Raw genomic sequence first — 69,493 nt, 5'->3', positions numbered from 1 at the left:
ATTGTGTAAAAACTGCATTCAAGAAACTGATTTCGATGTAACATATTTGTATTGTAAACCATTATGTAATGGTCGTGTGTAAACATGATATTTTAGATTATCATTATTTGATAATCTACGTAAAGCTTTTTAAACCTTTATTTATGAAATAAAGGTTATGGTTTGTTTTAAAAATGAATGCAGTCTTTGAAAAACGTCTCATATAGAGGTCAAAACCTCGCAACGAAATCAATTAATATGGAACGTTTTTAATCAATAAGAACGGGACATTTCAGTTGGTATCCGAGCGTTGGTCTTAGAGAACCAGAAAATTTGCATTATTGTGTCTTATCGAGTTTCTTAGGATGCATTAGTGAGTCTGGACTTCGACCGTGTTTTCTTTAAAAATGATTGCTTAACATTTTTGTTGGAAACTATATATTATTAACATGTATATATTATGTGATATATTAATCTCTTAACATGTTTGATATTGTGTGATAGATGTCTACCTCTAGCACAAATCCCATTGACTCACCTAATAATAACGAAGAGTCGAATATATATTGGACTGATTCAGAAGTTCCCGAAGAGGAACCGGAAGAAGAATCAGAACCGGAAGAAGAGGAACCGGAGGAGGAAATAGAACCGGTGGGGGAAATAATAAAACGGTTAAGTAAAAGAAAATCCTCAACCAACCGACCAAGGTTAATTATGGTCAATGGTGTTTTCGCCAAGGAAGCAAAATATTGGGAGGATTACCAATTCTCCGATGAATCGGATTCCGATGATGTTATAGAAATTACCCCAACTGAATTTAAAAAAACAAAAGAAAATAATAAGGGAAAGGGCATAAAAATAGAGAAATCTAATTCCAACCCCGATGAACTTTATATGTATCGTCAACCCCCGAAGTCCTTAAGTTGTAACAATGACCCGGGAACCTCTAAACCACCAGGTTTTTCTAAACCGTTGTGGAAAACGACAGCTAGTATTAGGGGAACATCATATATCCCTAGAAACTTGGCAAAACGAACCAAAACCAAAGAAGAAGAAACGAGCGAGTTAGAATAAGATAGTTGTATTCGTGTGGTGTAATATATGTAATATAGTGTGCTTATGCTTTATGATATATGTAAAAATTGCTTGTATTAATAAGTATTTTTTTATGAATCTAACTCTTGTCTATTTTACAGTTTAAAAACACAAAATGGATAGACAACCCAATATTTTAAGAGACCTACCCGGAGACATGATTGATGAAATCTTGTCTAGAGTCGGTCAGAATTCCTCGGCACAACTATTTAAGGCGAGATCAGTTTGTAAGAAATTCGAAGAACGTTCCAAGAATGTCTTGGTTTATAAGGGACTTTTGTTTGAAAGATGGGGGATATCACATTGGAAAACCCATAAGTTACGATGTGTTTACTTTGACGCATATATTGCGGGGAACCCAAATGCTATTTTACGCAACGGGTTAAGAAATTATTTTGACTCAATGTATCCGAATATAGGACTTCATGATTTAGAAAAAGCGGCTAACATGTAACATAAAGAAGCATGCTATGCTTACGGGTTAGTAATGTTCGCTTCTCACCAAAGTGAGAAAAAGAACATCGGGCTACAGCTATTAAACAAAACGTTCCCACAAGTGACGGAGTCGGTAATTGGGGTAAGAAATGAGGTTTTTAGGTTATTACGAGACTGTTGGTCATTACGTAACCCTCGTCCCTTTGACGACGTTACAACACACTGTCTTATCAACGGCCATAACGGTTATGTTCCACAAGACCAAGGATGGGAAGTAGTCTTAGTAAAACCAGAATGCATGACTTGTTTCTGGACGTATGAATTACGTGTCTTTATTGCCTTTGCTGAACGACTTGTGTACTAGCTAGAATTATCTTCACAACTATCTTGTATCAAAGTTATTGTGTGCTATATTTCATGCTTTATGTAAAATAAGCGGTATTGTAAGTTTGTAAAATATTGTATAAAAGTTTGAACGCGGAATATTATTATAATCAGTTTTTCATATAGAATTGTAGTAGTTGAATTGTATATTAGCTACTAAGTATGAACTTAACGGGTAGGTACTACCCGAATTTAAACTTATAAAATACTAATATGAAGAAAAAGCTTTTATAAATGAGTTCATATTATGCTACGAAATACTATTAACTACTCTTAATATTCTGTATGATTAACTTGTTCCATTTGACTATTTTGAAGGAAATGGTACCGACTACTCGACACACTGTGAATATGAATGAAGAGGAATTCCGTACTTTTCTAGCTTCAAACATAGCCGCAGTACAGGCTGCGCTACATACCAACAATAACCTTGGATCTAGCAGTACAGGAAATCGTGTAGGATGCACCTACAGAGAATTCACTGCCTGCAAACCTTTGGAATTTGATGGAACCGAAGGACCGATCGGATTGAAACGGTGGACCGAGAAGGTCGAATCGGTGTTTGCCATAAGTAAGTGTACTGAAGAGGACAAAGTGAAGTACGCTACGCATACCTTCACGGGTTCTGCGTTAACATGGTGGAATACCTATCTAGAGTAAGTGGGACAAGATGATGCGTACGCACTACCGTGGTCATCATTCAAGCACTTGATGAACGAGAAGTACCGTCCCAGAACCGAGGTCAATAAGCTCAAGACAGAACTTGGAGGGTTACGAACCCAAGGATTTGATATTACCACGTACGAAAGACGATTCACAGAATTGTTCCTATTGTGTCCGGGAGCGTTCGAAGATGAGGAAGAGAAGATCGACACGTTTGTGAAAGGATTACCGGAAAGAATCCAAGAAGATATAAGTTCACACGAGCCCGCCTCCATACAACAGGCATGTAGAATGGCTCACAAACTAGTGAACCAGATTGAGGAAAGAATTAAAGAACAGACGGCTGAAGAGGCCAATGTGAAGCAAGTCAAAAGAAAGTGGGAGGAAAATGGTGATAAGAATCACCAATATAACAACAACAGCAATTACAATAATAATCGCAACAATTATCCCAACAATCGCAACATCAATCTCAACTACAACAAACGACCCAATAACAACAACACCAACAATAGCAACTACAACAATCATCCCAACAATAATAACAACCGCAACAACAACAACAATCAGAAGCAGCTATGCCAAAGGTGTGAAAAGTATCACTCGGGGTTCTGCACCAAATTTTGCAACAAGTGTAAAAGAAATGGTCATAGCACGGCGAAGTGTGAAGTCTACGGACCAGGGGTTAACAGAACGAAAGGAACAAATGGTGTCGGAACGAGTAATGGTGGAGCAAGTAGTGTCGGAGCAAGTTATGCCAATGTAGTTTGTTATAAATGTGGAAAACTGGGCCACATTATTAGAAATTGCCCGAACCAGGAGAACACGAATGGACAAGGCCGTGGAAGAGTTTTCAATATTAATGCGGCAGAGGCACAGGAAGACCTGGAGCTTGTTACGGGTACGTTTCTTATTGACAATAAATCTGCTTACGTTTTATTTGATTCGGGTGCGGATAGAAGCTATATGAGTAGAGATTTTTGTGCTAAATTAAGTTGTCCATTGACGCCGTTGGATAGTAAATTTTTACTCGAATTAGCAAATGGTAAATTAATTTCAGCAGATAATATATGTCGATATCGAGAAATTAAACTGGTTAGCGAAACATTTAAGATTGATTTGATACCAGTAGAGTTAGGGAGTTTTGATGTGATAATCGGTATGGACTGGTTGAAAGAAGTGAAAGCAGAGATTGTTTGTTACAAAAATACAATTCGCATCATACGAGAAAAAGGAAAACCCTTAATGGTGTACGGAGAAAAGGGCAACATGAAGCTACATCTTATTAGTAATTTGAAGGCACAAAAACTAATAAGAAAAGGTTGCTATGCTGTTCTAGCACACGTTGAGAAAGTACAAACTGAAGAAAAGAGCATCAATGATGTTCCCGTCGCAAAAGAATTTCCCGATGTATTTCCGAAAGAATTACCGGGACTACCTCCACATCGATCTGTTGAATTTCAAATAGATCTTGTACCAGGAGCTGCACCAATAGCTCGTGCTCCTTATAGACTCGCACCCAGCGAGATGAAAGAACTGCAAAGCCAACTGCAAGAACTATTAGAACGTGGTTTCATTCGACCAAGCACATCACCATGGGGAGCTCCTATTTTGTTTATCAAGAAGAAGGATGGTACATTTAGGTTGTGTATTGACTACAGAGATTTGAACAAACTTACCATCAAAAACCGTTATCCACTGCCGAGAATTGATGACTTATTTGATCAACTACAAGGCTCGTCGGTTTATTCGAAGATCGATTTACGTTCTGGATATCATCAAATGCGAGTAAAGGATGATGATATTCCAAAAACTGCTTTTAGGACGCGTTATGGTCATTACGAGTTTATGGTTATGCCGTTTGGATTGACTAACGCACCAGATGTGTTCATGGACCTCATGAACCGAGTGTGTGGGCCATATCTTGACAAGTTTGTCATTGTTTTCATCGATGACATACTTATTTACTCAAAGAATGATCAAGAGCACGAAGAACATTTGAGAAAAGTGCTAGAAGTATTGAGGAAAGAAAAACTGTACGCTAAGTTTTCAAAGTGTGCATTTTGGTTGGAAGAAGTTCAATTCCTCGGTCACATAGTGAACAAAGAAGGTATCCAGGTGGACCCGGCAAAGATCGAAACCGTTGAAAAGTGGGAAACCCCAAAAACTCCGAAGCATATACGTCAATTTTTGTACTAGCTGGTTACTACAGAAGGTTCATCCAAGACTTTTCCAGAATAGCAAAACCCTTGACTGCATTAACGCATAAAGGGAAGAAATTTGAATGGAAGAATGAACAAGAGAAAGCATTTCAGTTATTGAATAAAAAGCTAACTACGGCACCTATATTGTCATTGCCTGAAGGGAATGATGATTTTGTGATTTATTGTGACGCATCAAAGCAAGGTCTCGGTTGTGTACTAATGCAACGAACGAAGGTGATTGCTTATGCGTCTAGACAATTGAAGATTCACGAGCAAAATTATACGACGCATGATTTGGAATTAGGCGCGGTTGTTTTTTCATTAAAGACTTGGAGGCACTACTTATATGGGGTCAAAAGTATTATATATACCGACCACAAAAGTCTTCAACACATATTTAATCAGAAACAACTGAATACGAGGCAGCGTAGGTGGATTGAATTGTTGAATGATTATGACTTTGAGATTCGTTACCACCCGGGGAAGGCAAATGTGGTAGCCGACGCCTTGAGCAGGAAGGACAGAGAACCCATTCGAGTAAAATCTATGAATATAATGATTCACAATAACCTTACTACTCAAATAAAGGAGGCGCAACAAGGAGTTTTAAAAGAGGGAAATTTAAAGGATGAAATACCCAAAGGATCGGAGAAGCATCTTAATATTCGGGAAGACAGAACCCGGTATAGGGCTGAAAGGATTTGGGTACCAAAATTTGGAGATATGAGAGAAATGGTACTTAGAGAAGCTCATAAAACCAGATACTCAATACATCCTGGAATGGGGAAGATGTACAAGGATCTCAAGAAACATTTTTGGTGGACGGGTATGAAAGCCGATGTTGCTAAATATGTAGGAGAATGTTTGACGTGTTCTAAGGTCAAAGCTGAGCATTAAAAACCATCAGGTCTACTTCAACAACCCGAAATCCCGGAATGGAAATGGGAAAACATTACCATGGATTTCATCACTAAATTGCCAAGTACTGCAAGTGGTTTTGATACTATTTGGGTAATAGTTGATCGTCTCACCAAATCAGCACACTTCGTGCCAATAAGAGAAGATGACAAGATGGAGAAGTTAGCACGACTGTATTTGAAGGAAGTCGTCTCTAGACATGGAATACCAATCTCTAGTATATCTGATAGGGATGGCAGATTTATTTCAAGATTCTGGCAGACATTACAGCTAGCATTAGGAACTCGTCTAGATATGAGTACTGCCTATCATCCACAAACTGATGGGCAGAGCGAAAGGACGATACAAACGCTTGAAGACATGCTACGAGCATGTGTTATTGATTTCGGAAACAGTTGGGATCGACATCTACCGTTAGCAGAATTTTCCTACAACAACAGCTACCATTCAAGCATTGAGATGGCGCCATTTGAAGCACTTTATGGTAGAAAGTGCAGGTCTCTGATTTGTTGGAGTGAAGTGGGGGATAGACAGATTACGGGTCCGGAGATAATACAAGAAACTACCGAGAAGATCATCCAAATTCAACAACGATTGAAAACCGCCCAAAGTCGACAAAAGAGCTATGCTGACATTAAAAGAAAAGATATAGAATTTGAAATTGGAGAGATGGTCATGCTTAAAGTTGCACCTTGGAAAGGCGTTGTTTGATTTGGTAAACGAGGGAAATTAAATCCAAGGTATATTGGACCATTCAAGATTATTGATCGTGTCGGACCAGTAGCTTACCGACTTGAGTTACCTCGACAACTCGCGGCTGTACATAACACTTTCCACGTCTCAAATTTAAAGAAATGTTTTGCTAAAGAAGATCTCACTATTCTGTTAGATGAAATCTAAATCAACGAAAAACTTCAATTTATCGAAGAACCCGTCGAAATAATGGATCGTGAGGTTAAAAGACTTAAGCAAAACAAGATACCAATTGTTAAGGTTCGATGGAATGCTCGTAGAGGACCCGAGTTCACCTGGGAATGAGAAGATTAGATGAAGAAGAAATACCCGCATTTATTTCCAGAAGATACGTCAACACCTCCAACTGCTTAAAATTTCGGGACGAAATTTATTTAACGGGTAGGTACTGTAGTGACCTGAACTTTTCCATGTTTATATTTATATATATATTAAATGAAATTGTTATTTACATGATTAAGTGTTTCCAACATGTTAAGCAATCAAACTTGTTAAGACTTGATTAATTGAAATAGGTTTTATATAGACAATTGACCACCCAAGTTGACCGGTGATTCACGAACGTTAAAACTTGTAAAAACTATACGATGACATATATATGGTTATATATATAGTTAACATGATTTTATTATAAGTATGTATCTCATTAGGTATTTTAACAATGAGTTATATACATAAAAATGAGACTATTAATTTAAGAAACTCGAAAACGATATATATAACGATTATCGTTATAACAACGTCTTACTAGGTACATATGAATCATATTAAGATATTGATACACTTGGTTAACTATGTTAAATGATAAGTAAATATATTATTAAGTGTATTAACAATGAAATACATATGTAAAAATAAGACTACTAACTTAATGATTTGGAAACGAGACATATATGTAACGATTATCGTTGTAACGACATTTAACTGTATATATATCATACTAAGATATATTATATATCATAATATCATGATAATATAACAATTTAACATCTCATTTGTTATAATAAACAATGGGTTAACAACATTCAACAAGATCGTTAACCTAAAGGTTTCAAAACAACATTTACATGTAACGACTAACGATGACTTAACGACTCAGTTAAAATGTATATACATGTAGTGTTTTAATATGTATTCATACACTTTTGAAAGACTTCAAGACACTTATCAAAATACTTCTACTTAACAAAAATGCTTACAATTACATCCTCGTTCAGTTTCATCAACAATTCTACTCGTATGCACCCGTATTCGTACTCGTACAATACACAGCTTTTAGATGTATGTACTATTGATATATACACTCCAATGATCAGCTCTTAGTAGCCCATTTGAGTCACCTAACACATGTGGGAACCATCATTTGGCAACTAGCATGAAATATCTCATAAAATTACAAAAATATGAGTAATCATTCATGACTTATTTACATGAAAACAAAATTACATATCCTTTATATCTAATCCATACTCCAACAACCAAAAACAACTACAAACACTTTCATTCTTCAATTTTCTTCATCTAATTAATCTCTCTCAAGTTCTATCTTCAAGTTCTAAGTGTTCTTCATAAATTCCAAAAGTTCTAATTTCATAAAATCAAGAATACTTCCAAGATTGCAAGTTTACTTCCAAGTTTTCTAAATCCATTCCAAGTAATCATCCAAGATCAAAAAACCTTTGTTACTTACAGTAGGTTATCTTTCTAATACAAGGTAATAATCATATTCAAACTTTAATTCAATTTCTATAACTATAACAATCTTATTTCGAGTGAAAATCTTACTTGAAATTGTTTTCGTGTCATGATTCTGCTTCAAGAACTTTCAAGCCATCCAAGGATCCTTTGAAGCTAGATCTATTTTTCTCATTTCCAGTAGGTTTATCCAAGGAACTTGAGGTAGTAATGATGTTCATAACATCATTCGATTCATACATATAAAGCTATCTTATTCGAAGGTTTAAACTTGTAATCACTAGAACATAGTTTAGTTAATTCTAAACTTGTTCGTAAATAAAAGTTAATCCTTCTAACTTGACTTTTAAAATCAACTAAATACATGTTCTATATCTATATGATATGCTAACTTAATGATTTAAAACCTGTAAACACGAAAAACACCGTAAAACCGGATTTACGCCGTCGTAGTAACACCGCGGGCTGTTTTGGGTTAGTTAATTAAAAACTATGATAAACTTTGATTTAAAAGTTGTTATTCTGAGAAAATGATTTTTATTATGAACATGAAACTATATCCAAAAATTATGGTTAAACTCAAAGTGGAAGTATGTTTTCTAAAATGGTCATCTAGACGTCGTTCTTTCGACTGAAATGACTACCTTTACAAAAACAACTTGTAACTTATTTTTCTGACTATAAACCTACACTTTTTCTGTTTAGATTCATAAAATAGAGTTCAATATGAAACCATAGCAATTTGATTCACTCAAAACGGATTTAACATGAAGAAGTTATGGGTAAAACAAGATTGGATAATTTTTCTCATTTTAGCTACGTGAAAATTGGTAACAAATCTATTCCAACCATAACTTAATCAACTTGTATTGTATATTATGTAATCTTGAGATACCATAGACACGTATACAATATTTTGACCTATCATGTCGACACATCTATATATATTTCGGAACAACCATAGACACTCTATATGTGAATGTTGGAGTTAGCTATACAGGGTTGAGGTTGATTCCAAAATATATATAGTTTGAGTTGTGATCAATACTGAGATACGTATACACTGGGTCGTGGATTGATTCAAGATAATATTTATCGATTTATTTCTGTACATCTAACTGTGGACAACTAGTTGTAGGTTACTAACGAGGACAGCTGACTTAATAAACTTAAAACATCAAAATATATTAAAAGTGTTGTAAATATATTTTGAACATACTTTGATATATATGTATATATTGTTATAGGTTCGTGAATCAACCAGTGGCCAAGTCTTACTTCCCAACGAAGTAAAAATATGTGAAAGTGAGTTATAGTCCCACTTTTAAAATCTAATATTTTTGGAATGAGAATACATGCAGGTTTTATAAATGATTTACAAAATAGACACAAGTACGTAAAACTACATTTTATGGTTGAATTATCGAAATCGAATATGCCCCTTTTTATTAAGTCCGGTAATCTAAGAATTAGGGAACAGACACCCTAATTGACGCGAATCCTAAAGATAGATCTATTGGGCCTAACAAACCCCATCCAAAGTACTGGATGCTTTAGTACTTTGAAATTTATATCATATCCGAAGGGTGTCCCGGAATGATGGGGATATTCTTATATATGCATCTTGTTAATGTCGGTTACCAGGTGTTCACCATATGAATGATTTTATCTCTATGTATGAGATGTGTATTGAAATATGAAATCTTGTGGTCTATTGTTACGATTTGATATATATAGGTTAAACCTATAACTCACCAACATTTTTGTTGACGTTTAAAGCATGTTTATTCTCAGGTGAATACTAAGAGCTTCCACTGTTGCATACTAAAATAAGGACAAGATTTGGATTCCATGTTTGTATGATATTGTGTAAAAACTGCATTCAAGAAACTGATTTCGATGTAACATATTTGTATTGTAAACCATTATGTAATGATCGTGTGTAAACAGGATATTTTAGATTATCATTATTTGATAATCTACGTAAAGCTTTTTAAACCTTTATTTATGAAATAAAGGTTATGGTTTGTTTTAAAAATGAATGCAGTCTTTGAAAAACGTCTCATATAGAGGTGAAAACCTCGCAACGAAATCAATTAATATGGAACGTTTTTAATTAATAATAACGGGACATTTCATATTACACCTATCCCATTGATTTTGAAGAGTAGCATCAGTAGCATGCCTTTGAAAAGTTCCATTAATAAAACCAAGTTTATTTTTAGTACCCAAAGTTAATAACATAGATCTACTCCAGATATTATAATTTTCTATTCCTTTGAGTTTAATAGAAATAAAAGGTGTACCAGTAGTTGTATCACTTGCATGAAGATACAAAGGATCACTAAAATCAAGTTTATTAATCAAAGTAATAGCACCTTGTTCAGCCATAACAACAATTAAGAGAGAAACAAATAATCAGCAATTAAGAGAGAAACAAATAAAGAACAGATGTAACAGATAAGCAATAACAGATTATCAAGATATAATAAAACCAGATAAACAGAACAAGCAAACACACAATAAAGAAAACACGAATAAATTCGAGACTCCCCTTCGTAGATTACCACAAAATAGAAGAAACGAGTGAAAAGAAGCAGCGGAAGACAATTTCAGAAAATATGCCCAAATTACACAAACCCTAACCCTAATTTTAGGGTTTCTTCAAACAATTTTGATAAGAAGAGAAAGTGAAGAACACAGATCTACAATCAAACCCAGAAAGAAAGAAGAACTTCAAAGAAACCTTGTTCCAACAACCGAACGAACAAACCCTAAATTTCTTCAATCGAATGATGAAATCAAAACACAAATCAACGAACTGTACACTCTGATACCATGCTAAAATATATCAGATTCGATTACAAAATACTTCAATCTTCAAAATTACAATCTTAACTTTGATGATAATAAAATCAAATAGACTAAAAATCTCTTGAACAGCAAATATCAAAATTACAATCACTATAAGTGATTGATTAAATGAATAACAGAAGCACTCTATCGATCTGATGAAGATGAAGATGATTAGGGTTTCAGATATTGTGTGTTTTGAGAGAAAACCACAAATTTGAGAATGAATGATTGAAAAAACGATGGATACAACTGAAACCCTAAAACCAGATATAAGCATCAAAATAACTTGGTCCCCAAGTAGTCCTTTAATCTTCTAAGAAGTGCAGAAAGGTCCTCCAACTTGATTCCAGCATTAAACTTCAATAACTTAACAACTTTAGTCCTTCACTTTAAGAAATCCAGCAATGCCAATCCTTCCATAATAACAAGCATTACTCTGCAAACACTAGAACCAAAGAATAAGAACAATTTTAAATAAGAATAAAAAATAAGCTTGAACTATTTATAAATTTTAACATTTTTCTTTTTCTTTTTCTGGCGAAAAAACAAAAACTTATATGGAACTGAGACCGCTTTCCAAAGGAAAACACGCTCAACAAGGATTATAAGAAGATGGGGGGAAACGGGAAAACTCGCACCTAGAAAGCAACTATCTAATGGAATACTATCTATAACGGAGTCTCTGCTAACATTCCGAAAACTTTAAAAAAACACAAACCGAACAAAATGAAAACTACATGAAAAAAGTAAGAAACAAATGAAGCGAATTACACAAGACAAACCACAACAATCAACCTCATTAGTATGAATAGTTACTAATTTCACTATATAGTTGCTTTGGTTCCATCACAATGGCTGATTTAACACAAGAAAAAGTCTCACAGATTACAATGAGACTATTTCATTTTTGCTTGAATAAGTCCAGCTACAGATCCAACTAAAGCTACTAATGATACAATCATCAAAACACCACTAAATACTTCAAGAATCATCCATTTTTTACTCCAAGTTTCCACCTTTTTTTGCACTATATACATTTCAACAGGAAAATATATTGCCATTGGCCACAAATTCACTGCACCCAATACACCAAGTATCTCATTGAAATACGGGAACATCAACCCAATTCCTGTTGTCGTTGCAACGCATGTTGTTCTAAAACACAGTCTGAACAGATTTAACCGAAAAACAGGCAAGAATGGCAAGTTGAGGTCATAAAAGTTCTTCAGAAACCGACTGTCAGGGAACTTGTTGATTAACCATCTTTCCACAAATGCATATACTGGCTGGCTGAATAGCTGTTTTATTTAGGTAAAAACAATATGGGTATTAGTCATAGTTTGACTTTTTAAGGTCAACTTGAAAATAAAGATTTCATCTGTTTAATGAATCTCTGTTAATTTTGGGGAAAAGGAAAAAACTTGGTGATCAGATTGAGAATCTTGATCAAGATAATTTTGATATACCCATACATATTTTAGTTTAGATATATATTTGACTTTAAAAGTCAAATATTGACTTCTTTATGTGAAATGAAGGCTTACTTGATATCCTCCTATTAGATGTATGATAATGCACACGTTAGCAAAGTCGATAATCCAATAAGGCTCGTAAAACCCGAATCCAGTCAAGAGGTTTCCTACAGTATCATTCCCAAACGCTGCATATCCAAAACATCCACATCCAACGTAGAAAAAAGTTGTCACGCTGATCGCAATTGCCGAAGCCCGTTTCACAACCACATTCTCTGATGGCGGTGACCTCATAGTATCCTTCAATACACCAAGATAATCGATCAAAACATGTACCTTTTATATGCATAATAATAATCTATCCGTCCCAAAATCAGGGTCCCTTTGACTTTTGAAAGTCTTTCTTTTCCAACTCTGACTTTAACTTTTTTGTTTGTACTGTATAATACTTAATGAAAGTTAAACCAAATAAAACACATTTAAAACTCAATCCGTTCATATAGTTTTCATCAAATATTATATAAAACAAACAAAAATATTTAAATCCATAGTTAAAAAAGAAAAACTTTCAAAAGTCAAAAGAGGACAATTTTGAGATAGATGGAGTATACAACTATCTAATATGTTACATGTAAAGAATAACAAACTTCTAACCTGTATTTCTAAAAGTACAAAAGTATACGGATACGCGAATGCAATGTCACCGAGTGCTTGAAAAGCTAGCCATAACTTGTTAGCTACACTAGTAGCCGGGACTCCTGTTATACTCCCAGCAAACTTGCCATTTTCTGTTGTTTTAAATCATTAAATCGTATCGTACATCTATTTCAAAAATGATAATGAAAGCATTTAACATTTGTACCTATTACTTGTGCTACTCCGAGCCCAAAGCCAATTGATGCGTAACAAAACGACATTATTGCTGCAACAACCGATAACCAAACCATGCTATGAAAATCAGGTATTTGTGACATCAGAACCTGCACTACCCCAAACAATAACATATAAATATGGCCACCATATTCACAATCAGCATCTTGCCCTTTTTTATGGAAACAATTTGATTTCTGAATCGCCCTGATGCAAATTAAGAACCATATATTAACTCACTGTTAATCTATAAACATGAACAAAATTGAAAAGTTCATATCAGTATGGTATGTGAGATTTAATTACTTCATACAAGTCGAAGTTGTGACGACATAAGCGACCGTAGTCCCCATAAAAGCTCACATACTGAAGCAACCCGCATGTCCATGCGTGTTTTTCGCCTGTGAAATACCCCATCACTCAACAAAACGCATAACAAAAAAAATGCTACCTTACAAAAAAAGATTCAACCAAAGAGCCAATGGATTGGCGGTATCGAGGCCACCCTTACAACCTTGAGGGTTCAGGGTTCGAGTCCTGTTTAGGACATTTCGTGGCGAATATATTCGTGTTAGTATTGGGTGGGTAATGTTAATAATAATAACGTGTTGTATTTCCTTGCTTCACCAGTACAATATTACAAGCTATATATAGTAATGAATAAACTCGTGGCCAAACAGAAATAAAGATCCAAATGGAACTATAACGATATGATAAAACAAAAGCACACACGGCTTGTTTTATTTCCCTTCAATTAAAATAAAGATAATCAATAACTAGCCCTCAAATGACATACGGTAGCTATATATATATATATATATATATATATATATATATATATATATAGCTAGATAACTAGATATTAGAGAATGAAAAACAACTACTACGTAATAGATAAGAACAAAAAATTGAAATTTAAACTTGACTCCTATTCAAATTGTAGTAGGTTGCTTTCTCCAGTTATTATCCAGTTGTCATCCCACTTTATTCTCAACATAATTTTTATTGATATCTTTTAACATTTAAACTCCAACTCATGTTCATCCTATTCCACACTTGCAAACCACCGACCCATTTATCCCACCTTGAACATATGTGGCCAACACTATTGGGCCAAACCTTGCTGGGCTAAAACCACCACCTGAATTATAAACATGGCCCAACTTTTGGCTCATGACAGCCCACACACTTTGCGACCCAAAACCCATTAAATATTCTACATCATCCTCCCTTTCTTCAAAAAGACTCGTCCTCGAGTCTATAACTTTAAGCACTGAAACATCTGAATGATCCTCAATAACCACACAAATGTTTTCCAAATCCTGATTCGTAACATCAACATCTTCACAATAAAAAAATTCAGCATCTTCATTGGACATGTTGGTGTCTTTGTTACTAACTACCTCCAAATCACTTTCTTGATCAGATTCAAAAAAAGAAAAAAATACCTCACCATCAGTATCATAGATGGGTTCTGTATCATAGATGGATTCTTCATCTTCACCATCTGTATCATAGATGGGTTCAATATCATAAATGGATTCTGAATCGATTCTTTCCTAATCGTAGCGCGCAGGAAATCGTTGTTGGTTCAGTTCCAACTCGACGATTCGCTTATATAATCGTTCAATTTCTGTGTCTCGAGGGTCTTCGTTGCCTCTTTCGGTGTGTCTACGATTATCTCCATCGCTGCCTCGGTCGGCGGTTCTGCAATAGCCTCCTCGATAACCTCCATGAAACATTGTTTGGCCAAAAACCTGAGCTCTGGATACCAAATAATGAATAAACTCGTGGCCAAACAGAAATAAAGATCCAAATGGAACTATAACGATATGATAAAACAAAAGCACACACGGCTTGTTTTATTTCCCTTCAATTAAAATAAAGATAATCAATAACTAGCCCTCAAATAACATACGGTAGCTATATATATAAATATATATATATATATATATATATATATATATATATATATAACTAGATATTAGAGAATGAAAAACAACTACTACGTAATAGATAAGAACAAAAAATTGAAATTTAAACTTGACTCCTATTCAAATTGTAGTCGGTTGCTTTCTCCCAGTTATTATCCAGTTGTCATCCCACTTTATTCTCAACATAATTTTTATTGATATCTTTTAACATTTAAACTCCAACTCATGTTCATCCTATTCCACACTTGCAAACCACCGACCCATTTATCCCACCTTGAACATATGTGGCCAACACTATTGGGCCAAACCTTGCTGGGCTAAAACCACCACCTGAATTATAAACATGGCCCAACTTTTGGCTCATGACAGCCCGCACACTTTGCGACCCAAAACCCATTAAATATTCTACATCATCTAGGCATAAAACCTAGCATCTATGAATGGGCTAGGCCCTATAATAATAATACATGAATAATACTAATGGGCTAAATACTGGCTAACAGCCCCCCGCAGTTGGAGCGGGAGTGCGTCGGACGCTCAAACTGTAGCGAAAGTCATCAAATAATGCAAAAGGAAGACCTTTGGTGAAGATGTCCGCAAACTGATATCTGGACTGGACATGAAGAACCCATACTTGACCCTGAGCAACAAGATCACGAACAAAATGAATGTCAATCTCAATGTGATTCGTTCGTTGATGTTGAACCGGATTGTTGGAGAGGTAGACAGAGCTGACGTTATCACAATATACCAAAGTAGCTGAGGTGAGTGGACAGTGAAGCTCGCGGAGAAGGTTACGAATCCAACATGTCTCAGCAACGGCATTGGCAACCCCACGATACTCTGCTTCAGCACTGGAGCGAGAGGGAGTGAGTTGCCGCTTGGATGACCAGGAGAGAAGGTTGTTGCCGAGAAAAACACAGTAGCCTGATGTAGATCGACGAGTAGTGGGGCAACCTGCCCAATCGGCATCAGAGTAAGCAACCAAAGAGGAAGGTGATGACGCATATAACTATAGTCCGAGATCAGTGGTTCCCTGAAGATATCGAATGATTCGTCTGAGCGCATGGAAGTGTTGCTCCCAAGGATCATGCATGAAGAGACAAATCTGCTGAACTACATAAGAGATATCCGGTCTAGTGAATGTAAGACACTGTAATGCACCTGCAAGGTTCCGATAGAGAGTAGGATCCTTGATAGGAGGACCATGAGAAGTAAGTTTAGCACCCGGTTCAACCGGGGTCCTGTAGGGATGACATGAGGACATACCAGCCCGCTCAATATTCTCAGTAGCGTACTGTGTCTGGGAGAGAAACATACCAGAAACACTACGGGTGGCATGGATCCCTAGAAAGTAGTTTAGGGGACCCAAATCAGTCATGGAGAACTCCTGATGTAAATACGAGATAATCCGCTGTAATAAACCTGTGGATGACGCAGTCAAGATGATATCATCAACATATAAGAGTAGGTACGCAGTGTCGGAACCCTGGCGAAAAATAAAGAGAGATGTGTCACAACGGCTCTGGTGAAAGCCAAGTCATTGAGCATAACCTGCAAATTGCTGAAACCAAGCTCGGGGAGCCTGCTTAAGGCCATACAGGGACTTTTACAATAAACAGACATGATCCGGGAATCTACTATCACGAAAACCCGGGGGCTGATGCATGTACACAGTCTCTGAGAGTTGCCCATGAAGGAAGACGTTCTTGACATCTAGCTGATGAACCGGCCAGTGTCGAGAAACTGCCAAACTAAGGACAGTGCGAATCGATGCCGGTTTGACAACCGGACTAAAGGTCTCATCACAATCTATACCAACCTGCTGGCTGTGACCGTTAGCAATGAGTCGAGCCTTATATCTGCTCAAATTACCATCTGCATTAAACTTGTGCTTAAAAATCCACATGGAGCGAACTATGTTCGTGTCCGATGGGCGAGGCACAAGTGTCCAAGTACCATTGCTAATTAATGCATTATATTCATCTATCATAGCTTGTTTCCAGTTTGGTTCCCGTAGGGCATCAGGGTATGTGCGAGGAATGGGGGATATGGTAGAGGTTAGAAGATTAAGACGATCAATGGGTTTGGTGATACCAGCACGTGTGCGGGTGATCATAGGGTGAACGAACGAAAAGGCGGCAGCCTCAGTAGGAGGAGGCTGTGTCTCCGAGGTGGAAAGGTGAGTGGGATTAGGGGCGGTAGCCTCAATGGGAGGAGGCTCAGTCTCCAATGTGGAGGTAGTGGTAGCCTCAGTAGGAGGAGGCTGTGTCTCCGAGGAAGATGTGGGAGTAGAAGAGTGTAAGTCGGGAATATGAAAGGATCGGGAAAATAGACTAGGTGGAGGTTCAAGGAAGTCATATGATGGGGGTTCGGTGGGAGTCATGGAGCCAAAGGGGAAAGAGGTCTCATCGAAGGTGACGTGACGAGACAAAATGATTCTATTGGAGGTGAGATCAAGGCAGCGGTATCCCCGATGATTGGAGGGATACCCGAGGAAGATGCAAGGAGTGGAGCGCGGCGCGAGTTTGTGAGTGTCAGGAAGGTGAGGGTAACAAAGACAACCAAATACATGAACTGTTGTATAATCTGGTTTTTGTCGGTAGAGGCGATAGTGTGGTATCTCGTGATTAATGGCGGAGGAAGGGAGAATGTTAAGAAGATGGGCTGCCATATGTAAGGCTTCGACCCAGTAGGTAGGTGGGAGATGAGCCTGGAAGAGAAGAGTGCGAATAAGGTTATTGATCGTGCGTAACATACGTTCGGATTTCCCATTTTGTTGGGAAGTGTATGGACAAGATAGGCGAAATTGAATGCCATTTGTTTGAAAGAGGGTATGAAAGGCGGTGTTGTCAAATTCACCGCCATTATCGCATTGAAAAGATTTTATTTCTTGTTTGAATTGAGTGCGTACAAAGCATCTAAAATTAATGAAAGTAGTAATTACATCAGATTTATTACGTAACGGAAAAACCCAAACATAATGAGAGTAATGATCAAGAAATATAACATAGTATTTTAAACCACTAAGACTAGGCACAGGAGATGTCCACAAATCAGAATGAATAATATCAAAAGTAGCAGTTACATTAGAACTAGAAACATAAAAGGGAAGTCGCACGTGTTTTCCAAGTTGGCATGCATGACAAAATAAAGGTGACGACATTTTATTACATATGATATCTTTATTTGAAATAAGTCTGCGAAGAACATCATGTCCGGGGTGACCAAGACGCTGATGCCATGTAACGGGACTAGTAAGCAAAGCTTGTGGAGGAGTAGAGCTGGGTGTGAGAGGGTAGAGATCCCCGGTGCTATGACATCGGAGCAGAAGACGACGCGTCAGATAGTCCTTCACAGAAAAACCAAACAGATCAAATTCAACAGAGACAAGATTATCACGAGTAAATTGACGTACAGATATAAGATTTTTAACAATATTGGGAGTAACAAGGACGTTATTTAGGTGTAAAGGTCGATGAGTTGCAGGTAACAAGCTATTGCCGGTGTTGGTGACTGGAATTGTATTCCCGTTACCGACGGCGACAGATGAATATTTGCATTTATTAAAAATGGTACTAAGATTATTAACACAAGAGGTAAGGTGAGAAGTCGCACCAGTATCCATGTGCCATCCGGCAGCCCCGTAGTCCTGAAGAGTCATGGCGCTGAAGGCATGAGGCAAAACCGTTTCCTGTGTCTGAGTGCGTGGGTCAATAGTAAAAGAACCGTAACCAGTGGGCTGACATGTCCCAAAAATTGAAGCAGGCTGTCCAGAAAAGTAGGCCTGCTGACCTCCATTCGGCCCAGTATGAGATGATGTCCTGTTAAATCCTGGTGGGCTTGGCAGGAGGCCTGCCTGTGTACTGTGGCGATTAGTTGGGCCTGGTGGGCCATAAGTAAATGGAACAGCCTGCTGAGTATGGATTGGAGCCCGTAAATTTGCCATAGATTGAGCAGCCAATTGATTTTGTTGGGCAGCAATCACTTGAAGCAATTGGGCTTGACTTACACCGTTGGACCTATAATTGTTAGACCTACCAGAAGTGTTACGCCTGGAGTTTACATCGTGTACAAACCTGCACCTGTTATCAAATCGACAAAATCCATTAGAAAAGTTGCGACAAATCTGAGGTTGAGTAGGAGGCGGTGTAGCGGGCTGAGCAACAAGAGCCGTCGGGTTGGAGGAATTCAATGTGGGGGTGGCAGCAGTTCGTTGTTCCCGATTCAAAGTCATTTCTTCCATTAACAACATAGATCGAGCTGTGTCGAGATCGGGGAATGGGTGGCGATGAAGTATGATTCGTGCAGCGTATGGATATTTATCTGTCAATCCGTTAACGACAAACATGACAAGGTTGTTTTCTTCAACAGTTGATCCGAGATTTCGAAGGTGCGTTGCAATTCGATCTAGTTTTCGAAAGTACTCTTCCACCGTTTGGTCACCAATGGAGAGTGCACGTAACTCGGCATTCAATTCCATGGTTTTCGACAACTTGTTGTCTTGAAAAAAATTTTCTAGAAAAATCCAAGCCGCATGAGAATTGACCGGCTCAGAATTGAGTACCCGTTCAAGAAGGGACTCGGAGATCGTATTATATATCCATGTGGTAACAACTGCATCAGCCTTGATCCACGCATCGGTTGCTTGTTCTTCAGAGGTGGAAGTGCCAAGGACAAATTTTGAGACATCAAAACCCTTGCAATGAGTGGTGAAGAGACGTTTCCAGTGCGCATAGTTAAGCTTCGAGAGATCAAGTTTAACCGGAATGAGATGAGATATGGACGTGACTGTGTAGATCTTGTCATATGTGTTAGTCATGGTGATGATTAATTGATATAGAATAGAAGAGATAGAAGGCAGCAGGAAGATGAAAAAGGGAGATGATGCAATCGGCAGAAGAAAAAAAATGAGATGAGTTTGTGTTTTTTTTTTTTTTTTTTGATCGACAGATTAGGGTTTAGGGGATATTGGAGGCATGGCTCGATACCATGTTAATAATGATAACGTGTTGTATTTCCTTGCTTCACCAGTACAATATTACAAGCTATATATAGGCATAAAACCTAGCATCTATGAATGGGCTAGGCCCTATAATAATAATACATGAATAATACCAATGGGCTAAATACTGGCTGACAGGTAAGTGAGTTTGTCTTTAAAAAAAAAAAAATTCATTTTTTACACTCACATTATTTTCACGCTTAAAAATGTGAATAATTTGACATGTTTTTCTTCTGGTGTCACAATATTTGACACCTAACAGCGTCAAAAATAGAAAATCAATGACACTTTTGGACGCCATATTTTTTCACACATAAAATTTTTGACAACAAATTTTTACACGCTTTTACATGTCACATTTTTAAGTGTCAGATGTTCATATAAAAAGTGTCACAAACTACAAAGTTTGTTGTAGTGTACACTTAGGATAGAAGTAGGTGTACCAAGGATAACTTCAACAGCATCTGTAAAAAATCGGTTTCTAGTTCCGGTAACAGGATCAGGTGACCTGTAACAATCTGACAAAAGAACTGCGGAAACATACGTTACGACTGCAAAACTAACTAACGCAATCGGTCCGCCAATCCAACCAAGCTGAGCTGTGCTCCAAGCCAGTGAAAGTACACCCGAACCGATAACTGCAGTTATAATATGTGCAATCGTTGTTCACAATGTACCTGTTTAATTTCAAAAAAATCACATTAAATCTGTCTCATTTTACTAACTGATTAAACCAACAAAAGTTGTATTTTACCCGTTCTTGGGTTTTCATCCTCGTCTGTTAAATATCCATGCACAGATTCGTGTTCTTCCGCCATCTTTTATAGACGTACGTTGTATACTCAACTGATCAACTTAACTAAAAGCGTTTTTTGTTATGGGTTCTTTAGAATTTAGACTTGTTAGGTTCCTTAAGGGTTAGGAAAAGTTTTCTAGACATGTTATGATGTTAATATATATGTTGTCAATTGAATACTTTTGAAACTCGTTATTATAGGTAATAATGTAGACTTGAATTTGATACGTCATAAAGTTTGTATGATTCTAGAAAGATGATGTTTTTTGGTACTCTTTGTAGTCCAAAAATGGTTGAGCATATAGTAGAACGTGGAACTAAAAGATGTTCACTGCACCTTATAAGGCTCGTGATAACAAATTTAACCTTACACTAAAACACAAACCTAAGCCAATAGTATTTACTATAATATAATTTATTTATTTATCTTTTTTTTTTTTTTTTTTTTTTTTTTATAAATGTAGCATTTCCTAAGATTCTCTTTTTCATTTCTCTAAATCATCCATTGTTTAATTTAAATAATTAAATGAATTATTACTTAATAATGTAAACGTAAGTAATTAATATCATGTGATAATGTAAACATTAATTTGTATTTAATTTTTAACAATAAATTTAGTACATACAAAAAACACTACTCCCAACGCAACGCGCGAAATTTCTAACTCGTTTTAACCATAACTTGTTTTTAGAAATTGTGGCACATAGAACCTCTGCCTCTTCCTCGCCAAGAAGCACGTGGTAAGCCGTAAGTGAAGTATTCCATACTGATCCCTGAGGGGAGGTCAATGCTCATTTCCTCCATTCTACGTTCGAGCTTTCGATAGGTTTGAGGCAAAAGTTCCTCAGAGGGTTGCCCTCGAAATGCGTCTGAATCAAACAATTCAACATTTCGGCCCAGTTTTTGTTGAAGTTTAATCTTTTTGTTATATATAATTAATTAGCATATTCATTTTGTTTTTTTGTTATGTATATATTCTTGTAAAAATTGTGTTGAGTGTGTGCGTTTGCATTTCTAAAAAAAATAGAAAAAAATTACTAATAGATGTTTCAAACAAAGTTTTCGGTTAATGTCTATTTTTTGAATTGTTGTTCGGAAAAAAAATGTCTATTTTTGAATTTTCTAATGACAATATTAAATGATGATAAGGATAGTTATTATCGTGAAAATGTGGTTAGTAACATGTTTTTTTTTTTTTTTTTTTTTTTTTTTTTGAAAGGCAAGCATATTATTATTAAATAAAATAAAAGAAACAAACTAGCAAGAAGCTAGTCAATACGCGAGACAACACACAAACAACTGAACAAATAAAAACCCGAACAAACCTAAATAACACGAAAACAATCTAAGAAACTCTCAAACCCCTAGTTCAACTACCAAAGATCCAAAGGAATAATCATACACGAAAATCTCAAACATACACGACCGACCCCGAAACGATAAAACACCACGACTAATCGATGAAGCTACGTTTCCGAGCCCGAGGAAGAGTAGGATGAGCATGATGAGCAACATGAGCAACAATCAACTTCATTATCGTCCTCCTCAGAATCTTTCATCACATCATCGATAAAATACCTTTCATACCATCGACGTTTATCCCGACATCTATTACGCTTCAAATTTTTTCTTCCCCGAACATATTTAAGTTTTTAATAACAACCAGGGCCGGCTAAGGCTATGGACGAGGCGGGCTACGGCCCGGGGCATCATGCGGTTAGAGGCATCATTTCGAAAAAAATTATTAATACCCATAGTTTAAACCTCATAAAAATATATGTTTGCGTAACTGTTGGAGGCATTTTATAATCATTTCGCTCTGGGCATGCAAAAACTTTAACCAAAGTTTGACCGGCCCTGATAACAATTAACAACTTAGGATTATCATTAAAAAAATGTCATTTTTTAACTATGATATACAAATTTATAATTTTTCATTCACTACTTAAAATCTCACCAATCAAATATCATATCTAAACATTAATGATTGTTTTCATTAATTTGTTAAATGATAAAGTGACGGACAACTGAACATGGTAAATGAAAACTCAAATAGTCATGTATACAGAAAATACTACTTTGTAAACACTTTTAATCGAGATTGGAAGAGAGTGAGCTACACCGAATTAGTCAAAATACGGTTAAAAATGAGTTCCAAGCCAGTGCTCTTTACGTATACTTCAAAAAAAAAAAAAAAAAAAAAAAAAAAAAAAAAAAAATCTATTTACACCCATTGTTATATTCAATTTAATTTAACAACATTTTGTTGCATTTCAGTTACCTGACGTTACAACATTCGCACGAAAGTGAAAATTAACAAAACCCAAAGGTTTGAATGCTTTCTTGGTATCGTTTGTTTTGTTCAATATGTCGATAGTTAAAACAGAAACGAAACATTTTTTCGCTTTCACAAAAATGTCTAACCTTAATTTTTTCACACCCTTAGGACGTCTAGTCATTCAGTTTAGCTTGAACTCATTAAAGATTGAAAAAAAAAAAAAAACATCTATTTTTAATATAAAAAAAAAATTAAACGAAGATGATATATAAACGTAGAAATATTAAACTAAAAGTTTGATAGGGGCCGCGGGAACGCAAGCCTCCACTGCCACAAATTTTGACGTAGGATCGAATCGACCTTAAGCTAGCACCCTTTCAACGTGCAATGAAAGTCACCAACCTAGGCCATGGACCTTTTTGATCACCCATTGAACTCGTCCAGGTAAGTACCTAAACCGTTACCCCTTCATCCCTTTTTAGACCACTCCCAATGGTCCGCCCTCAATCCCTTCCTCACCATTCTTCCTCGAGGGCTCCATTGGCATTGGTGTGCCCTCCCAAGCCCTCAGTCCGCCCTCACAAGATTCGCCCTCATCTGTTTCTTCCCCAAGCATCTTCCAGCACGAGATCATTTTTTCTTTCTTTTTTTCTTTGCTTTATTTACTTGTACTTTAGCATAAACAACCTTGTACATTACTTATTTAATTAATTTTGTGGGGTATGTGATTGGGAGGAAGTATGTCATGGTTGGCAATGATGTGTCCTGAGAGTGTTATGAGAGGAAGTGGTGAGAAATGAGGAGAGAGAAAGCTGATGTGGCGCTGAGGAAGTGTCCATGACGGTGTCATGGTTGGGAGTGGTCTTATACCACCACATCTAATCACTCTTTTCACTCATGCTCCGATGTGGGGCCACCCTCTTTCATAAAACTATTAATTAATAATAATTATAATCACATCAAGATTAGATTAGATGACTAATAAAACCTCCAAAGTTATACAGTACGATAATTTGAATTACTTTTAGCGCGACATCAAACAACATACATGTAAAATCCATTATTATCCATTTATCCATTATTATAACATTGCAATTACAAATAAACAAACAAACTAAAATTATTATTCATTCCAAAACAGCAAGTTAAACTAAGCTTTATTAGCGGCTGTTTTTGTATCAGGTGAGTTTTGCACTGTTTGTTTCAACTGACTACCCCACTCTTTTCCAGTATCCTTCACATTTTCTTTAATATTTTCACCATAATCTACCAACTTTCCTGCAGCTGATTCAATACCTTGCGTTAATTGTTGCGTTTTAACGGTCCGAAAAACCCAACCCAAAGCTGATAGTCCCAAGATAGCCATGGTGCCAGCAGCTGCAAACCCAACCAAAGCTGCAAGAACCGCAAACAAAGCACCAGCAATAACAGGGCTGAATATGAGAAGTAGTGGTGAAGTCACTACAAACAGAGTCATGGTTGCTAAGAAACTGAACCCCATCATGGCTAGAAGTGGTCCACCAATAGTAAGGCCTACCACGGTTGCAAACAACATGGTTTTGGTGCTTATTTGTTGGTGTTTGTACTGTTTGAGATGTGTTTGGTATTGAGGATTTTCATATTGAGGTCTTTGAAATTGAGTTTGAGTCTCCATGGTTGTTTTTTTTTTTTTTTTATGTTTTTGGTTTTCTTTTTTAATGTGTTCATGAGGTTTGAAAGTTGAATGGTATATAAGAGGAATTGTGGGAGGTGATGGGATTGGAATGAAATGGTTGTGTTAAATGGTGAAATGGCACGTGGCATGTTTTGTAGGAGGTGTATGTATGTAAATTTGACATGTGGTTGTCAAATTTTGAGCATATCTGAGATCAGCATTCATGTATGCTTATGGATAAAGCAAAACTATGTGGAAGTATTTAATTGTTTATTGTGTTTCGATTTATGTTATGCACGTTACATGTTAAGAAAAGGATGTATTTTATATTTATTTTAGATGTATGTAATAATCTGTGCTTTTATCATTGACTATAAAACTATGGTATTGGGATACCATGGACCGGAGTACTTTGGAACAAGAAGTTAGAAGAAAAAATTTTGTTGACAAATTAAAATGTTGTTATTCCCTTCATATTTTGATGTTGTGACTGCAAGTAACATCATTATATATATATGATTTCCAGGTTCCTTTCACAAATGTGTATATATGGAGCACAATATGTAATGATCAATTTTATCTGTTTGAACAGGAAAGCGATTGGTATCTGTTTGGTCAATTTTCATGTTTAGGTTTTTTAGGTTAATTGTGTGTAGTTCTTAGTTTGTTCTCGTATATTTTGAATATTAATTCTTTAATTTTTTCGTAAAAAAAGAGAAGTGCTTGATTATTTTTAATTGAAGAGTATATACTAGAGTATAGTATTGTACAATATAATATTTCATTTGTTCTCGTATATTTAGAATATCAATTCCTTTTGAAAAAGGGGAATTGATCGATTATTTTTAATTGGACATATAGTAGAGTGTTGTACAATCTAATATTTCAATATATGTATGTGGTGCGTATAAATCGATGTACGAATCACTCTTCATTTATATGTTTCATTGACTACGAAAGACCTTAATTTTTTTATTTTTTTTGGCAGAAAAACTAAAACCCATATAAAAACGATGTCGTTTCTCAAAGAAAAACGTCTTCAACAAGAATACAAAAGAAACAAAGGAAACGGATGCTCGCGCCTAGAAAGCAACCGTCTAAAAAAACTATAAAAATAAACGGCGAGCTTCCCTAACTACCTGAAATAATCTTAAAACAAACTAAACAAATCTAAGCCAACCAACATCCAAACTAAGCAATCTAACAAGAAATCAACAAACAAAAAAGGACAACAAAGGCACACGAGACAAACTCAAGATTTCAACCTCTAGGTCCCGCTCTCTTCAACTTACCATTAATCGCTTCTTTCAAAGTCTTCTTCACGGAACGATTCTCTATCTTATAAGATAACACATTGGCAGTTCCATCACCCGGTGCACACTCCCCGGCCAAACGTGTCATCATATCATCAAAGGCCGCAAAAGCCTCTGCAGACATATTTCCTATCCCGTTTGCCGATGAACTATACCGCCTTTTCCCTCATGAGCATCCATAAACAAGTTTTGAATCGCGTTCACGTAATTCAAGTCATCGGTATGATCTCTAAGATTAAAAGTGTCGGAAATGGAAGCCACATACACATTTTTTCTTGACCTCGGATTAGCATCTCTAAGTAGACTCCTTGAAATATCTTTATTCAAAACTTACCACTCTTTACAAAAACCATCACACGAAGTTACATCGCAATCACAATAACATCTTCCACTTACGACCAATCAAAATCGGTACCAGGCTATCTTCATTTGATTCTAAGTTACGTTTAGCCAACAACTCTTCTTTCTTTTCCTTCTTCTCCTTCTTCAAACGGGCCAATTTAACCGCAAACGTTGTGTCATCATCATTTGACTCCGAATCACCTTTAGACACGTACACATTGTCAACCGAATCAGAAAACACCCTATCAACATCAATACCCGAACTAGGCCCAACATGTTAAGTCGGCCCAAGATGAGAAACAGTGGGCTTCAGCCCAGATTTTACAGTGGGCTTCGACCCGCCAGATACTTTGGAATTTGGCCAATCAACACATTGAACAATAAATACTTGCCCGAGAATAACAGAACCATGGTGAGAAACAGTGGACTTCATCCCAGAGTTAACAGTGGGTTTCGGCCCGTTAGAAGCATTAGAGATCGGTTCATCGACACATTGAACTGCAGATTCAGGCCCGAATCCAAAAAATCTAGAAGTACAAGGTGAACTATGATCAAAATTCACGTTATCTAAAGAACAAAACTTCAAAGGGGACACTTGAGCAAGCAAACTTGGATCATTGTTACTCGATTGCTCCCTTTTTGTCTCCGGATGTGTAACAACAACACCCGACTTAATTAACATAACGGAAGACCTTAATGATAACGTTTGGTATTTTCTAATTACTATTACTATTCTATATATTACTAAAAGGCTGGAATGTCGTATTTAAGAGAAAAAACGTCGTTTGGTTATGAAACCCTACACGACAAAAACAAAAGTTTTGAAATTTTATTATGTTGTCGATTAGGGATTGGTCGCGTGACAAATGCCAATAATACCTCCATTGTTCGGATGATGATGATGATGTTGACCTCGTGATTTTTATGATTAATAACAAGAGAGGTCGTGCGTTTACTCATTGCACAATCTATCTCTTAAGAAGATTGTACCTCATCATTAGCACATGTTTATGAATCCGTGTATTACATATTAAAACTAATATCTCACTAATATCTCTATCAAACTCCACCAGTATTGTATATTATAAAGCTTTGTACAAACGTAATTTTAATTAAAATAGATCTAATGATCTAGAAACATTACGAGTTGTACAAACCCAACTGGTCTGTTTGAGTAGCCCTTACGATCTACTTGAACACTACACATTAATTACCTTCAACACAACCTAGTACAACATACACCATTGACAACAAAATTCATTGCAACATAACGTTCAAGCCCTTAACTTATGAAACCCTGCATCTTCAGTCATCTCAACCCTAGCGAAATATCCGAATAATAAACGTCGTGAACTGATTGATGGAGAGAAACTTGTGGCATTTTGATAAATCCCGATCCAAACCGAAACAAAGCAACTAAATAACAGTCAAAGACGACCGTCCCACCAAACGCCTACACACAAAAAGGGCGGACATCCAATTCCGAAGACAGTAAACTAGCAAACGTGTCAAAGGAACAATCGAACATATAACCTTGACACATTCAAAACCAGGTGGTGCTTTAGCAAGATATAGAACGTGGGTCAAAAAATTAAGCACCAGACAAATGAAGGACCACAAAGGCAAGAATAAACCGAAAACCCGGGAAAGTAGCTATGAAAATACCACAAAACACCCACCATTGAAACCCATTTGAAGCACCGAAACAACCACAATTCACTCCAAATTTTCAACCAAACCCCGCTAAAAACACGTAAAACTACCAAAAAGTAAAAAACCCTGCTAATAACTCTAACGTAAGCAAGCACCAAACTCAACAAGGAAGAAACCCCACAGCCACCACCTAAAGACCACCTCACCTGAGTAACAAACTGACAATGTAAAAAAGCAAAGACCAAGCAAACAGGACCCGAGAGCACTTGCTAAGTATCGATGGTCGTCACTGATGGTGTGATGGCTACCGACAACTTGAACAAACTACCGAGGAACCAAAGATGTGGTCTATCGAAAAATCGAATTTGCAGCAAAACGGCCCCGCAAAAGAGGAACCGAATCAACCCAGACACCAAAAATATATATCAATCGAGAAAGGAGACAAACCTGAAAAGTGTATGAGAAACTCCGATAGATGATGACTAGAGAGAAAGGAGACTTCAGGAAGAGACGAGCAGGTGAAGACTGAAGAATAAAGCGGAGTAGATGCTTTTGAAGAAGAATTGAGGTGAAACAAGACACCAATGGTCGAAATTGCCCCGACGCTTGAATTCTCCGGTTGAGAGAACGAGAAGCCAATTAGGACAGGAAATCAATTTAAGGACATGCATAACCAACCGAACCACCACACGACCGCATAGAACAAGTGAGTACACTCCATTCTCGCCGATTGCAGCCGGCGCTAACCGACTGTCATGGTGCCCAAAAAACACAAAAACACGTCGGATCGGGAAGGGGAAGGAGACATACCAACTAATAAGGAACAAAAATGAAAGTAAAGCCTAACAAGTAAATATTATTTAATTGTAAGTAAAACTCTCGGGGGAAGGGAAGAAGGTCAATCCCTATCGTAACTAAACTATTCATCCTTTTAATCTTCCACATCAGCGCCACATCAACACCAATATCCTATAACTAACTCATAATTAAACACTCTCTATAATGGCTAAAACAATACTCCTCTTAATATACAACGTACAAGAAATAAAACATCAAGTCCAACAATAAAAAGCCACTGAACCCACAATTCCTATAACTAAACTTAAAACTTCCGTTAAATCCATGGTGAATACGGGTAACTAAAGCGGGTAATGAGCCCGTGCCTATGGTTAGTTAGGGGTAATGACGGGTAATGTGCGGGTAACGGACGGGTAACTAACGATAGGGGTGGTCTAACTAGACAGTTACCTAATTAAACTATGAAACATATCTCAGACTTCAATTCAAACCAAACTATTAGTTTAAAATATTTTAATTTCTTCAAAAAAGTTTTTGCTAACTGATTAACCACACATGCTCGTCGTAATAGGTCCTTGTGTGCAATTTGTCATGTTTTAATATCAAATTCACTTCCTTAAAGCAACTCCTTATCAGTACACAAATTAAATTAAATTTCAAGCTGACAAGTACTAAACAAGATTAAATTTAGAACTTCAAAAGAAAAAATTAGTCTATATATACAAAACTAATGTATAATCAAAAGTTATTGTGTAACAATAATTTATTTTTCTTTTATTAATATTAAAAATAGATTCCATCGAAAACGAGTTATAAACTATTAATTACAGGACTTAATAATAATAATAATAATAATAATAATAATAATAATAATAATAATAATAATAATACAACAACAATGATCAATCCCACGAATGTAGGGTATGGAGGAGGTGGAGTGTATGTAGATAATCATTTCTCGAACTCTAGATTAGAAGGAAGTCACTACTCCACCCGCGAGTATAGAACCCGTGACTAGATGATAATAATAATAATAATAATAATAATAATAAATAATAATAATTATTATTATTATTATTATTATTATTATTATTATTATTATTATTTTTAACTTAAAAGTTTTAAAACTTACAAAAAATTAGTGGGAAGCCTAGAGACAATCTGGGCCCCCACACCTCTAGCAATAGCAAAACCTATCCTAGTAAAAATATGAGCAGCAGCACCCGCGATTATTATTATTATTATTATTATTATTATTATTATTATTATTATAATAACATCAATAGAAATAGAAAGAAATAGAAGATGATAAAGATTGTTTACTTAAAATATGGAAGGTAAGATCAAGGTGACTCTAAGCATTATTTTGACAAAGACTGCCACAGAGATATCCCTTCTAGAAACCTTCAATCTGTTTTGGTGCACCAAAAACAGATGGAGCCCTCACCCAACCCTTGAACCCTAACTTTGTCCACCCGCCATGGCTCATGCATGGTCCCCAAGCCATGGACCCTGGTCACCCAAGCCTTCTAGAAGGACTTAACATAAAACATATAGGACAAGCACCACCAACACGCAATAATATAATAATAATATATAATAAAAATAATATCACTGTGAGTGGTATGTATGAGTTGAGATCCAACTTGGAGATAGTTTTCAATATTTAATGGTACTGTCAACATCAATGGAATTTAGAAAAGTCTGTGGTGAGCTTTCCTAAAATTTAAGTCCTGCCAACATCGTCGCGAATTAACTTTATTCCTAACGTGTGTGAGTGACAAATGAGAGCATTCAAATCTATGTTGATATAATCGTTCAAAAATAATAATAATAATAATAATAATAATAACAATAATAATAATAATAATAATAATAATTTTAAAAAAAAAAATAATAATAATAATCTCATTAAAATTAATCTATAATCTTTTGACTTTTTGTGTATAAATATGAGTGTCTCCCAACAATTCCAAATCGTACTCAAACATTCTAATAACATCATTCTCCAAAACCCTAATTCTGTATCGTTTTTCTATTTTGTAGAATCACACTCGACTCTCAAGATGATCGGAACTCTAACCAGTTCAATCGGAGTAAGACCTCTCCGATCACCGGTAAATTCAACCGGAAAGGTGAAATTCCGGCAATGCACCGCCGTGCTTCACGTTGCAGACGCTGAACTGGCGGTTAATTCGACTGCAAACGGAAGACATTCGAGTTTTTACGAAGTATTAAGAGTTAAACGTAACGCAACGCCGAATGAGATTAAAGCTGCGTACCGGAATTTGGCTAAGGTTTTTCATCCGGATGTATTGGATGTGGAGCAACATGATGAACGGAAGTTTATTGAGATTCATAATGCTTACGTCACGTTGACTGATCCAGCGGAACGAGCCATGTATGATACGAGATTGAATGATAGATTTGGACGGCGTTCAGGTGTGTACATGGCCGGTGGAATAAGACGGGGGATTTATACGTCTCGACGGTGGGAGACCGATCAGTGTTGGTAGTAACTTTAGGAATAATTAGATTAGAATGTTGTAGATTATACGAGAGTATATATTTATTACTGTACATATTTGTTAATTAATTTAAATTACTTGATATATTTTCTGATTGGTTTGTTGAACCAACACGGTTTTTTTTTTTTTTTTTTTTTCAGTTTATCCTGATTCCTGAATCCTAGCGTTTTGGTTCATTCGTTAATATTACCTGCAGACTACTCCGTATTATATTTTGGTACTGTGACCTGAATCAAGCATCAAGATTTATGTATTAAACTACTAATTTTCTATAAAAAGATAATATAAAAAAAGTGGATGGCCTCTAGGACTTGTGTTAAAAATATGATAAGAAAAAGTTATTTTCTGCTATTAAACTGGAAAATAAACAAAAATTATATCTCTGTATTACATAAGTAATCCGTGTCACCAACATTTGTAAACTTTTTTTGTTGGTACAGTGGGCACAGGAGGGTAAAGTAATTCATCTTATTTTGCCAAAAATTTCAAACCAAATTGGTTCCGTATATTCGTCAAGTTCAAAGCTAAAATTAAATCAGTGTTACTCTCGCTAAAATCAAATCAGTATTACTCCCTACGGAATCAAATACACACAGATTTTGGCCTTTGAGTGGTACTTGGAAAAAGAGCATTGTCACTCAGACAAGTGAAAAGTACGAGAACCATCACTTTTAAGGATAACCGGCGTAACTTTTTCAAAAAGAAGTCACAGGCAAATAAAGTGAACCCAGTAGAAACAAAGTGAAAAACAATTAATAAAAAAAAAATATCTCAAAGCTTTGGCTAAACCACCACCACATACAGACAACATCTACACACAAGATAAAAATTTATGAACGAATGTACATAATTTGAAAAAACAAGACCTAAAACATCCTTAAATCAAAAACAAATACTCCGTATATATTAATAATTAATAATAATAATCAAACAAATGTCCAATAAAATCATAACCTTAACCAGACCCTTCTAACAACTGAAGTGCAAAATACATGAACCAATACAAAATTTGAAAACTTTATACAAACAAAACTCTGTAGATAGATAGATGCATATGAACCCTTATGTCCGACATCCATTACTTACAGGGTCCTGAGTGTGGAGTCGATGAGTCTCATGACAACCCGTATGCTCGAAAGCTCAGCCACCGAAGTTGTAGGGATGCTTACTTGATGATTTAGTATCGAGTTGACTTGCTCAAATAGTGGACGAACGTGCATTGATATCATGCTGTCTGATGGCTTGATGGCCACCACCACATCCATCATCCATCCAAGTTTCTTTGATGTGTTGTTGCCAATATCAAAAGCCAACTGCTGCAGTAACGATAGTAGCACCCCTTGACTCAGTGGCACAGGGTTGGTTGTTAATAACCCCTGCAGGTCAACCTAGTTGACAACAATCAAAATATATAAGAACACCATCAAAACATATGCAAGGGTTGAAAAAAAAAAAGATCAAAACATATACCTGAGAGCATAGCCAGGAGACAATCAAAACATCACTTCTTTGCAAAGCAGCAGTGAACGCCTCCTCGTACTTATGTTCATATACCAACCTAGACAACTCTTGTTTTGGATCCAATGGTGCCTCGATCTGTTGCATTAAGATAGGTAATGTTGTATATCATGATATTGTTGCCAGGTATGAATGATTGCAGACAAGATAACAAAGAGAAAAACTGACCTTCTCCTGAAAACTTCCTAGAGGTCCATTGCTCAATTGGGTTATCAATGGGTTGGCTGATTCCGAATTTGCCCTTGCCAGTGCAAGGGATACCAACTTCCTTTGACCATCAGCTATTTCAGTGCTCAAACTTCGAGTCAAAGACGATGCAGAGTTTATGGCATCCTACAAAAATACCAGTTAGACATAATGAAGAACTTGTTAAACTTAACATTACTAGAATCGATGGACGAGATGGAGGTGGTACGAGTGGTGAACGTGGTAGATTTGGACAATGCGGAGAAATTACAAGAAAATTTGGTGCTCCTAAGGGGTATGTTCGTCTTTTTCTAAAGTTTAATATGAAGTGTTGGTTTAATTATTCCATATAAAATCAACTTGATCCTTTACCCACGGTTGCTCTCATAGATAGAGAAGTGTTCTCGGCTTTGGAACACAGTGGATTTGACGGTAGGAGTGGTGGTAGATTTGGTGGCAATGCGAGTGGTGGACGTGGTAGATTTGGGCAATATGGAAAATTTACAAGACTATCCACACCAAAAGATGGTGAATCTGGCAATCCCACTGGGGTAAGTTGGTCCTTTCAAAAAAGTTCAATTTAAAGTATTGGTTAGATTTGCTTTGTAAATTAATTTTTTAATGATCCTTTACTCAGAGTTGACTTTGCTCATATGAATGCGTTCCAAACTTTGGAACATAGTGGTTCAGACTGTGGAGAAAGCACGATAACCGTCAGGGAAGCCAAACCAAGAAGTGATACATGGTCCGATAGTTCCAAGCTAAAACTTCCTCATTTTGTATATTCAACATACATTCTGCATTATTGATATTTGTCAATATTCGAATTAGATTTTCAAAAATGTCAATGAAATTGTGAAATACCTATATCATGCATCTGTAATTTGCAATCTGTATTAAACAATTTCATTGACTTATTTGATAATTATCTAACTTGAAAATGACAAGTATCAATAATGCAGGATGTTGAACGTATAAAATGAACAAGTTCTAGTCCGGGTTCTGCATCACCTCGTGGTTTGACATCTTCTACGGTATTTATGCATTCACCACAATGGAAACCACTATGTTCTAAAGCCTGAAACACATTGCTATGATCAAAGTAAAACCTTAGTAATGGATCATCAGGAAGTTAACTTATAGAACCAATGCACCAACACTTTATATTAAACTTTTTTAAAAGACCAACATACCCCTTGGGAGCACCAGATTCATTATCTTTTGATATGGACATTCTTGTAATTTCTCCACATTGCCTAAATCTACCATGACCACCACTCGTACAGCCACCATCTCAGCCACCAAACCTACCGCCACCATCTCGTACGCGTTTCAGTTACGCAATTCGCGTTTTCAGTTTTGCAATTTAGTTTCAGTTTTGCAATTCAGTTTCAGTTTTGCGATTAAGTTTAAGTTTTGCAATTCAGTTTTTAGTTTCGCGTTCCGGTTTCAGTTTTCAATGCCACGATTCAATTTTCAGTTTTCAATTTTAACTTTAGCTTCAGCTTCGGTTATCAGATTTTATCTTTTAGATTCCCGTTTCAATTTCAATTTTCAAGTTATCCTCACTGTAACTCGACCCAAACACGACCCGACTGGGTTCGACCCGTTTAGACCCGTTAAAAAAAGCTCACCATTTGGATTCAACCAAAACCCGATCCCAACCGAATGCCAGTTATAATTATAATTTAGTATAGTTATTTACCCTCAAAGCAATCGCCAAAGGAGAATTTGCAGACTCAACTTGTTGTTGAGCTGCAGTTGTATGTTCAATCATTCCCTTTTGAAATGTAGCTTCCACTTGATTGAACATGGCCTTGCAAGACATTTCAAACGCAGGTACAACAGATGCCTCCATACTCGACTTCAATGCTTCCTGTAAAATAAACCAACGGTTCAGATCAACAAATTAGTAATATTCAAAGTACACCATATCAGGTTAAACTAATACCTGTAACGCTTGTTTTCCGGAAGTTTGAAACTGGGTTTGAATTTGCCTAGTAACAGCAGCTTCAAGTTTGGAATTAACCGATTTTTCCAGTTGGTTAACAGACTTATCGCCAACACCTCTCTACATGTAAACATTAATCAAATTTCTATATGTGACATGCTAAAAAAAAAAAAAATAAAAAAAAAAAAATAAAAAAAAAATAAAAAACTAGGATATTCATATTTCAAATTCTATAATAACCTGAAAAGCCTCGGTGATCGTTGTAGCTACGGTTTTCTCGATAACTGGGGTAACCGATCGTACGACAGCTGTCACGAGTGAAGATGTTTCTTTCTTCAACATTTTCTCAAACGCAACAAGTAAGTCCTTGTGCCCGTTTGTAACCAAACCCGAAACTTGTTGATGGCGATCTCGGTTTGACTTTTCTTGCTTAGTAAATTCTTCTTGAGTTCGAGCCCAGATAGAATCAGAGTTAGCTTTATAAGTTTTCTCCATGGTTTTTCCTATGGCTGCCTCGATTCTTTTACCTTCTTTAGTTAAAGGTACCGTTAACATTCCTGGAATCTGCTTTTGAAGTTCCTTTTGATTCATCAAAACCTGCAATTAAAAGATCCAAAATTTACCTACTATTATGAATTATACGCGTGTTATTATCGACAGGCGACAGATACTAACCTGCGTGATAGTTTCTTGCATAGAATGAAGTTGTGAAAGTATCAACTCAGCAGACTGAACACCTGAAATGACACCTGGCTCATTAAGTACACTTGTGATGGGAGAAGACGGGTTTGACCCTTGGGTTGACTTTCCCGTATCTTTTTTCTCTTTGGTTGAAGACACTGGTTTCGGGGAATCAACTGTTGCAGGTATGACTGAATCAACCTGTCCGGAAACGTCAACTTTATCATCTTGAATTTTGACTTGACCACCTAAGGTTTGACTTTGACCTGACCCATCAAGTTGACTTCCGAAATCTGATGCCTGTGAAGCAAAACCATGAACCTCACCTTGAGTTACAGGTTCAACATCTTGCTTTTTCCCCATTTCACCCACAACTTTCACCCCTAACTCAACGTTTTGTGCATCGGACTTAAAAACCGTGTCACGCACATTTAGATCCATGTCATTCTTCACCTCATAAACGTGACTTATCTCAGATGATGACGTGGCCATTAATTCAGCAGGAGTTACCAAATGAGTTGGATGCTTAAACTTTGTACCATCCTCTTTTAAAACTTTGCTTTCATCAGTTACTGAATCGGGACCCAATGAAACGTCTACTTTTTGCTCACCCGACTCATGGATTTCGGGAAAACTTTTCATATCAGAAAGTTTATGAAGCAAAGTAACTGGAGGTGATTCAATAGAAGATTCAGTCAAACGAGAACTTGAAGGCTGTCTTGATATGGAACCAACATCAGAAATCGGTACCGAAACATCCAAAGACATTTCTGCCTTACTTCTAGAAGTTTCTAGAGTATTCAAACCTTCAGTAACAGCATCACGTGAAACAGTTGAGTCCTGTTTCTCATAAATGATCCCACTATCAATTGGAGGTGGTAAGCACTGGGATAACTCCAAAGCATATTGTTGAATAGCCTGTGTCTGAACACAATAAACTTGAACAATTTGCTCCCCATGTTGTAATATATCACTTGTGCCTGTAAAACTTAGTATGGGCATAGTGACTGTAAACTCTGCAATGTAGTCCATACGGGTGGCTTCTGGATTCGGGCCATACTCCAAGTGTACAACGTATATAGCGTTTTTCTTTGCGTTTGCTAGTAACAAAAGACCGGCTTGGGATAATGCAACTACTTGATTAAAGAATGCGTCTTCAACTTGAGACTCAGAGGAACTCTTTAATTCAAGTGTTTGTAAACAGCGCCATGAATCAGCATCGCTAGGAAGCAACCATCCTTCTTCACTGTCTGAGGCCCATATTTTCACTTCGCGATTTAAAGGACCCTATCAAGTTCAATAAATCAGTAATATGTTTAGCCAACTATATAGGTGAATATATGCTTCACAGCAGATTTAAAGAATATGAAAAGACATACATACCCCTGTGATAAGAATGATGTGATCTGGGCGATGAGGGGCCGTCAAGAATGTAACAGAGTTGACAGGCAGACCATTGTGTGGTTTCAACACTGCAATTGGTGTGGACTTTCGATCTTCCCAAATCTTTATCTGTTTAACAAAAATATCATTTACAAGAACATTAGTCATTTAGTAAAACCATTTACATTAATCTGTTTAACTGTACCCACAACTCAACAATTTATGAAGAAAGAAAACTAGATACATGATCCATACTCTTGTACTTGTGTCCCAAATAAGACTACATGCTATAAAAGTATAAAGTACCCTTTACCATTAGCCAAACCTTACTATATCAGGTTTGATTGATTGGTAAAGGAATGACAATATCTTTTCTAAATAATGCAATCCAGAACCGCATAGATAGGATACAATAATACGGAGTATATCATTACATGCATTGGTCACATTAGATTTTAATTAAGGATTAAGATGTTAACTAACCGTTCCATCTATTGAGGCAGAAACCAAACGGGTAGTCATCCATTGACACATCGACAGATCGGTCACTTCCCCATCATGACTACCAACAAACTGAACTCCATTAATCAGCTTATCAATAGGACACTTGAGAGGTTCGTCTGCAGTAAACACTTCACCCCTCCCAACTTTTGTAGTATCAATTCTCAAAACATGTTTTCCGATCCCAACAACAAGGACCTCCTGCAACACAAACAATTATCAGTATAATGTCTGGAGTAAATATACCTAGAAGATTAAAATAAATAAATAAATAAATAATAAAATGATAGTTGGAAAAGAATAATTACTTGCTTATGACAGTGCCAACAAACTCGAGGATGGACAGATTCTCCTTCCCCAACAATCTGAACTGCAGTAACTATCTTCCCTGTAATCTGTGGCTTATCATCCTCATCTGTGCCTTCTGTAATTTTCCAAACATAAACACGTCCATCCATGCTCGCACTGGCATATATAAATGGTTCGGTTATATCTTGCTGTATGTTTAAAATATATAAGGATAAACATCAAGCAGATTATTACCTAGCTAGAAGGTCAACATCCTCAGCGAAGAAAGCCATATCTGTAACCCTCTGAAAAGAACAAACCATTTGATCGAATTAACAAATATACAAGAATCAAATTCACTAAGTCAACAGACTTTCAGTTGCAGGTTCCAAACAATCAAGGCATATAACCTTGTTTTAGTGCAGTAGTGAACATGTCTCCTACTTCATTGATTCACTATTTAGATGTTGTATAATCAAATTTATACTAATAACTTTTCATCTAAAACTTTCTTGAATACTCAGAATTTGCCAAAACACTCCACGCCAATCAAACATGTATTATTTAGAACTTCAAGCAGCAGAATCACATCCGAACCCCATATTTAGTAACAAAGTTTATTACTCCTTATTATATAACTACAAGTTTTCAATGACAAGTAAAGCACATTCAAACATTTTTTCAACTTAAGTTGTTAAAAATCAATCTACGATTATCAATAGAAAATTTGCATACTTCATATAGTATAATCGAGCACTATTACATAACTTACAAACTAAAAAAAAAATCGACCATAAAAATGGGTCAGCATTCAGAAACATATGAAGTCTTGGACTTTTTATAGCATTTTATAACAAAGTCATCTATCACAAGTAACTAAAAATCTGATTACCACCTATGGTATCAACCTACAACTAAATGAAAAACAACAAAACAAGATACGGAAGGCACTCACCCCCATCCAATTACTGTAGTAGTGTTCATAACTTTAATAAAAAAAGTCATAAAGTTAGAAACTTTCATACATATGATCAATAACAAACATACAAAGCCCAATTAAAATATAAAAGATCAGATCTTTAAGCTACTACATCCACACAGATTGCAATCACAATGAATATATCATTCGATACTGAACCTGGAAAAAATAACAAACCTGAGCTAGACCCTTAAGCAGTGATCTCAAAGCAGTATTGATATTAAGAACCCGAATCGCACCAAGTTTCAACCCATAACATATATAGCTCTTATTAACAGCAATCTGTCTTCCGACAACAAGACCTGGATCTGAACCATACTTAGTGATCGGAGTAACCTCAAGTTGAGGCTGTACCTCACCAGGCAACCTTAAATCTATATCATACACAACACTCTCACCACTCAAGTAACGACCTTTTGGATGCTTACTACTAGGCATCCTTAAAGGCCCTGAAGAAGCTGAATGCAATGCAGGTACAGTTAACATAGGATTGGTTGACTGAACCATAGGAATAGATGACTGAACCTGATTTATATTATTATTGGTATTATTACTATCAGTTCTGGTTGGTGGTGGTGTACTTAATAACGCCATTAATCTAGCTCCATGATTAGGGTTCCCGTTAGGGTTAGAGTTTGGCTGAAATTGAGGTGATGGGAGGTGAAACTGAGGGTTGTAGATAGGGTAGGGACCGCCGGTGATGGTGGGAGGGGGGTAGGATGCGGCGATAGACGGTGGTGGGTAGGGAAAGCTGTTAGGGTTAGGGTTTTGAAAATTGATGGAATTAGGGTTTGATGAAACTGGGGGTGGTGATGGTGATGGTGATGATGATGGAGGATTGAAGAAACGTTGAACGTCAAATGGACCTCCGCCTGGTTGTTGATTTTGGTTTCCAGGGGAAGCCATGGAAGATGTGGAGATTGAGATCTGAAAGTGTGAAATTGAAAGAGGGGTTTTAGGGATTTGGATGTGAATTAGTTATTAATTGGGTTAATTAGGTTTTGATTTGAAATTGATCTGATTTGATTTGATTTGATTGAAGGGTTTGTTTGTTTGGTGTAGTATATATGTGTGATGATGATGGTAAGTGAGATTATTGAAGTTGAATAGGATGACTTTTAGGAGACCGAAGCCCACGAAGAAGATGAACAAAATGAATTAAGATTTACTCCGTATTATTTATTTTTTTAATTTATTCTATTACAGTTGAAAAATATTAAAAAATACGCTTCTACCTTGAATTTAAGAATGTCATCGGATCAGATTTGGACAGGGTTTAAGTAATTTCAGACCCGAACCCGATTAAAAAAATTTGTCCTAAATCCGGAATCATACCCGACGGCCGACGGGGTCTCCATTTACTTGCTAACCGTCGGGTATCGGGTTTTCCACTGGTAAACGGGGATCTGGATATGTATATTGATTTTATTTTTGACAAATTTCATACTAAAAAACAATATGTGATGTTGTACATCAACTTTTGTTGACAGATTACAGACTTAAAAAACAACAAAATTTGATGTTGTACATCACTGTTATCCAAGTGTTCTTAGTTTTTTTGTTAGACATGTATCTATCATAATTTCGCAAATAGTCTGTAGGTGATGGTTGCTAGACATTTATCTATCTAATGTCGCAATAGTTTTGATGTTCTTATGCTCCTCGTGAGTCCTTTGTGTATCACTTTATAATATTAATAAAAAATTTGATGCCTAAAAAAAAAAAAAAAAAAAAAAAAACTTATCAAGATTCATACTAGATACTAAAAATTTCTATTATTAAATATTAAAACCTCATCAAAGGGCATTTGGCCCAGCAGTATCATGGTAGCCCTCCAACCAATAGGTTGAGGGTTCAAGTCCCACTGGGACATATTCGTGGTTGTAAGTATTCGTGTTAATGGTGTGTGTAAGTTTGCCTTTCAAAAAAAATATATAAAAAATCTCTTGGTTTGGGTATATGGATCGGGTAAAAGGGTCGGGTAAGCGGGTTTATATACAAAACCATACCCGAACCCAGAATAAAAATTGAAATCATCCTCATACCCGACCTAAGACCCGCAGACCCGGACCGAACCCGGCCCAATAATGATGGGTTTCGGGTTTTTTCCATCGGGTATGGGTATTTTTGTCATCCCTAGTTGAATTGAACAATCCACATGTATGTTTATATCTAATTAATATTTGGACTTTTCTATCGTTAGCCTTTAGGATTATACTTAATAAAACACTTCAAGCTTTGATAATTGTACATTATAAGCAGTGTTGTAAATCTCCCGAGATCTCGTTTTTAGAAGGCAAGCGAGACGAGATGTTCATCTCCCAAGATTTCTCGGTCAACGCGGTCAAACTTAGTCAAAGCCACGATTTCTCGAATTTTCTTGCTAATTTGTAAGATTTTCTTATAAAATTCGTATTTTCTAAGATTTTCTCGCTCATTTCTCGGATATTTTTATAAAATCTCGTAAAAACGTATATAAATATACATATATTTATGTTTTTATGCATATTTTTATTAAAAAAAAAAACTATAAAGTCAACGTAAGTCAACGTCCGAGATCTCCCCGAGATTATTCTAAGATGCCGAGATCTCCCTAAAAAGTCCAAACGAGATCTCCCAGAGATCCAAATTCTCCAACCTTGATTATAAGTAGTGAGGTAGTTATTTACAGTGTTTTTGAGTTATTTATAAAACAATTATGCATGTCCTAGTTTATTAAGCATAGCCCTAACGGGTATGTTTAGAAAAATTCTTAATATTTATATTAAAAAATTAGTCAAAAGACATTTAAAAAAAAAAAACTATAACATTATATGCTTTTGAAAAGTGTATTTTGCTCTAAAACCAGGAATGCATACCGCGTTTTGCTGTAGGGTGAGTTTCGGTTATTTCTTACGATTTTAAGATGTTGTGCATACATGTATACATTGATGGTTTTATATGAAGTCATGTATATAGATGCTTAGTAATTCGTAATACAAAATAGGGTTACGATTTCTCGATGAAAATTTAACCAAATTAAAAGCTTTTTAGATTTTTGAAAACAAAGTCCATGATATTTGGGCTTTTTTAGCCCGACCTAACATCGTAATCATCTCATCTCCCAAAAAGAACTCTACGTAACCTCATTCATTACGACAAAAAACATACATACATATTATTGGCGACTTGATTGCCGCTTAGAGCATAAATTGTGCTAGTCCCATAAACATGAATGTGTATGTGTGATGACCCGAAAATTTCTGACCAAATTTAAACTTAATCTTTGTATGATTAACATTTCCGACACGATAAGCAAAGTCTGTAAAACTGAATCTCAAAATTTTTGAACTACTTTTATATATTTAAATACCCTTCGGTTATTTTCGACGATTCGCGAACAATTATATGTAAATAGATACATATATACTATAACTTGAAAAGGTAACAATGTATTAATTATTTGATACCGTACATTAAACTTATTGGTTTAAATATCTATTTGAATATATATGATAAGTTGAAATATTAATTATTAAAATTTATTTATAAATAACTTTCAATATGTATTTAAAAACTGATTTATGTCTATTAAAAAGATATATACATATATATAATTTCAAGTTATTTAGTAAACGATAGTAACATTTTCAAATTGCTACAGTACCCAAAATGCTACAGTGTTTTCGAAAATCACTATTTGCTACAGTGAAATTGACTTTGCTACAGTGAATTGCTACAGTAGAAATTGACTTTGCTACAGTGGTATAGTTTATGGATGATTTAAGACTATATTTTGACAAAGGTACGATTCACGAAACGTAAAGTACAAGTTTTCTCAGTATACGATAGGACGTTCGAAAAATCGAAACCGGGACATAAGTCGAGTGACGACGTACAACTTATCGGAACGAAAATTACAAGTCAACTATGCACGTGAATATAATATATTATATATATAATTAACATAAATTATATATAATATATATTATTTTTAAAATATGTCGACAAGCTTGATGACAAACAATATGTGAGCTGGAAGGGGAGGCCATGCGATTGCATGGCCAAAGGCCTTCAAACCCATGCGATCGCATGGCAGTGTTTGTCAGGCCACATCTATAAATTCCAGTGTTTTCGCTCGATTAAAATCACACACATACACAAATATATATACTCCGTAATATTATTTATTTATTTATTATTATTATTATTATTATTATTATTATTATTATTATTATTATTAAGATTATTATTAATCGTATTATTTTTTTATTATTAGTGTTATTATTTTTGCGATACAAAAATAATAATGTACATAAAATATTACGACGGAGTGCTGTCCAAGTAATTTTCAAAACGAGTTTCCGAGCGAGCTAGAGTTAAGGAAAATATGGGTTATTGCCAAGGAAATTATGGGTAATGTTCGGGGGTATTTTTGTGAATCAAACCTCGTGTTTATCATCTCCGATGCATCTACGTGCTTTCCTGCAATATTGTATATCAATATTAAACTGTGAGTTTTCATTGATCCCTTTTTAATTGCTTTTGCAATATATATTTTTGGGCTGAGAATACATGCACTTTATTTAAAACGCAATGGATACAAGTACATACTAAATTCTACACTGAGTTTGAACCGAAAATCCCTTAGCTTTGATAACTGTTAACTGCCAGTTATAAGAACTGGTGGGCGCGAGTAGTAGTATATGGATCCATAGGGTTTGATATCCCCGTCCGAGCTAGAGCACTAGCCTTTTAACGGACGTATGCTATTTGAGAAGCGTACACGTTGTTTTGCGTGTATTATTAAGATGATTATACAAAGGGTACAAATTATATATACGTTAAGTTTAGTTACCAGGGTGCTTGATGTGGTAGCGGAGGGGTACGTGATAGTACTATATTTTACTACGAAATACGTTACAAATTACACAAGTTTTAATTATTTATTTACAAAATGGATATACCTAAACCTTGCTACAACACTATAGGCAGTGTACCTAATCGTAGAGTAGTATAGTTTTTAGTAAGTCCGGTTCGTTCCACAGGGAGCGGGCTTATTGCACACTATATTTTTAAACAACTATATTTGTACAAAATATATATAATTATATATAATAATATATAAAAGGGGGTTTACCGTTTAATGACCGGTTTGTCGATTTATATTTTAAGCGAAGCGTATAGTAAATGATGATATTTAAATAACAATAAAATAAATAACAATAATTAAAATGACAATAAATAAAAGTACGAGAAAAAAAATGAAATAAAATATATTATGCTTATTTAAACTTCCGTAACCATGATGGTTGACGTGTTGATTTTAGTTTATTGCCCATGGGTTAATTGTCCTTTGTCCTGGATTATTTAATATGTCCGTCTGGTTTTTGTCCATAACAGTCCATCGGTCATAAATATAAAATGCGAGTGCCCTCGTCAAATTATCCTTATACCCGAAGTTAAATATTCCAACTAATTGGGGATTTAAACTGTAACAAGATTTTAATACTTTGTTTAATAATTACACCAGGATGTCGACTGAGTGTAACCCAAGGTTTTAATATTTTGTTATCAATTATACCAAGTGTCCTTTGTACATAATTTCACCCCTGTTTTAATTATTCTAGTGGCTATTAATCCATTCCCGTGTCCGGTTAAATGAACGATTATTCGTACATATAAATACCCCGCCCATCGTGTCCGATCGAGTGTATATGGTAATTTATAGGGACGCCCAATTGTAAATCTTTATATTAACATTAACAAACTATCATTTAGTTAAACAAATATAAAGCCCATTAATAGCTCATAGTCTAATTTCCACAAGTGTCGTTCTTTTGTCCAAACCCCAATTATGGTACAAAGTCCAATTACCCAATTTTAGTAATTAGCCCAACATCATGATTACTTCGGCTCAAATAAGCATAATAATAACTTAGTTACGAGACATTAATTTAAAAAGGAGAACATAACTTACATTGAGTATTTATCGCGTAGTGTTACACGGACAGAATTTCGACTTCAAAAACCCGTAAAATAACCTTTACATAACCCGAACTAATCTAATATAACACTAATCTATACTATATATATATATATATATATATATATATATATATATATATATATATATTTATTTATTATCTTATGGAGTATTATTATTATTATTTGTGTGTGTGTTCTCCTAAAAACGAGTAGAAAACTGGCCTTTTATAGAACCTGAGCTGAATCTGATCCTCATGCGACTCGCATGGGAAATAGGCATAAATCCATGCGAGTCGCATGGCTATGCTGGACAGCTCACATACGTTTGTCACATAGCTTTGCCGACATAATATAAAATAAATATAAATATATAAATAATTAATATAATTATTTATATATTATATTTTATTCTTGTGCATAGTAGACTAGATATTTTTGGTCCGTTGCGTCGGGCGTTTCTTCTTGGCTCGGGTCCCGGTTCCGGATTTTCGGACGTCTTCGCGTATTATTTTATATCGTGTACTTTGCGTTCCGCAACTTGTACTCTTGTCATTTTTAGACGTCCTTCATAAATATTTTGAACCTTTTTGATTGAATCTTGTACATTTGAGCATTTTGGACCTTTTTGTCTTCAAATCTTCGTTTACGCCTTTTGTCTTCGCACTTATTAAATATAAACGAATATTACTTGAATATGGAACAATTACAACTAAAATCTTGTCTTTCTTGGGGGATAATGCTATGAAATATATGTTCCTTTTTAACCTTATCAATATCCCCACACTTGAGCGTTGCTTGTCCTCAAGCAATACAGTCTTGAAATAGGATAATACAAATCACTTCTTTATTCTTCACACTTTATACATCAGTGATTTTGATAGAGCGGTATAAACAATGATAGTAACGATGTGGTTAAAGGTGGGTGTGTCTTTTATAGTTGCCTCGGGTTTAGGTCAACGACACTGGCAATCAAATAGCCGATTTACTTTCGGTTTCCAAAGCAAAGTGCACATTTGAAAGGCGGTTTACAGTCCCACATGACTTATAAAAATGTAGATCCTTAAGGAAATTGGATCTTTATGAAAACATTTGATCTTTTGAAAATTCAAGCTAGATTTTATCCTAGACAAGTTTTCCGGAATAACCCTTCACCGGTGTTGCAAAATATTTTTGTGGGTTTTGTGGGTTTCAGATTTGAAAATTTTAGCTCAACACTTGTGGTTTTGTGTTACCCACTTGCTAACCTTGTATTAGGAAAGCAACACGTCCAGTTTACTTGTCCCGTATATTACCTTTCGGTAAACTACCGTCCGGTTGTAAAGGAAAGTGATGAACAAGAAACTGTTAAGGCAATGTCTTGTGACATGCAGATGATTATGGTCTATAAACGTGTCGGATGCTAGTACTATCCTTTGTAGGAGCAATAGTAAAGATCATCCTATAATTTTTCGGTCTGGCACAAGGTCCTGTCTTCGACCATGCTATGCAACCACCGTTTTTACGGTTGACACCCGATTTGGTTCAGGTGACCTAATGAATTCCAGGTGAATTCCTAGGATTTTACGTTCAATGGTAATGAACGCATTGAAAATGGGTTTTTCAGAAAACAAATCGGTTTATAATTTTGATCAAAATATTTTCTCGTTCAAGCTCGAGTTTAGATATCATTGAATTCTATGAGTTTGAATTCTCAATCTTTAAGGTCAATCTCAAGGATTGAGGAATATCAGGCTTAAATGCTGATTTTTAATCTTTAAGGAGATTATCCTTTCTGGGGATCTGATTCATTAGTCTTATCAAGCTAATTTGCACGGTGCCCCCCCATTGTACGAGATAAATCCTTCTCATGGTTAGGATAAATCTGACCACTTGGCGACCCTGTTTGATGCTGAGGTCCGTGGATTTCCAGCCGATTTTAGTGATGACTTTTCTAGATTTTTCGTCAACCTACAGCTGGTCTGGACGACAACTTCATGACCTAAATCAAGAAGCGCGTGTCTTTTTCGGAAGACTTTACTTCCTTTTAATGATGGAATTGATTCATCGTGTAGATCCATCTTTCATTACAGTAAATCGGGTAAAACAGTTAATTTAGTCCAAAACAAAAACACCTGCAATAACTTTACAGAAACATATGATAGATAGTTTTTAATAACTTGGTATATTCTCCCCACACTTAGTTTCTTTCTTTGCCTTGTTATTTTCCTTTATTCCATTTTAAATGAATTCAAGCGTTTTGGGTTGTTTCTCAATTTATGTCCTTTTCTAGGTAACGATAATTTCGGTATTAACACCTAGTTTTCATCGTTCATAAATATGTATAAACATGATTTTAAATTTATTTAGTTGAAAATTTTTCAAATTTTCACAAAATTTGGCAAATAAACCAAGTGTAAACCCGAGAGAATTTATAACCCTTCCCCACACTTGAGATCATGCAATGCCCTCATTTGCATGAAATCAGACTCTAATTATAAATTCATGAGGGTGATTAGTGTAGAAAAGTGATTAAGAATACCTAGTTTGTACTTACAAAGCTCGTCGAATGATAGATGGCGCGCCTCATCGTTCCTTCCTTTTTGTTTTATCACACATGTTTTTCTTCAAAAATGGTTGCTTTTCTGAACTGTTTGCTAATTTTTTTTTGAAAATACATATTTTACCCTAACTTATCATGCATGGTTATTAACGAGTTATGCACTAACCCGAACCCCTATTTTAACGTTAAGTGGGGTTAGACTTCCCCACACTTAGCTGACGACATGTGAAGTCGGTAGAATAAGTTCCACGAATTAGAATAGTGAGCCAGTTATTTATATCTCGGGTGGTGTATAATATATCAATGGGTTTAAAGTTTAGACTCACCCGATCGTCACTACCTAATTCTTTTTTAAATGTAGCTTTTAGTAAATGTATATGTCTCTTTTCTGGTTCTTGGTCAAATGGATCGATATACACCGACATACATACTATAGGGTGGACAATTCCTAACATTTCCTTCCGTTTATTCTCGGGATCAAAGTTTTCACCTCTATTACCCAATTGGGTGAAATTCGAGGTGTCGTTATCTATTAAAGCTCGTAGTTCATCTTCGGTAGATGACTCGTCTTTTGAGAATATTGGGTTGGAAGGTTGTGGAATGGTGAATTTCGGGATTGGAGTAGATTCTTCTTCATTAACGGTACTTATTGGTCTCACCATTTTGGTCTCGGGGGTAAAATTTTTAACATTATCGTTTTCCCAAGAGTACCAATTTGTCACCCTTACATCTTCTTCGTCGGTAGAGGCTAATGTGTCGATATGTTGTGAAATTGGTAAGGCTGAATAAGAATTATCATCGGGATAGTTGGTGATTTCGGAGCTCTCGAATTCATCAAAATTCGATGATTTGAGATTTTCTTGCACAATACTCCTCAGATCAACAGGTGTGTAATCTGATAGAGTTTCAGCTTGCCTATTTACAAACTCTCTCATTTGTTCCTTTTGAGCATCAAGTTCTTCGAGTTTGATTCTCATATAATCTAAAGAATCTTCAAGTTCTTCTGGTTGTTGAGTTTGAATATCTTCTTGGGAATAATCCCAATTAGAATTGTGTTCTTCATAATCGTTCCATTCAGGTTCTGTGGGTGCGTAATTTTCAGTAGGAACGTAATAGTAACATTCCCATGTTGAGTGATAATGTGACGCCCCGTACTAAATCATCATGTACGGACCATCAACAACAGGATCATTACAAGGTTAAGTACTATATGCGTTTTCAAAACAGAGTTTACATTCATAAATAAAAGTGACGTCATAACATACGTCAATTGTTTTACAAATCAAAAGTATGCTTCGCTAAGTAGAAGCATTAAATAAGTGTACGTGACCATAAAGGTCGTTACATAACATAAGTTCATAAGTAAAAAAAAAAATTTGAATGCAACATAAGTAGTCATGCGATAACAACTCTAGGCAGCGGGTTCTACAGCACGACTAGTAAGATAGCGGAAGCGACTTCAAGCACCTGAGAAAATACATGCTTAAAAAGGTCAACACAAAGGTTGGTGAGTTACAGTTTAAGTATAACAGTAATGTAAGTAGGCCACGAGATTTCAGTGCTACAACGAGCGTTTCAAAAGTATGTAAAAGTATATGCTTAACCGTGGGCACCCGGTAACTAACTTAACGTTTAATGTACCCCCTTAAAGTGCACTTGGCAAGTGCGTATAACCTCGAAGTATTAAACACTCGTTAAATGCTAGCGCTACTAGCCCGAGTGGGGATGTCAAACCCTATGGATCCATATCTAAGATTCGCGTTCACGGTTCAAAAACCAATGATTAAACGTTACCGAGCTAAAGGGAATGTTTCTGCCGTTATATAACCCACACATATATAAAGTTTAAGTACTCGTGCCTAGTATGTAAAACATAAAATCCGCATGTATTCTCAGTTCCCAAAATAAGTTAAAGTAAAAAGGGAATGCTATAACTCACAATGATTAGTAGTAACGGTAAGGTAGTAGTCGGAAAGTGGTGTGCAAGTAACGGTCCAAACGTCCTCAACCTAAGTCAAATAGCACTAAGTCAATAAGTCGTCTCAAAGGTTTACAAGTACGTAATTAAGGTCATAAGGGTCATCATCAATCATCATTAAACAAAAGGTAACAAGTAAGACTCGTTTATGAAAGTCGTTTAAAACAAAGGCTGACTTCGGTCAGTCACCACGGCCTCTACCCTTACTGAATTAAGGTGAGACCAGTGGTCATGGATCCGTATATGAGTCCCTTAAGTGTGGTAAAATTTACAGAAGCAAACTCGTCTTGGTTTGACCGTGGCGACGGTCTAAGTGCGAGTAGGTCAGAAATTTCTGCACAACGTTAAAGGACATGGTAACGATCGGAGGGCCATAAATCCTAAACCGTAACTCGGATTAAGACGAGTCCTATATGAAAAGTTATCTACTCGAAAAGTTCTATCTAAAAATCAAGGTTAGAACAGCCCAGGTCTACTGGTCTGTTCCAGAAGCATCAGGTCAGTAGGTTTTGGACAGAACAGTGGGTTTTGGAGAGTTCCGGTTGTCTCGGTGCTTGATGTTCATCACGGTTCTCATCCTTGATGCGTATAGCTTCAAGTGTACAACTCGTTGATGTGTTAACATCATTTTGACCAAGGTTTGTCCATCATAACTCAAGTGCAAGTGTTGTAAGTGTTTGATGAACCAAGGTTACATGTAAGTTTATGAACAAGTTCATGAATACTAAGAAAGATCACAACCAAGTGTTGGATCCATGATACTTGCACCAAAGTGTAAGCTCTTGTTGGTTTCATGTCCTTGTTCAAATGTGTAGTAAGCAACTAATAATAAGAAATAAATAAAAATGAATGATAAGCCTAAACCAACCATGAAGGTGGTATTCTAGTAACATACAACAAACAAGAACACAAGTAACAATTATAAAGATTATAAACTTTAAATCTTTGAAACAAATAAAGTAGAAAACTAAATAAACAAGAAAATGATTCATAGTTGCTCATACTTTTAAAGATTCAACCAAGTTGATCTTTAAGTGAAGTAACTTCAAAGTTACTTCAAGAACTACAAGTAATGAGTTTATACAACTATGAACTTTAGTTATTTTGAAACAAAATATGTAGAACATAACTAGGTAGATTATGTTCTTGAATGTTCTTGTTATAACAAGATAAAGATGAAGAAATCAAACTAGTAAGTTTGTTCTTGAAAGTTAGAAAGTAAGTAACATATAACTAGTAACTACATGTATTCAAACATTAAGTAAGAACAAGTAAACAAACAACAATTGATGATGATGTTTAAGGGGTAAAAGGCCACGGTTTTTAGGGAGAAAGAAGAAGAAGAAATGTCTTCAAATTACTTACAAAGAACAAAGAACTTGAGAGAAAAAAAGAGAGAAGAAAATTGCAAGTAAAGTGTGTGTGTTTGAATGAGAGATACAAGGAATGAAGTAATGAATAAATGAAAGCAAATGACCTCTCTAAAGGCCTCAACTTTCGGCCAGCAGCATAAGCAAGGGGGAAGGAAGAAGTTTGGTGGTCATTTGCATGGTAGAGTTCATAAAGTTGGATAATAGATGGGTTTGCATGGGGATAGTGAGCCAACAAGATTCATAATGGTAAAACTAACTAGTTACATGCTAAACTAATACTTACAAGTGTCATGTGGGCTAGTTAATTCATAAATATAAGTAGGGTGGGCTTACACAAGTCCATTAACACTAAAAGGCCCAAGTTTGCAAGTAGTTAGCAAGTAATCCAATAAAAGTCCAACTTAAGCCCAAGTAACTAACTAATAGCTTTAGTTAATTAAAATGATTAATAAAACTTAATCATGAATGCAAATAATATTTAAATATATTATTCGTGAAGTTTCGTGTGTCGCAGACACGTTCCGGGCCATAAAAAGTCAAGTACGGGCAATTAAGGCAACATGTAAATGTAATAACATACATTCGTTTAATCACACGTATTAATAATAATAATTATTAATAAATAAATGTTGTAAATTCCAGGGTCGTTACATTACCCACCTGTTAAAGAAAATTTCGTCCCGAAATTTAAGCTGAGGTAGATGGAGGAGTCGGGAAAAGATGAGGATATTTCCGCATCATTTGATCCTCTCGTTCCCAAGTAAACTCAGGTCCTCGTTTGGCATTCCATCGTACTCGTACAATCGGAATCTTGTTGCGTTTCAAAGTTTTGATCTCACGATCCATAATCTCAACAGGTTCCTCCACAAAGTGGAGTTTGTCATCAATAGTAAGTTCTTCCAAAGGTATGATGAGTTCGGGTGCAGCAAGACACTTCTTCAAGTTTGACACATGGAAGGTAGGATGAACTGAGCTCAATTGTGCTGGTAGATCCAAACGGTATGCAACTGGTCCAACACGTTCCAAGATCTCGAATGGACCAATGTATCGTGGGTTCAACTTTCCACGTTTTCCAAAACGGATCACACCTTTCCAAGGTGCAACCTTCAACATCACACGATCACCAACATTAAATTCAAAGTCTTTCCATTTAAGATCGGCATAGCTCTTTTGGCGATCACGGGCAGTCTTAAGTCTAGCTTGGATCTGAGCAATCTTCTCCGTGGTTTCGTGAACTATCTCGGGTCCGGTGATTTGCTTTTCGCCTACTTCGGCCCAACAAATAGGAGATCGGCACTTACGACCATACAATGCTTCAAAAGGTGCAGCATTAATGCTTGAGTGATAACTGTTGTTGTACGAGAATTCGGCGAGTGGCAAATGCCTTTCCCAGGCCTTTCCAAAATCAATGACACATGCACGCAGCATGTCCTCCAAGGTCTGAATCGTTCGTTCACTTTGCCCGTCAGTCTGAGGATGATAAGCAGTACTCATGTCAAGACGAGTTCCCATGGCTTCTTGCAAAGAACGCCAAAATCTGGAAGCAAAACGGGGATCGCGATCGGAGATGATTGATAAAGGTACACCATGACGAGATACAACCTCTTTGATGTACAGCTGAGCAAGTCTTTCCATTGTATCAGTTTCCTTCATCGCTAGGAAGTGTGCAGATTTGGTGAGGCGGTCAACAATAACCCAAATAGTATCGCATCCGCCCACCGTCTTCGGCAGCTTAGTAATGAAATCCATTGTGATCCTTTCCCACTTCCATTGTGGGATTTCCGGCTGTTGAAGTAACCCAGAAGGTCTCTGATGCTCGGCTTTAACCTTCGAGCAAGTCAAACACTTACCAACATAAGTCGCAACGTCCTTCTTAAGATTCGGCCACCAATACTGTTCTTTAAGGTCGTGGTACATCTTACCTGCACCGGGGTGAATCGAATATCTCGATTTGTGTGCTTCATCAAGTATCAGGCTTCGTAGATCTCCATAGTAAGGTACCCAAATTCTTCCGGCATAACATCGGAGTCCAGACTCTCTAACCTCGAATCGAGAGACAAGTATGTTCAAATGTGTAGCGACCCCGACAAATCGTCAAGTGACGGCGTCGGCTACGTGGGTCCCATTACCTGATTATAAGTCTTTAAGATAACGTTTGACCAAAATATGTCGCCTTCATTTCAAAATAAAGATTGTTTCAAAGTTTACAAGGATTGTTCAACCAAAAGTTAAGTTACAACGTTATAAGTACGATTGAAATCTAGGCGACACGGTTTAAAGTAAAGTCAAAAGACGCTCCATGAAATGCATGTATACTCGACATCGGATGCAAGTATCAAATAGTAAGCGGAAGCATGTTTCACATATCGTGCATGACCTGAGAAAAACATAGAAATCTGTCAACGAAAACGTTGGTGAAATCATAGGTTTAAGTAAGTAAGTACAAGTGAACCACAAGATTTGCATCAATGAAATAATAGTAATACATTCCAAAAGTTTGTTTCACGAGCACCCAATTATCAATGCTTAACATTTCCTTCCATTGAACCCCATCACTTAGTGCTAGAACATACACTGTTTCTCGAAAATATATTTCATTCGTAAACGGTAGCGAACCGTTTGAATGAGGGTTTGTCAAACCCATATGGATCCATACAACATAAGTTCTCGCTTACACCCGGCAAGTGTAACTAATGATAATCGAATTGAGGATTTTGTTCTAAACTCGTATGTAGAATGTTTGTTTTCCTGTACTTGTGTTCACTTAGTTCAAAAGAATCGTTTATGTTTTCTCATCCCAAATACAAGTTCAAAAAGAGTAAAAGTGGGACTATGATCTCACCTTGAGTGCACGAGTAGTAAAGTACTTCGACAAGTAAACGTGTGCAAAGAACAATGCTAGTCTTGACCTAAACAATAGGTTGTATCAATAACGGTAAACACGATAGGTCAAAGATGTTCAATTTGTCCTATGGCTCGTTACGACTCGATTACTTAGCATGTGAAATCAAATTGCCAAGTTTCATGCAAGATACAAGTATATAAATAAGTTAGGAAGGTTGCATAATCATTTGGTTAAGTTTGACAAAAAGTCAAACTTTGGTCGGTCAAAGTCAACGAAAGTCAACACGTTCGGGTCGGGTTCCGAACTATTTTTCTAATCTTAGAAATCATATATGAGCATGTTGGCCAAGTTACATGTTAATCGGAGGTGCGTAGCATAGCAAACATTATTCGAAAATTGACCAAATTGGACAGACCCAATCGGCGCGCCGCGCGGGGGGTATGGCGCGCCGCGCCACCCTGCTGCTTCAGCTATTTTTCTGCTTTTTAAATGTGCACGAACCAAAACCAATTCTAACACAATTCTTGACCCGCAAACGCTTATAACGCCTATCATACATCGTTGGAAAGGTATTTTGACAAGGAATGCAACTAAACACATATCATCAATCAAAAACATCATTTACAATAAACGAAAACTCGTCAATTGATCGAGAAAGGTTTATTTTCAAGTTTCAAGTTCGTAAAACGTATTTTATGATTCGGGAATCCAATTTACACATACGATATGCCGTTTTGAAGGTAATGAAGCATACATTACTACTAGACACTAACAATTAACATTCCATGGCATTTAAGCATCCAAAAGTTCATGTCAAGAACTATCAAACCCTAGTCAAACATCACCAAATCATTAATCGGGTTTTTGAAGTTTCCTTAATCAACCTACACATCCAAATGTGGCTAATGATACTAGTAACACAATTAAAACATGCACTTTAACAATCTAACAACATTAACTCATCCAAAATCAAGGATTAAGCATCCACTTTTCATTTTCAAGCTAGTTACACCAAAACATCAAGATCGAGCATACAAATCATATAATCATGCTAGACACGAGCCATAGACACTAACTAACAACATTTCAAGTCAAAAACACGAATTTAAAGAAATCTAGAGTTTTAGAAATGTTACCCAAAATCGGTGTAGTTAGTATCAAATCGTAGAGGATGAAGAGAGGATCACGAAAATGTAATTTGTTTTGTTGTAAGCCTCCTAGATCGAATTTAGATGATGATTTAGTGAAGTTGGGAGAAATGGGGTTCTTGAGCTAGAGAGAAAAGGGAGAGAGATGGAGGGATTGAATGGATGAGAATGGTGGGTTGACTAGTTGACCTAGTCAACTAGTTTGCCCACTTGACAACTTCGGTCCCTCAAGTTTCAAAGCGGGTGCGGGAATTAACCAACGAAATATTTTAAAAACGCTCGAGTAACCGAGTGATGTTATAATTAAATAGCGGAAATATAATGAACGTTACTCACGGAAACTATTACTTTAAATACGAAAGATTATGTTTAAAAAAAAAAAAAGACGGTGTTAAAATTAAATTTAACGGAAAAACGCGGGATGTTACATTATCCACACCTCAAAAGAAATTTCGTCCCGAAATTTAGTTGGAAGTAGTAGTTGTTGAATCTTACTCGAGACCTTGCGTTGTAAATTCTACGAATAAGTGAAGGTACGTCCTTGAGTATTTCCACGAATTTTGACGGTCGGGATCATATGTTGTTTTAAGGTTTGGCTTCCATGATTCATGGTTTCAACCGGTCCTCCTAGGAAGTGAGGGTTATCGTCGATAGTGAGTTCATCAAAGGAGATAACAAGTTCTCGTTTCGCAAAACACGTCTTTGAGTTGATACATTGAATGTAGGATAAACGGAGACCCAAAATGAGTCGGAAAAGTCTAAACGGCTAGCTACGGGTCCAAAACACCCCAAGAATTTAAAGGATCAAAATATCGTGGATTTAGCTTCCTACGTTTTCCCGAAACGGATTGCACCCTTCCAAGGTGCGACTCTTAACGTGACGCGGTTTCCCACATGGAATTTGAAATGTTTACGTCTAACATCGGCGCAGCTCTTGGTGATTACGAGTCGCGTAGGGTTTTGCCTGAATATGAATAAATTCTCTCGGTTGCTCATGAATAACCTCGGCCCCGGTGAATTGATCATCGTTTACTTGGTTCGACAAAGGAGAGTGACGTTTCCGGTCACACGTGGTTTCAAAAGGAGTGACGTTAAAACTCGAATGAAAATCATTGTAGTACGAGGATTCGGCTAAAGGAAAATATTTTTTTTCTCAAGTAAATTTGAAGTTGGTAATACAAATTCGTATTATGGTTTCCAAGGTTTAAATCGCATGTTTGTTCGGTCCGTCGGGTTGTGGATGGTACGCGGTACTCATGTCTAAACGCGGTCCCGAGGCTTCTTGTAAAACTAGAAGTGAAACGAGTATTTCGATACGGGATAATTAACAAAGATACACCGTGTTGGAATAGAATCTCTTAAGATATGTTTGAACGAGTCAGTTAGGGTTCGAAAAAAAATGTTCGTTAGGACTATTCACCCTCGTGGTGAATACTTATGTAATATGAGGAGTTTCTCTATCCATGGAGAAATGTTACAAGGAGTTTCTTTAAACGGAAATGCGAACGGTAAAGATAGTAGTGAAATGAGGACTTAGAATAGGATGAGTTTACATCTCGAGGTTGCCATAACGTGCCTCTAGTTGTCAAAAGTTGAAGTCTGAAAGAGAAACGAGATCGTACACGTAGTTGTTTAGTTCGGGGTTGAATAATAGTTGGCCGATTATTAGAAACACAATGACATTAAGTCAAAGAAGAGTGAAGTATCATTGGATCGTGTGTTATCTTAAGTTCCAGTAATATCAGACGGTAACGGTGAAATAACAGAGATATGTAGCGTGGTATGTGATGACGAGAAAATTGATCGGATCCACAATTTAGTATTAGAATTCTTCGCGCAAAATAACGAATTTCAGTTATACTGATTTTGAGTCGAGAGAGCATGCCTTCCGGCGTTCATGTAGAAATATTTTCATAATTGAGTTCCATCTGGTGCTATACGATTTTTAACTAGAAATGTTGGTGTGAAGTATCACGCTCAAGGTTCGGACATGGGGGGGGTTTAAATTTTTCCCTCAGTGAGTTAACGAGGTTAAAAGTCGTGTAACACGAGAAAAGGCAGAAATGAATCTTCGGTAATAACCGGCGAGATCTAAGATTTTACGAATACAAGTCTGAGTCGGGGGAGTTTCCTGATTACATGTGGCTTGATTTCGAGATTGATTGAAATGCCTAGACCATTCACATCCTGGTTTAGAAAATTGTACTTCGTTCAACAGAAATTCTCACTCGGAGAATTTGGTATAGAGTTGCTCTTTTCTCAAAAGTTCGAGCGTAAGATGGTGATGTTGTTCGTTTTCCTTCTTTACTTGAATAACTCAAGATGTCATCTATAAATACGATAACCGATTTGTCTAGATAAGTTCGCATACGTGGTTTAGGAGGTTCATGAATACGGACAGAGTCCTAAATAAATCGAATGGTACTAAGAAAGATTTACAACTAACGTTGCGAGTTCGGAAAGTGGCTTAGGAGACATCGTCTCACTTAACGGGGGTCGATTTGGAACATACGGGATTCGTGCAAATAATCATGAGGTCATGGATGCGAGGGAGAGGGTATCGGTTTCCAACCGAAAATTACTCAGTTCACAATAATCTATACAAGATGATGGGGAAACTTTTTTTTTTTTTTTTTTTTTTTTTTTTTTTTTTTCGAATAGGTTCCGAGTTCCCTAGTTCCATAGGTGTCAAATCGAAGTTCAAATTACCTACCCAATAAGTTTAACGTACTCCCTCCGATAAAATTTATCGATACGCAATGGTTTTCCGTTGGTCACTTGAATGGCGTAAGTAATATCTAGGGGGGGAAGGAGTGGAGTGCAAAGAGTAGGCTCCAAAGCCCTGGATACAAAACATTTATCGATACCCGAATCGGATAAACATGAAACATAAGAGTCGTTGAGAAGAAACGTACCCGTAACTAATTGTCGTTCCGGAAATCCTATGTGTTAAGGTTGAAAGCTCATTCGCGTACATTAGGGTGGGCGTTCTTCTTGGGACATGCATTCTTAAAATGACCCAGTTGTCCACATTCAAAACAAGCACCCCTTCTGCGTGCACTGGGCACCTTTTTAGCGACGGGGGCGGCACCCTTACAACTATGGGCCACATGGCCACTTCTTTGACACTTGATGCAAAATGGTCCGCCACATTTTCCATAATGATGTTTGTGGCACGTGTTGCAAAAAGGTCGTGTTCCAGCATAATTTTTCCTGCCGCCGGGGGTGAAAGGCTTCTTGGTGGAGTCGTTGTGGTTGTGGTTGCTTGATGGAGAGGCTTCCTGTTTTCTTTTGTTGTTAACTGGTTGGACCTCGGCCGTTGGTGCCAGCGCTTCAATTTCATCCACCGTTTTTATAAATCGGCGGGCTATCATCACAGCCTCTTGTAGGTCGGCGGGTCTTAATGGCATTACCCCGTGTGGAATGCTCTTAGGGAGGCCATCCATGTAAAACTCAACTCCTTGGGGCCCGGGAGCCCGGAGGTTTGGACAAATTGAGGTTAGTTCGGCAAACCGTTGATTATAAGCTTCGAGGTCATCTCGGGCTATTTTTAAATTTCTTGGCCCCTGTTCGAGCCTTCGAGTCTCTTCGCGCGGGAAGTATTCGGTGGTCATTCTTTCTCTTAATTCGGTCCAAGAGAGTGTAAGGGCTTCATCGATACCCACCGATTGTACATACGTGTTCCACCATGAGAGAGCAATACCGGTGAGAGTGAGGGTGGAAAACTTGACCTCATCTTGGTCCCGACAACCGCTTATACTAAAAACGGCTTCTGTTTGTTCGAACCATCGGGTGAGAGCAACCGGTCCTTCGGTTCCATTGAAAGTGGGAGGATTGTACTTCATGAAGTTCTTGTAGGAGCACCCCTCGATTGAATTACCGGCCCCATGATTGTTGTTGTTAGAAAAGTGATCGGCCACGGCCGTACCCACGGCGGTGGTTATCATTTGTTGAAGAGCTTGTTCCAGAGTTTCGAGAGGAGTATTGTGTTGACCTTGGTGAGCCATTGTTCCTTCATGAGACAAGAATATCGTTGGTTAGTATTTTCAACAATACTAACCGGAGTATGGAAAATAGGATAGAGAGGAAATTTTTCCTTGACTCGCCTTAAATTCTTTACGTCATAATGTCGGAACGTCCATGTGAATCACCGTAATATAATCCCGGAAATTATATTACCCTGATTCTCATGTGCATTTAACATTACTTCATAAAGTCAAGTGGCGCATCAACAAAATTTATCAACGTAAGATCAAGATCGAATACGAGTTAGATATGATAGAAGAGTTCGAGTATAAATGCACAATTTGTCAAATAATTCCTACTTCAGTCTATATGCCGGTTGTAGTCTAGATTCACCTATGTACCCTATGACTCGGGGTGGACACAAATGAACTCTAAATCCCTACAACCAAGGCTCTGATACCAACTGTAGCGACCCCGACAAATCGTCAAGTGACGGCGTCGGCTACGTGGGTCCCATTACCTGATTATAAGTCTTTAAGATAACGTTTGACCAAAATATGTCGCCTTCATTTCAAAATAAAGATTGTTTCAAAGTTTACAAGGATTGTTCAACCAAAAGTTAAGTTACAACGTTATAAGTACGATTGAAATCTAGGCGACACGGTTTAAAGTAAAGTCAAAAGACGCTCCATGAAATGCATGTATACTCGACATCGGATGCAAGTATCAAATAGTAAGCGGAAGCATGTTTCACATATCGTGCATGACCTGAGAAAAACATAGAAATCTGTCAACGAAAACGTTGGTGAAATCATAGGTTTAAGTAAGTAAGTACAAGTGAACCACAAGATTTGCATCAATGAAATAATAGTAATACATTCCAAAAGTTTGTTTCACGAGCACCCAATTATCAATGCTTAACATTTCCTTCCATTGAACCCCATCACTTAGTGCTAGAACATACACTGTTTCTCGAAAATATATTTCATTCGTAAACGGTAGCGAACCGTTTGAATGAGGGTTTGTCAAACCCATATGGATCCATACAACATAAGTTCTCGCTTACACCCGGCAAGTGTAACTAATGATAATCGAATTGAGGATTTTGTTCTAAACTCGTATGTAGAATGTTTGTTTTCCTGTACTTGTGTTCACTTAGTTCAAAAGAATCGTTTATGTTTTCTCATCCCAAATACAAGTTCAAAAAGAGTAAAAGTGGGACTATGATCTCACCTTGAGTGCACGAGTAGTAAAGTACTTCGACAAGTAAACGTGTGCAAAGAACAATGCTAGTCTTGACCTAAACAATAGGTTGTATCAATAACGGTAAACACGATAGGTCAAAGATGTTCAATTTGTCCTATGGCTCGTTACGACTCGATTACTTAGCATGTGAAATCAAATTGCCAAGTTTCATGCAAGATACAAGTATATAAATAAGTTAGGAAGGTTGCATAATCATTTGGTTAAGTTTGACAAAAAGTCAAACTTTGGTCGGTCAAAGTCAACGAAAGTCAACACGTTCGGGTCGGGTTCCGAACTATTTTTCTAATCTTAGAAATCATATATGAGCATGTTGGCCAAGTTACATGTTAATCGGAGGTGCGTAGCATAGCAAACATTATTCGAAAATTGACCAAATTGGACAGACCCAATCGGCGCGCCGCGCGGGGGGTATGGCGCGCCGCGCCACCCTGCTGCTTCAGCTATTTTTCTGCTTTTTAAATGTGCACGAACCAAAACCAATTCTAACACAATTCTTGACCCGCAAACGCTTATAACGCCTATCATACATCGTTGGAAAGGTATTTTGACAAGGAATGCAACTAAACACATATCATCAATCAAAAACATCATTTACAATAAACGAAAACTCGTCAATTGATCGAGAAAGGTTTATTTTCAAGTTTCAAGTTCGTAAAACGTATTTTATGATTCGGGAATCCAATTTACACATACGATATGCCGTTTTGAAGGTAATGAAGCATACATTACTACTAGACACTAACAATTAACATTCCATGGCATTTAAGCATCCAAAAGTTCATGTCAAGAACTATCAAACCCTAGTCAAACATCACCAAATCATTAATCGGGTTTTTGAAGTTTCCTTAATCAACCTACACATCCAAATGTGGCTAATGATACTAGTAACACAATTAAAACATGCACTTTAACAATCTAACAACATTAACTCATCCAAAATCAAGGATTAAGCATCCACTTTTCATTTTCAAGCTAGTTACACCAAAACATCAAGATCGAGCATACAAATCATATAATCATGCTAGACACGAGCCATAGACACTAACTAACAACATTTCAAGTCAAAAACACGAATTTAAAGAAATCTAGAGTTTTAGAAATGTTACCCAAAATCGGTGTAGTTAGTATCAAATCGTAGAGGATGAAGAGAGGATCACGAAAATGTAATTTGTTTTGTTGTAAGCCTCCTAGATCGAATTTAGATGATGATTTAGTGAAGTTGGGAGAAATGGGGTTCTTGAGCTAGAGAGAAAAGGGAGAGAGATGGAGGGATTGAATGGATGAGAATGGTGGGTTGACTAGTTGACCTAGTCAACTAGTTTGCCCACTTGACAACTTCGGTCCCTCAAGTTTCAAAGCGGGTGCGGGAATTAACCAACGAAATATTTTAAAAACGCTCGAGTAACCGAGTGATGTTATAATTAAATAGCGGAAATATAATGAACGTTACTCACGGAAACTATTACTTTAAATACGAAAGATTATGTTTAAAAAAAAAAAAAGACGGTGTTAAAATTAAATTTAACGGAAAAACGCGGGATGTTACAAAATGCTCGTGAGATATGTTCTCCTCCTTGAGAGCTTCAACTTGGGCTACTCTGATCTGGTTGTTGAGGTTCGAATGGATGGTGATGTTCAGAGCCCTAACACGGAGAGGTGACGTCCTCTCCTTTCGGCTTAAAGCGTCAGCTACAACATTGGCCTTGCCAGGGTGATAACGGAGTTCACAATCGTAGTCGTTGAGCGTCTCGATCCATCGACGCTGTCTCATATTCAATTGCTTCTGATCGAAGATGTGCTGGAGACTCTTGTGATCGGTGAAGATAGTGCTCTTAGTTCCATACAAATAATGTCTCCACAATTTGAGTGCAAAGACAACGGCTCCAAGTTCAAGATCATGTGTAGTGTAGTTCCGCTCGTGAATCTTCAATTGGCGGGAGGCATAGGCAATAACCTTTGATCGTTGCATCAGTACACAACCAAAACCACTCTTCGATGCATCGCAATAAACAACAAAGTCGTCACTGCCTTCAGGAAGTGATAGGATAGGTGCGGAGGTTAACTTCTTCTTCAAAGTTTGGAATGCTGATTCTTGTGTGGGTTCCCAAATGAACTTCTTGCCCTTGTGAGTCAGTGCGGTCAAAGGACGCGCAATCAGAGAAAATCCTTCGATAAACCTTCGATAATAACCGGCGAGACCTAGAAATTGGCGAATATGCGTTGGAGTAGTGGGGGTCTCCCACTTGCTGATGGCTTCAATCTTGGCGGGATCAACTTTGATACCCTGGTCGCTCACAACATGACCCAAAAACTGTACTTCCTTCAACCAAAATTCGCACTTGGAGAATTTGGCGTAAAGTTGCTCTTGTCTTAAGAGTTCAAGCACTAGCCGAAGGTGTTGCTCATGTTCTTCTTCGCTCTTAGAGTAGATGAGGATATCATCTATGAAGACGATAACAAACTTATCCAAGTAAGGCTTGCAGACACGATTCATGAGATCCATGAACACGGCAGGTGCATTTGTCAAACCGAATGGCATCACGAGGAACTCATAATGACCATAACGGGTCCTGAATGCAGTTTTCATCACGTCACTTTCCTTCACCCTCAGCTGGTGATATCCGGATCGCAAATCGATCTTTGAATAAACGCTCGATCCTTGTAGTTGATCAAAAAGATCATCAATTCGTGGAAGAGGATATCGATTCTTGATTGTCAATTTGTTGAGCTCACGGTAGTCGATACACATACGGAAGGATCCATCCTTCTTCTTTACAAACAACACAGGTGCGCCCCAAGGCGAGAAGCTTGGTTGGATAAACCCTCGATCTAATAGCTCTTGTAGTTGACTCTGTAATTCTTGCATCTCGGAAGGTGCGAGTCTATAAGGTGCGCGAGCTACAGGTGCAGCTCCTGGCACCAAGTCAATCTGAAACTCTACTGCTCTCTGCGGCGGTAATCCAGGCAATTCCTCTGGGAAGACATCGGAAAATTCGTTCACAATTCGAACGTCGTTCACGTTCTTCATCTCAGTTTCTACCGCTTTCACATGTGCTAGGACAGCAAAGCGTCCCTTCTTCATAATCTTTTGCGCTTTCACGCAACTAATGAGGTTCAACTTCAAGGTACATCTCTCTCCATAGATAACCAGTGGTTCGCCATCTCCTTGTGGTATGCGAAGTGCTTTATCTCCACAGATAACATCGGCCTTCATCTTGCTCAACCAATCCATACCGACGATCGCGTCAAAACTTCCCAGTTTGATAGGTATCAAATCAATTTCGAAATCTGCACCAGCTATGTTGATAATAGCTCCACGACTAATATGGTCAACCTTTTCAAGTTTTCCATTGGCTACCTCGACAAGCATACTTTCCTTTAAGGGAACTAACGACCAATCTAACTTATCACAAAAATGTCTACACACATAGCTCCTATCGGCACCAGTATCAAATAGGACAGAAGCTAAAAGATTGTTGATCTTGAATATACCTGTCACCAAGTCGGGGTTGTCGCGAGCGTCCCTTGCATTAACATTGAAGGCTCTAGCACGTGGTGGTCCGCCATCCTTACGCTTGTTAGGACACTCGTTTCTGAAATGGCCCGTCTTTCCACATTCATAACACTTCTTGGGCCCATTGTTGTTGTGGTTTGGCTTCACATTCAAAGTGGTAACCTTGCAATCCTTGCCAACATGTCCAGATCGTTGGCACTTCTCACAGATAACATTGCAATACCCAGTGTGGTGCTTGTAGCACCTATTGCATTGTGGTAAGGTTCCTTTGTAGTTCGGATTGGTGCGGTTGTTGTTGTTGGGGTTGGTGTTGTTGTTGTGCATGTTGTTGTTTTGCCTAAACCCTTCATGTCGCTTTGCCGGGTTTTGATCATAGTTCCTACCCCTGTTGTTGTTGTGGTTGTTGTCCCATTTCCTCTTTTCACCACTAACAGTTTCAAACTTAGCCTTCTCCGGCTCGTCAAGGATGATTTGATTCAAGAGAGTATGCGCCATGCGCATTGCTTCGGGAACGCTTGGTGGCTTGGATGAGGTAACATTACCCTTGATGGACTTAGGAAGTCCCGAGAAGTATTTCTCCAAACGCTTAAATTCGGGGGTGACCATGGTTGGACACATAAGAGCCAATTCCAAAAACCTACGGTTGTAGCTGTTAAGGTCGTTCCCTACGGTTTTCAATTGCATAAATTCGATTTCCATCTTTTGAATCTCGGTTCTCGGACAGTATTCCTCGATCATGGCACATTTAAATTCTTCCCAAGGCGTAGCATACGCCTCATCAATTCCTTTCGCTTGGGCCATGGTATTCCACCATGTGAGCGCGCCATCAGACAGCGTGCAAGATGCAAATTTCGTTTTGTTAGCCTCAGAACAATTGCTAACCCTGAATACCGATTCCAACTTTTCGAACCATCTGGTGAGACCGACGGGTCCCTCAGTGCCACTGAAGTAGTGTGGCTTGCAGTTTTGGAATTCCTTGTAAGTACACCCATCTCGGACGACAGGTGGATTGACAGGCGGTGGTGGTGGAACTTGGGGTTGTCTTTCAGCTAGTGCAGCAGCGACTCGCTCGTTAATCATTTCCTCAATTTGTGCCGCGGTGGGGATAGATCTCCCGTTGGCCATGATGTTCTATACAAACATTTTGACTCAAGTCAAAATCCATTATGCAAATAATAATAATATAGTATATAACGACCAACATGAAAACAGCACAACACATGTTGATTAAGTAGTGCAAGCATATATAAGTACCACAAAACCATGATATGATAACGTAAATAGAACACTAGCGCACAAAGTAAGCAACACAAATTCCATTCATTAATGATAATAAGTTCATACATTACAATAAGTTCGTACATTACATAAGTGAAATATGAAATTACAAAAGAGATTACAATACAGAATCTAGTACCAAGTCCTACGGCGATGGTGGGTACAAGATGTCCAAAACATGAGCCAACTGCTCCTCGAGCTCAGTAACTCGAGTCTGGAGAATCTCAATCTCCCGCCTCATTTCCTCATTAGAGGAAGATGGTGGGGCAGGTGGTGCTGGCGGTGCAGGTGGAGCCGGTGGTGCTGAAGTGGATGGTCCGGCTCTGGGTGGAGACGGTAATATCAGTGGGTCGGCGGGGTACGGCACCAGCCGTTTACGAGCAGTGATCCTACGACGCCGACCATAAGCGTCAGTGACAGTACGACCAGGAATTATGCCAGCGAAGCGATACCGCTTCTTCGGCGGGGTAGAAGGTGCCTGAATCGGTCGTTCAGCGGGATCCTCCTCATCACTGGAGTCGTCAGATGAGGTGTCGTCTGAAGAAGCATCGGTGGAAGAACCGTCGTCTGAATCATGCGGTGGTGGCGCGGGTGGCTCAACGTATCCGAAAGCGGCCAACATCTGTCGGTGTCGGCCTGGCGTAATCACGGCTAAGCGGCCGTCGGCAGTGCGTCGGCAAGGTGTGCGCCAGTGATTACGGAAGGGTCCTTCCCCGAACTCCCCGGGGATCTCCATGCCACCAATGCGAGCCAGTTGCCTCAGGGGTCTGGAAGAAGACGCCGGGATAGGCACACTAGAGCTAGCTCCAGAACTAGAGGCGCCGGGGTCGCCAGTGGGTGTCGGGGCCGGAATGTCGGCAGCAGCAGCAGCAGCAGCAATAGGTGCAGCAGTGGGAGGAACAACGGGGCCTGAGCCGCTCGGGATGTCAGTAGGTGGAACGTCCGACATCTGAACAAGGAAAAATAAATTTTCCATGTCAGTATGTCATAAAGCAAGCAAATAATAGGCCAACAGTTTAATTCATGTATAACAATAAGTAGCATGGCAATATCAGTAATCGTACGAAACTAGCATGCAATCGAAAGCAAGTAATAGCATGCAGTAGTGAAATCACGTAGTAGCATACGGCATATAGCAGTAACAGTAAGCAGCAGCATGCAGTAAGTTCAGCGGAAACAAGTAAACTAACAAGTTGTAGATTAGCCCTATTAGTGAATCCTACTCGGGTCGGTCTTAGACTCACTAATGCATCCTAATTCCCTACAACCTGGCTCTGATACCAAATGTGACGCCCCGTACTAAATCATCATGTACGGACCATCAACAACAGGATCATTACAAGGTTAAGTACTATATGCGTTTTCAAAACAGAGTTTACATTCATAAATAAAAGTGACGTCATAACATACGTCAATTGTTTTACAAATCAAAAGTATGCTTCGCTAAGTAGAAGCATTAAATAAGTGTACGTGACCATAAAGGTCGTTACATAACATAAGTTCATAAGTAAAAAAAAAAATTTGAATGCAACATAAGTAGTCATGCGATAACAACTCTAGGCAGCGGGTTCTACAGCACGACTAGTAAGATAGCGGAAGCGACTTCAAGCACCTGAGAAAATACATGCTTAAAAAGGTCAACACAAAGGTTGGTGAGTTACAGTTTAAGTATAACAGTAATGTAAGTAGGCCACGAGATTTCAGTGCTACAACGAGCGTTTCAAAAGTATGTAAAAGTATATGCTTAACCGTGGGCACCCGGTAACTAACTTAACGTTTAATGTACCCCCTTAAAGTGCACTTGGCAAGTGCGTATAACCTCGAAGTATTAAACACTCGTTAAATGCTAGCGCTACTAGCCCGAGTGGGGATGTCAAACCCTATGGATCCATATCTAAGATTCGCGTTCACGGTTCAAAAACCAATGATTAAACGTTACCGAGCTAAAGGGAATGTTTCTGCCGTTATATAACCCACACATATATAAAGTTTAAGTACTCGTGCCTAGTATGTAAAACATAAAATCCGCATGTATTCTCAGTTCCCAAAATAAGTTAAAGTAAAAAGGGAATGCTATAACTCACAATGATTAGTAGTAACGGTAAGGTAGTAGTCGGAAAGTGGTGTGCAAGTAACGGTCCAAACGTCCTCAACCTAAGTCAAATAGCACTAAGTCAATAAGTCGTCTCAAAGGTTTACAAGTACGTAATTAAGGTCATAAGGGTCATCATCAATCATCATTAAACAAAAGGTAACAAGTAAGACTCGTTTATGAAAGTCGTTTAAAACAAAGGCTGACTTCGGTCAGTCACCACGGCCTCTACCCTTACTGAATTAAGGTGAGACCAGTGGTCATGGATCCGTATATGAGTCCCTTAAGTGTGGTAAAATTTACAGAAGCAAACTCGTCTTGGTTTGACCGTGGCGACGGTCTAAGTGCGAGTAGGTCAGAAATTTCTGCACAACGTTAAAGGACATGGTAACGATCGGAGGGCCATAAATCCTAAACCGTAACTCGGATTAAGACGAGTCCTATATGAAAAGTTATCTACTAGAAAAGTTCTATCTAAAAATCAAGGTTAGAACAGCCCAGGTCTACTGGTCTGTTCCAGAAGCATCAGGTCAGTAGGTTTTGGACAGAACAGTGGGTTTTGGAGAGTTCCGGTTGTCTCGGTGCTTGATGTTCATCACGGTTCTCATCCTTGATGTGTATAGCTTCAAGTGTACAACTCGTTGATGTGTTAACATCATTTTGACCAAGGTTTGTCCATCATAACTCAAGTGCAAGTGTTGTAAGTGTTTGATGAACCAAGGTTACATGTAAGTTTATGAACAAGTTCATGAATACTAAGAAAGATCACAACCAAGTGTTGGATCCATGATACTTGCACCAAAGTGTAAGCTCTTGTTGGTTTCATGTCCTTGTTCAAATGTGTAGTAAGCAACTAATAATAAGAAATAAATAAAAATGAATGATAAGCCTAAACCAACCATGAAGGTGGTATTCTAGTAACATACAACAAACAAGAACACAAGTAACAATTATAAAGATTATAAACTTTAAATCTTTGAAACAAATAAAGTAGAAAACTAAATAAACAAGAAAATGATTCATAGTTGCTCATACTTTTAAAGATTCAACCAAGTTGATCTTTAAGTGAAGTAACTTCAAAGTTACTTCAAGAACTACAAGTAATGAGTTTATACAACTATGAACTTTAGTTATTTTGAAACAAAATATGTAGAACATAACTAGGTAGATTATGTTCTTGAATGTTCTTGTTATAACAAGATAAAGATGAAGAAATCAAACTAGTAAGTTTGTTCTTGAAAGTTAGAAAGTAAGTAACATATAACTAGTAACTACATGTATTCAAACATTAAGTAAGAACAAGTAAACAAACAACAATTGATGATGATGTTTAAGGGGTAAAAGGCCACGGTTTTTAGGGAGAAAGAAGAAGAAGAAATGTCTTCAAATTACTTACAAAGAACAAAGAACTTGAGAGAAAAAAAGAGAGAAGAAAATTGCAAGTAAAGTGTGTGTGTTTGAATGAGAGATACAAGGAATGAAGTAATGAATAAATGAAAGCAAATGACCTCTCTAAAGGCCTCAACTTTCGGCCAGCAGCATAAGCAAGGGGGAAGGAAGAAGTTTGGTGGTCATTTGCATGGTAGAGTTCATAAAGTTGGATAATAGATGGGTTTGCATGGGGATAGTGAGCCAACAAGATTCCTAATGGTAAAACTAACTAGTTACATGCTAAACTAATACTTACAAGTGTCATGTGGGCTAGTTAATTCATAAATATAAGTAGGGTGGGCTTACACAAGTCCATTAACACTAAAAGGCCCAAGTTTGCAAGTAGTTAGCAAGTAATCCAATAAAAGTCCAACTTAAGCCCAAGTAACTAACTAATAGCTTTAGTTAATTAAAATGATTAATAAAACTTAATCATGAATGCAAATAATATTTAAATATATTATTCGTGAAGTTTCGTGTGTCGCAGACACGTTCCGGGCCATAAAAAGTCAAGTACGGGCAATTAAGGCAACATGTAAATGTAATAACATACATTCGTTTAATCACACGTATTAATAATAATAATTATTAATAAATAAATGTTGTAAATTCCAGGGTCGTTACAGATAATCTCCACAGATTTCACAACCAGTTATTGTTTCGTCGTTCGCGATCCAAGATTGACTGACCGAATTGTCATCAACACTCGGTTGAGAGTATTGATTTAATTGATTTTGGAGTTCAAAAAGAGTTTCCAAGGCCTTGTTTTCAAAATTTTCCATTTTATTGCGATGGCCAAATTTTAGCTACAATGTGGTGCATTCACGAATTATCCTATTAGTTATAAAAATAGAAAAACTTATATAAGTTGTCCAATTAATAGACTTTTCTGATTTTGCCCACGTTTCGAATAGCCAAAAGATGCAGCAGGTAGCCAGGACCCTTTAAATCGGAAGCCCACAACTAGCCACTAACAAATCCAA

The 69,493-nt window shown here is 37.2% G+C and overlaps 3 protein-coding genes, 1 non-coding gene and 1 pseudogene across 4 annotated transcripts; 1 reads left to right on the top strand and 4 right to left on the bottom strand.

The window, feature by feature from the left end:
* Nucleotides 1–11,878: 11,878 nt before the first annotated feature.
* On the bottom strand, nucleotides 11,879–21,081 carry LOC139888138 (probable amino acid permease 7; annotated as a pseudogene).
* Nucleotides 21,082–23,637: 2,556 nt separating this feature from the next.
* On the bottom strand, nucleotides 23,638–23,790 carry LOC139895434 (U1 spliceosomal RNA). The gene has a single exon (XR_011775882.1). It is a non-coding gene; the product is annotated as a U1 spliceosomal RNA (small nuclear RNA).
* Nucleotides 23,791–24,377: 587 nt separating this feature from the next.
* Nucleotides 24,378–25,016, bottom strand: LOC139891240 (oleosin 5-like). Its single transcript, XM_071874189.1, has one exon. It carries the CDS (start codon nucleotides 24,990–24,992, stop codon nucleotides 24,489–24,491), a length of 504 nt encoding a protein of 167 aa, XP_071730290.1. The 5' UTR covers nucleotides 24,993–25,016; the 3' UTR covers nucleotides 24,378–24,488.
* A 6,034-nt stretch (nucleotides 25,017–31,050) lies between these two features.
* Nucleotides 31,051–31,783, top strand: LOC139888137 (chaperone protein dnaJ A7A, chloroplastic-like). The gene is made up of 2 exons (XM_071871169.1): nucleotides 31,051–31,540; nucleotides 31,767–31,783. Exons 1-2 carry the CDS (start codon nucleotides 31,051–31,053, stop codon nucleotides 31,781–31,783), a joined length of 507 nt encoding a protein of 168 aa, XP_071727270.1.
* Nucleotides 31,784–32,378: 595 nt separating this feature from the next.
* Nucleotides 32,379–40,158, bottom strand: LOC139894371 (enhancer of mRNA-decapping protein 4-like). Its single transcript, XM_071877618.1, has 12 exons — nucleotides 39,291–40,158; nucleotides 38,390–38,439; nucleotides 38,155–38,311; nucleotides 37,829–38,047; nucleotides 37,346–37,474; nucleotides 35,957–37,249; nucleotides 35,522–35,878; nucleotides 35,282–35,401; nucleotides 35,036–35,206; nucleotides 33,313–33,477; nucleotides 33,097–33,222; nucleotides 32,379–33,014 (listed from the first exon to the last, which is right to left on the bottom strand). Exons 1-12 carry the CDS (start codon nucleotides 40,017–40,019, stop codon nucleotides 32,709–32,711), a joined length of 3,822 nt encoding a protein of 1,273 aa, XP_071733719.1. The 5' UTR covers nucleotides 40,020–40,158; the 3' UTR covers nucleotides 32,379–32,708.
* Nucleotides 40,159–69,493: the final 29,335 nt, after the last annotated feature.

The sequence above is a fragment of the Rutidosis leptorrhynchoides genome, chromosome 2 (genome assembly GCF_046630445.1).
Source record: "Rutidosis leptorrhynchoides isolate AG116_Rl617_1_P2 chromosome 2, CSIRO_AGI_Rlap_v1, whole genome shotgun sequence".
Classification (NCBI taxonomy): Eukaryota; Viridiplantae; Streptophyta; class Magnoliopsida; order Asterales; family Asteraceae; genus Rutidosis; species Rutidosis leptorrhynchoides.
The sequence above is the reverse complement of the archived record's forward strand: the minus strand, read 5'-3'. Positions and strand labels throughout refer to the sequence as shown.

Excerpts from the sequence above, each read along its gene's own strand:
- LOC139894371 (XM_071877618.1), bottom strand. The coding sequence starts at position 40,019 with ATGGCTTCCCCTGGAAACCAAAATCAACAACCAGGCGGAGGTCCATTT. Across the intron at positions 38,048-38,154 it reads GTTGGCACTGTCATAAGCAA|GAGGTCCTTGTTGTTGGGAT; the intron begins GTAATTATTCTT and ends TTTGTGTTGCAG. Across the intron at positions 33,478-35,035 it reads CTTTGGCGATTGCTTTGAGG|GATGCCATAAACTCTGCATC; the intron begins GTAAATAACTAT and ends GTATTTTTGTAG.
- LOC139888137 (XM_071871169.1), top strand. The coding sequence starts at position 31,051 with ATGAGTGTCTCCCAACAATTCCAAATCGTACTCAAACATTCTAATAAC.
- LOC139891240 (XM_071874189.1), bottom strand. The coding sequence starts at position 24,992 with ATGGAGACTCAAACTCAATTTCAAAGACCTCAATATGAAAATCCTCAA.